The following is a 63,412-nucleotide window of genomic DNA, read 5'->3' on the forward strand; positions in this document are numbered from 1 at the left end:
AAAATCAATCAATTTTGAAAGAATCAGCAATTTAAATAAACCTTAATAGGATGACGTTTTCACCTTTACCTTTAAAAAATAGATTAAATAATTAATAGAAAGTGGTTAGAAAAACCTTAAAAAAATGTAAAGAAAAAATTGAATAAAAACATTTTTTATGATGTATAATATTTTATTTTTTTGTACCATAAATTTTTTAATTGTAATTTTTTCTTACGATCAATCAGTGGTGGAATTAGGGAGTAATGAGCATTTAAATAGTTATCAAAAATTTTTAATATAGAAGGGTTTTTATAGATAAGAATACAGTAGTTATTAAACTAAAATCAAAATTTTTAAAGTCATAACAAAGGAAGATTATAATAACTAAAAGAATTAGATGATGATTTTTGATAAGTAAATATACTTTTAAGTATAAAACGCTATTTATTCTTTAATTTAAATTCAAAAAATATGAATTTATCTCTCACTTTTTAAATGTTATTTATATATATTAATAAAATAATTTCTAATATTTGTTTAAAAATATTTATTATTTAATTCAAAAATAAGAGTTAATAAAATTAAAGGACAAACCAAATAATCTTTATTATGGTTTTAAAGAATAATTCGTTAAAGTTTTCACTTTAATTTTATTATTTTTAAATGAAAGTCAAGATCTAAATTTTTGTTTTTTCACTTTTAATCATTCAATTTTTATTCATCAAAAAAGCAGTTTAAATAATAACAAAATCAAATAAATTAAAAAGAGAAAGTTGCTACAGAGATAATTCGACAGAAAAACTAAAAGACAGAAAAATAATTTGAATTTATAACACCAAAAAATTCCATAAAGTTAATATTGATTGTATTTAAAGTCTAAATATGAACATTAAAATATTTAGAGCAGCTAAAATTTTAAGGATTTTGCTTTTATCACAATTTATTTTGAGGATAAGTAAATGCATACTTTGCGACCCTAAATGTACTTATTGTGATTCGTCTAATAATTGTTTCTAATGCTAGTAGGGATACAAATTAAATAATTTTTCAGGAATATGTGAATCTGGATGTGATGAAGGAAATTATTTTTATGAGCCTAGTTAATCATGTCTACCTGGTTGTCCACAAGGTTTTGAGATAGATGTCAATAGAAAAGCTTGCAGATCAATCAACTATTGTGATTAAATAACTTATATAAGTGGAAATCAAAATTTTAATTAGAACACTAATAGCTAAATTTTTAAAAACCTCTTAATTGTCAGTGGGAAACAAAATTTAACTGTGAATGAAAATTATTTGAGCATCTACTAAATTAAAAATGATGATTACGGATTTTACCATGATGGAATTTTAAATGGACATGATACTTCTATAATCTCATACACACTGTTATAAGAAGAAAATCTAAATAACATTCTGATCAGTGTAAGCAGTAATTTAATCATAGCATGGGATATGGAATAAGGTTTAATGTAGGGAAAAATAAACTTAACCAATACATTATATATTGATCCTTATGCTTATTATCTAGATTAAAACATTTTAGTTTTAAATTATTTAAATATGAATTAATTTGCCATTTTTAACCACAAATAATGGATTTCATCTGTGCTTAATTCGACAAACGCACCAAATGAAGCTGAATTTTTTGTTCTTTTCTCAAAAGTTCATCCATCTCCTATCGTCGGCTATAAGATTTAATTTAATAACTACTTAATAAGTTACGATTAAAACGATATGGTAGTAAAATGGAATATTGAAAATATTTAAGAATATAAAATTTATTAGAATTTTAATTACACTATTAGCTAGGTATTTACTTTTCCTAACAATTTAAATAATAATAATTCAGACTTTTTCATAATAAGTTTTGAAGAAAATACTCAAATTAACATAATATTGAATAATAACAATACCACTCTTAATTATTTTGCAACTAATCATTAATCTCCAATTTCCTACATTTTTTTTGACAAAAATATTTAGTCTTTCCAAGCTGATATTGTTCAATTAATATCAATAAGCTAAACAGAATTAATTATTTTTTCATTTAATATGATAGATATGACTTTTAATCAATTAATAAGCTACTAACAATAAGTTTTTTTTGCCAAAATACTTAATGATCAAGTAGTTATAGCTATTTAAAATGGATTAAATATAATTTAGATTTCCTAACAAAAATCAAATTCATAAAATTTTTCATTTTAAAATGTTTTAATAGCATAATTACAAGCATCTGATCTAATTAGTGATATTTAGATGATGCAAAACTAACAAAATACTACATATATTATCGTTGGCAATTAATTAACTAAATATTTAATAAATAATCAATTAAGTTAGTCAGGAAACTCTACTTTGACGAATATTTTATCAAAACAATAAAAATATTACAAGCAGCACTATGGAAAAGTAAATGGTGTAGTAATAGATACCAGCTAAAACATCTATATTACATACAGCTCTGATGGTTCTTTTGGAATTTGGGACACTATTTAAAATAATAAATTGAATTTAAAACCTTTATTTTTCTAACTTCCTCCTTGGTGTAACTCCCTATAAACATGTTAAAATTCTATATTAAAAGCATTGGTTATTTCAACTGGTGTTTTGCTTTCTTATTATGACAATAATATATTTATTACTTGGAATGTTAGCAGATACAATTCAATATTAAGAAATACTTACTAGCTTCCAAGTAGTTAGCTAAGCATAACAAATTATGGTTTTTTCAACAATTATTTTTTTTTAAGTAATAATAAAGAATTGTAGATATTTAACTTTAATGTGAGTGAAACATAAATAGTAAATACCAATTATTAATAATTTTAAGATAGTGTCAGCTAAGTTTAAATAGGATTTTTCAATAAAACATTTTATTTAATAGAAACCTTTATGAATTCAACTAACCCTTAATAGGCTCTTTTAAGGACTAAATTTTTATCTAATTTTACTTAAAGTTAAATAACAACCATCAAGTAAAAGTGTTTAGAGCTAGAATACTTTCAGCTGACTTAAAAAATAGTTGTAAACTACTTTTCACTTTATTTAACTATTGCTTCTTTACCGAATTTGAACTCAACAACTATAAATTCTCCTGATACTACTATAATAACCTAAGTATATTCACCTATACAAAATTAGTTTATAATAATTACTGAATCAACTTATATGTGGTAATACTTAGCAAGTGGGAATTCTTATACTTATAATTGGCCTAATTTTGTTCCAGTTCCAAGAAGAAATTTTGGAGTTATATAAAAGTCTTAGTTTATCGTTACCTAGGCTGGATTCTCCTACTTTCAAAATACAGGTTTTAATTCAATAGATAACTAGGTATTTAACAATTTATTTTAACATTTATCATTTAAAAAAGACACTGTATATCCTAATAAATTAAAACTTTTTTAATTAAGACCATTTTTTTGGTATTTTAAAAAAATATAATCAATTATTAATAGTTTAAAAAACTATTTTTTATTTAAAAAATAATAAAATAAGGTATTTAACTTGATTTACAGTAATCTAAGGGTATGCTCAGTATTTCCTTTCAAAGATGGTATATCTAGTATCAGTATAGTCAACAATTAGTTAATTTTCGTTGGTTTTGTAAATGGAAATTTAAAAGTAGCTTAATATGTCTGTAGCACTTTTGTTTACTCAACAGATAAATGCAATACTTAGAATACAATTTTTAATCCTTATTTAAAAAAAGCTTATTTATTTAATTATTCAAAAGTAAAATATTTTTTTCTTTTTTTTGCATAGTTATAGCTACAAATTTATTTTAATAGGTAATTGTAGTTGATTTATATAGTAAGACAGACACTTAACTTGCATATGGCCATCCAACTACGAATTCTGTTACTGTTATTTAAGATAGTGTTAATGGGAATATGATATCTTATTCGAAAGAAAATACTTAAAATCTATATAAATTTAATTAAAAAACTTAAGTAGCAACATAATTTTTAAATGGGCATAATGCCTCAGTGGATTTTGTATTTTTAGATACTTAAAATGGCGTTTTAATTAGCCACGCAACATCATTAACAGACTTAAAAGTAATTGTTTGGTCTTATTCTTATGCATTCCAGCTTAAGGTATTTTTGGATATTCAAATTTTTAACAGTCAAACACCTATTATTAGCATCGTTAGGGCTGCATTTGATTAAAATAGGAACTAAGTTTTGATATTGACTTATTAAGGAACACTCTTTACTTTTAATTATTTAAATTATTAAGTTTCTACATAGTAATTAGTACCAAAAGGTTTAGAGTTTTACTTAGATCCCATTTATTTGAAGTTTTATGTTTTATATAATCTTTATTACATTTAAATTAGAAACTATTTTACCCTTAAGCTTGAAAATGAGATTATAGTTTCTTCTGTTTTATAAAATTAAAAAATCATACCTTCAAATAAATGGATTACTTTAATATCAAGTAATTTAATAACAATCATTGATAGATATAAATAAGTTTATTAATCTACAATTTTATGCAATCTGAATTGTGGTGACTACAAAATATCTGATAAATTAAATTTGTGTTTTTCTTATTAGAGAGGGAATTCAGATAATATAGACGTTTTTGATAATGTTAGTGGATCATATCTCTACACCATAAATGGATAACAGGATATTGACATTGGAGCTATAAAGTTAATTGCGATTGATGATGTAAACTATCTTTTGTTCATTGGAAAATTGACTACATATATAACAGTTTTTTTCAATTATTTAACTCGATAAGAAGTTGGATATACTTTCGATAATATTTTTTTATTTTATGGCACAACAATGAATAATTAGTTTAATGCCTTAAGCGTTGCCGATACATCAACATATTAGTAAAAATAAACAATTTAATTATTCCTATCCAATTTTTTTTTTTTAAAGCATAAGATCAATTGAAGAATAGATAACAAGTACATTTAAATTTTAAGATAGCTACATTGTCAAAACAATAGATTACTATACAAGTCAAAATGATGGAGATATTTATTATGTTGACAGCTACCAAATCGTTAGAAGGTATAGAATACAAGATAAAATGGTAAAAATAATTTGCTAGCTGTAAGTGTACAGGCAAATAGCATATTTTAATGCGTATGTATATATTCTCACATATACTCAGTTGCTTAAATACTCTGACGACTTTTAGCCTATTTCTAGCTCCTCTTAGTTAAATATTTATGGAAATTAAATATTAGGCAGTTATAACAACCAATTATTTGTATCAACTTTTAATAATACTATATTATAAATAGACTAAAGTTAATTTACTATTATTAACACAATAACGCTAGATTCTCCATTAATTCAATGCTAATTTGTATAATAATTCAGTGATATACTTATAATAACATAATCTGGTACCTTTACAAGGTATAATTATCTTAACAATACATTAATTTTTTAAGTTAGTGCAGGCTATTATTATAGTTATTACAATCTTAATTTCTAGTTCATAATTCTTGCATCATCTCTTAATTAAGATTTAGAATTCTATCCTTACAATTCCATATTGCAAAATTTTACTATATTTTAACTAACAAATGTGACTTACCCAAATAACCAAACTTTAAGTAAAATTTTCATAGATGAATTATATAACAATTTGTATGTAGTTCAAGCAAATGATAGAATAATTGATATCTATTCTTTCCAAAGAAGCATATTAAATCCTTCGATGAATATTACAAAAGTTAATTTCATCCCGTACATAAACACTATTTACTCTGTACAGTTAGATATAGTAAATTAATATATAAAAGTATAAATTCCTTGGTCTATTTCTTATTACGATAGATAAACTTACAATTTTTATTGGTAAGTTTAAGATCCATAATTTATTTAATCAATAAGATAGTATATAGTCAGTGATTAATTTCCAGAGCTTGTATTTATGGCTTAAAATACTTTTTTAGCTGTAGCATATTAAAATATTACTGGACAAGTTTTTAATTTACTTCTTAAAATTAATTTAGACTATCCAACTATTTAAAATTTGACTATATAAAAGAATTTTGATCTTTATATGATTCAAATTACTTTATTAACCAGCGATGATGTTGTAAATTATTCTTTTAGCATTCCCATTGTAAATGGAATACCTCAGTCTAGCTATTTCTAAAACTGCTTAATTTAAATTTAAGATCCAAAAGCTAATTACTAAGTTGAGAATCTATTGACAAATTAATAAAGCTACTTTTCTTAGTTCGGATACTAATCCCTAGGAATTCAGTTAAAGGTATTTTATTTAAAATAACATTTTTTATATTAATATTTTCATTTTTATAAAAGATATTTGGATCTTCTTTTCTCTATTATAATTCGTTGATGCAAACTCTTTAGGCTTAGGTTTAATATCTTGGTGATAATTAAAACAGCAACTTAATTATTAGCAATAATTTCTTTTCTTAAAACGAAAACGAAGAAATAAATATCTCTAATTAAAACTTAATACTAACTTCAAGCCCAGTCAAAAGTGAACTTAGTCCTTAAACTCTGATCTTTTAGTTATCAAATATAACTTTTATTTAGCAAGATTAATCCAGCTTGGTGAATACTACATTTATTATCCAAAATTTAGATTCATTAGTATTCACAAATATTTCCATTAACTAAATATCACTTTCTGGAAATGTGAGCTTATTTGATATTTAAAATTGCTCAAATATAATTTTATAAAATATTTTAATATCAAATATATAAATCGAAAATTTAATTTCAATTTTTAAGTTTTAATCAATACAGAAATTAACCATTTAGAATTTAAAAATAAATAATCTTTCGTACATAAAGTCCTCCCAAAGAATACTTTAAGCAGCAATCTAGCAATTTTACTTCTCGCTTTTCTAATTTTATAAAATAAATATTTTATAATTAAATTAAATAAATTGCAAAGCTTTAACTGGAAGTGATTAGCAGTCAATTTTTGATTTTAGGTAAAATGAAAATATTTTATTATCTGAAAGTCAGTTTTCAGATTTAAATAATATTTCAATAATATCTTATACAAATTTGTTTTAAGATTAAATATCCACAATAATAGAAAAGAATGATTTAATGAATATTTCTAGTATCCTTATATAAAATTATGTTCATCAAAATTAGAGTTCTATTTAATTTTAAGGTACTTCACTATTTATCACTAACTCGTAATTAAATAAAATTATATGCTAAGAATGCACAGGCTCTTTTCTACAATTTGTGAACTCAATGAGCTTATAAGTGTTGAATTGTACTTTTATTTAAAATGTTGGTTATAATGGAGGAAGTATAGCAATTATATAAAGTTAGGGCTCATAAAACTTAATTAAAGACTCCTATTTTACAAAAAATATTGCTTCGAGCAGTGGTGGAGCAATTTATATGGTAAGCTCTTATCTAAAGCTCTATAATACAACATTCACTTAAAACTAAGCTGTGATAGGTGGAGCTATTAGGTATTTAAATGAGAAACCATAGGAATTCAATACTTAGTACTTTTAATAGAATAATGTGACATTTGTTAAAAATATAGCTAGTATACATAGTTAAAACTGGGGCTCTTATATACAGTATGTAAAAGCAGAGCAAATATCAAAATAAAAAAATAGATTTATTAATTAAATAAATAATTTAAGCATTTAAAAAAATAGATAACTTTAAAATATATTCCAAGTTAATAATCTTTAAAGTGGAGGATTTATCAGCATTTAATTTTAGTTATTTGATGAAGAAAATAATCTTGTGTATTATGACTTAGATAATTGCAATAATAACCAATATACTTAAGATATTTGCATTGAATTATCTTAAATAAAGTTAACTTTATTATCTTAGGATGACAGTAAAGTTAGAGTTGTAGGATCATATACATCATACCACGATGAATATATAAAATTAATTTAAGGATTCTAAATAATTGGAATTTAACTTATTGGAAATCCCCTAAGCACTTAGTATATTTATCTTTAAGCTGAAGGATTATTTTAATTTTTTAATATTAGTTCAAATAACTTGTTATTGCCAAGTAAATTTTTTTTTGTAACAAATTTATTAGATTAATTTCTTATCAAAAAAAGTTATTTAGCAGACATATTAAGATTAATACAGCTTATATTTTAGGTAGTGTGAAATTGGAGAAATTTTTAGACTGATAAATTCTATATATTAATGTGTTTAATGTGATGTAGGAACTTACTCTTTATAAACTCCATCAATAAGTAAAATAAAATTTTTTTTCTTTTTTTGTATTTATGAATATTTTTTTTAAAAAAGATGAAGAGTAATCATGCTCAAACTGTCCAGAATAAGCCAACTATTGCTATAGAAGCTAGATGACTCTAAAAGAAGGCTATTGGAAAAGTGCTAATCTTTCAGATAACATTTATTAATGTTAGACAAAAACAAGTTGTAATGGGGATTAAGAAAAAAATTATTGTGTAGAAGGCCATTATGGTCCACTGTGCTAATATTGTGATGAAAACGGATAAATTTGGCCTGATAAATTTTAATATGATAACAAAAATGAATGCATAAATTGCACATAACGATCAATAAGTACAGCTATAGGATAAACTTTACTAATATCTTTAATCCTAATAAGCTATTGTGTTTTTAACATTATATCTTCTTTCAAAGCTTCTGAAAAGGTTATTTAAGCATATTATTTACGACTAATGAAGTTACAGTGTATTGCTAGATCTGGTTAAAATAATGAAGTTAACATGGCTGTAAAAGCTCTTACTTCTTATTTATAACTTTTTAAAATCATTTCAATAATGACTTTAAATCTTCCTACAATTATTTCAATCATTCCTGATCTGTTTGGTAAAATAAAAATTTCTTTTATACATTGCATATTTATTGTTTATAATTTTTCTTATAGGATCTCCATCAAGCTCTGCAGTGATTACAAATGCTTGCGAAATAGCTTTACTTTCTTCAGAAAGCATGCCCCACTTATACTGGAAATCTTTAACTATGATAATTTCCCCTATTCTTTACATATTAGTTCTATTGATAATTTATGCGCTTTTAATTCATAAGAAGAATAATTTTACCATTAAAAGAGTAAAAAATTAAAAATTTAATTTTTAGATAAAACTAATCAAAATATTCAATTTTTAATTATTTAAAACAAAATTTTGCAAAATAATTATTTGTAAACTAAATTTTTATTAACTAATAGTCTCATTTAATATGCTCATTTGTCTTCTTATTCTAATTCGTTTAGCCTAATATAGTTTAAACATTAATTGCTCAAATTTCTTGTGAAGAATTTGATGGAAAAAAATATATCGCTGATGATTATACTTATGAGTGTTACTCTTATTAACATGTAAAGTTTATAATGTTTTTAATAGGACCTGGATTGGCATTTTATAGTGTAATATACCCATCATTTATACTAGCTATTATTTATAAATCAAGAAAATAATTAAATAATGCAAGAATAAGATTGAGATATGGTTATATTTACTAAGATTATAACAGTAAAGGATTTTATTGGGAATATGTTAAGTATACTTTAAAAATAGCTATAATTTTAATCTAAAATTTCTACAGTTTTTCTGAGCCAAGTAAAATAATTTTTGTATTTCTTAAATCATATTTTAAATTTAAAAAAATTAGAAACAAAATACCTTATCATTTTTTTGACAGTAAGCATATATTATATGATGTTAATATATATAAAACCTTATCAAATGAAAAGATACTAGTAAGTTGATTAAAATAGTACTACGTTTTTGATGATAGTGAGCATATTAAACTATTTTCTTAATAGTAATATTAGTGATTTTTAAATGTATGTTTTCTATTTTATTTTATTACTCTGTTAATATATAAATGGAGCATATTTAATTTCACTTATACTGAAAGTTTACCTTGATAAATACTTGCAAGTTATTTTAGATAAAGTTCCTAATCAATTAAGAAACTCTGTTTATTATAAGTATTTCCTAAATAAAGCTGATATTCATTCATAAAGGGTTACCTAAAGAGCAATCTAGCTTTGGATGATAATTTATAAGAAATCTAAATTTTACAGACATTAGTCACCATCTTTGATTAAATCATCTTATCAAGATAACTCTCTAAAAAACTTAAACAGTTCATCTAATCAAAGTAATTTTTTTGATAAAATATTTTCTAAACATTTTTAATATTAAAATAGATTCTCCTACTTTGCTACAAAAAACTATCCATACTAAATACACTTAAAATTCTAATAACTAATTAAATAGCTTATTTAGTGAAGTAGATGAAGTTAATATTGCTAGCAGTTAGAGAGGTCATAATGTATAAAAAAAATATTCTATACAATTTTAAGAAGATAGAATTATTGAAAATTCTGTACTTGAGTTGTCAAGTAATGATAAATCTTAAGAATAAAGTTAATAAGAAAAAAATGATTAAAAATAGGATGAAACAGAGATAAGTTAAGAAGTTATAGACATTTTTTCTGTAACTTAAATAGAAATACCTAATATATAATGTAATTCAAATTCAAAAAACATTACAAATGACAAAAATTGACTAATTCTTTGAACTAAAATAAATTTAAATAGTAAAAATAATTATTCAAATAAGCTGTAAAAATTTAAATGTATTACATTTTTATATAATTTGTTTTACTAAAATTCCAAAAATTTATCTATATACCTAAATTACTCATTAATTAAGGCCACTCACCCCCCCAAAGTTTTTTGAAAAAAATGGCCCTATTTAAAATCTAAATAAATAATAATTAGTTAATTATAGTTATTTCTATTGATAATTCTATTATATATTTATTAGAAAACTTATTTTTCTTATTAAAAAAAATTATCTACATGATCGGTCACTCATTAATTAATTACCAGTGATCAAGCATTTTTAAAATAGCAAATTTATATCTCTAACATAAATTTGAATAATAAATTTATATAATTATCGAATATAAATAAGCTATTTTTGAAAATTATTAATACTTTTAAGAAGATTTAAAAAAATATGATATTTATAATTTCATGATTTACTATCAAAAATTTTAGATTATTTATCACTTTTTAACTTTTTAGATTTTTTATCACTTTGATATAGAATGAATGTTTCTAAATATTATAAAGGTATTTAAATTCCTTAAAATAAATGCACTTTTAAAACTATTGCAAACTTAAACAAGCCAAAAAAATCAAACATTAATTTAAAAAAATATAATAATAAAAATAATGCAAAATACGTAATAGTTGAGAAAATACAAAAATAAATTTATTTTATCTCAATTTTATTATTATCAGAAAATTTTGGAAAACCTTTAAGACAAATTAATTAAAAGCTAACGATCAGAAAAAAATTAAAGATTAATTAATTTATCTCATTTAATATTAAAATATTTGCAATTTAGTATATTTTATGTAAATTAATGCGATATATTTGAAGTTATTAACTTTCATATGCCTAATATGAAAAAATATAAACTTAAATCAAATAATCCAAAAACTACTTCAAATAAAATGATCTTATTACTTGAATTTCTAAAATTTTTAGTATGAATCAAATGTTAATAACAAACTTTAATAAATTATTAATATAATTTAAGGTAAATAATCTAAATAATAATTAGTATCTGAAAGATTCTTTTAGAAGCATTAAAGAATTTTTTGTTTTGATTTGAGAATATAAAAATTTATTATTTTAAAAATATATTTTTAATTTTGTTTTCTACTGAAAAAATAATTACTTCGTTACAAAAGTTACCATTCTTAATTCAATAATTTATTTTAAATGATAAATTGTAAATACATATTTTGCATCTATTATTTCATCAGTAAAATATTGAAAGGTCTATCTTTAAAAAAGATTTACAAAAATCTATGATCAGAAAAAATTAAACACATTTAATTTACAAGCAAATAACATTAAATATCCCACAAAGATATTTAATTTACTAATCATCGCTTAAGAAGTAATTTTGGATTCATGCTTAAAATTGAATACGTAAAATGAAAAGCTATATGTTATAAATTGCGAATTAACAATAATTCTTTTACATGCGATCATTATATTTTTATAATTTTTGCTTAACTATTCTGCATTTGATCAAAAATAAATTAGCTTTATTGTAGTTATTCATCTTTTAGAAAAAAAGATCTAATTTAGTTTTTGAAATCTACTTAAAATTTATAAGTTATCATTCAAAATCTACCTTTTCATTATACTTTTTGTAAAAAAAACTAATCATAAGTAGGTTAATTTTTATTAGTCTTTTATATTTTCATATATCTAATTCAATTTTCTAAATTGTAAGATAAACTCTCTTTGAAATTAATAAGCCTACTTTTTATAAAAATATTATTTTTGATTAAATCAACTATGGCATATTCTAGATTTAAGAATTATTCCATAGATTTTTAAACAAAATACTAAATAAAAATAATTTCAACTATTTTCGTTAAAATATTATTTAAAGAAGAGGATTTTAAATAAATTATTTTCCTTTATCATAAATTTTTATTAATTTTTCTATTCCAAACAGACTTAGTATGTTTGAAATATTATATCTAAATTACTTTGACACGTAAAATGCTTATTAAATAAGGATAAGTAATCTTTAATTTTTTTGATGAAAAAGTTTAAAGCTAAATAATATTAGAAATATTAAAATTTATGTGACATTATATAAAATTATATTTATATTTAAATAAAAATATCGTTGATAAACTTTGCTTTGGAATTTCATAGCCTTAACTTACCTAAAAAAATACATTTATTTTAAAAGAAAGTTTTGTCTAACAAATAATTGCTCAAACTCAATAATTAATAGAATACAGAATGCAGACCTTTTAGGAAATATGTAAATTATTAAATTATTACTACGCGATATCTTTTCTTTTTATTACTATATGATCACCCACATATAATTTTTTATTTACTTATAATTACCAAATATAGGCATTGAGTATCTATTTTTATTGTTCAATTTTATTTAATAAATACTGTAAATAAATAGAAATCTTTTAATCAAACATCAATAAATACCCCACCCACTTGAGAAAAGAAAAGTGTTATTCTGATGCCCTGACCAAAAAATAAAAAATACCGTAATAATATTAAATCTATCGAATTACAGTTTATTTTATTATTTCAAAAGATTTTTGTCTTTAAAAACTGACAAGCTCAAACGATAAAAAATAAATATAAACCAAAAACATTAAAATTCTTTCAAAAATTATAAAAAAAAAGTCAAGATAAAATGCAACACCAAGATCTCATTGTCACCATTAGACCTGCTCACAACCCCAACCACTACTTGTTCCCCTCTAACGATGGTGCTAGAGGATACGGTGCTGATTTCGATGTCAGAACTCACCCTCACTAAGAATAAAGAAACTAATTGATCCTCACCCACGTTAAGGACAACGTCTTCACTATTAGATCTGCTACTAACCCTACTCACTTCGTTTTTGCTTCTAACGACGGTGTTAGAGGATTCGGAGGTGACTTCGATGTTAGAACTCATGCTTCCAACGAAGAAAGAAACTAATGGATCATTGAACACCACGGTTAAGGTTACCACATTAGAGTTTACACTCATCCTAATCACTACTTATTCGCTGCCAACGATGGCTCTAATGGTTTCGGTGGTGACTTCGATGTTAGAACTCATCCTCACTAAGAAGCTAGAAACCTCTGGTTGATTGACGGTCTTGTCTTCGCTCCTGCTACCCAAAACTGCACTATTAGAGTTAAGACCAATCCTAACCACTACTTATTTGCTTCTAACGACGGTGTTAGAGGATTAGGTGGTGATTTCGATGTCAGAACTCATGCTAGTCAAGAACAAAGAAACTAAGTTTTACTTACCCGTGTTAGCCGTAACGTTTACACCATTGCTTGTGCCGCTAACCCCAACCACTTCTTCTTCCCCTCTGATGATGGTACCAGAGCTTACGGTGGTGACTTCGATGTCAGAACTCATCCTCACCATGAAGAAAGAAACAAGTGGATCATCGAATCTGATAACCAAGGTGGTTTCCTCATTAGATCTTTGGTCAAGCCCCAACACTACTTATTTGCTGCCAATGATGGTTCCAATGGTTACGGTGGTGATTTCGATGTTAGAACTCATCCTCACTAAGAAGCCAGAAATGCTTGGCTCATTGACGGCTTCGTCTTAAGCAATTATTGAAAAAAATATATAAAATAGTTAATTAGAGTAAAAAAGATATTGTTAGATTAATTCTTAGCAAATAGGAAAAAAGAGTAAATTTTCTGATCAAAGAATATGAAATAAACAAACATATCTTTTTGAATCTAAATTATCAAAAAATAAATCAAAAATTAATGTGAATTTATTAAATACCCTATCTTTATAATACTTTGTATTTGTTTTAATATTATTTTTGATGCTTATTATTACTTTTTCTTTTACATAATTAATTAAAACATATGCATGAAATCATAATATCAAAAAGATATGTGAAAAGTTATAATTTAGATGTAAAAATAATAAATTCCATAATTAATCAGATATGTTATTTTCTAAATATCTAAAAACGATAAAAATAATCCTATAATTTAAGTTGGATTTCTTTTCACCAAATAAACTAGTAAAAATCTTAGTCAATTTGCGAATTTATAAAAGTTAGAGAAATGTGTAAATAAATAATTTTATAAAATCAATTTTTTCTGTACAAACTGCATTAATTTTAATGGCAGTTAATTGTCAATTTGATGTCTATATTATTTAAAATCATGTAAGTATCATTTTTATTTTTGATATATTGCTTTTTATATCTATTAGAACTAATTATTGACCTTAATTTTCCACTTTTCTTAAGAAAGAATTTTCTTTCTATTTGAAAATAGAAAAAAGTAATAAAACGGATAATATTTCATAAAATTACAATAACAAGTTAGATTAATGAAGTTTTTGTAAATGAAAAAAAGAATTAAAACTCTAAATCTAGTGCTTTATCATGGAAAATGTTCAAATCTAATGGTAATATATCCATTTTTAGTTCTACTTTTGTATGTTTGATATGTATATTTAAAGTTGCTGTGTTTTAATATAGAAAATAAACTGCTTTATGTGACTTTGAACCTTAGCTTTTTAGTAATAGATATGTGACACGTCTTACTAATGTACCACCATCTGGTATAAAATTCTATAAAATATAAAATAAACTCTAATATTAAGCTTTCAAAGTTAAGATTCAGAGTCATTCATATTATTATAGTCTTAACTTCTGATAATATATATAATAAATACGTGGGATTTTTGATCTTTATAATATCTTTTTTAACAAGTAAAGATACACATATTTGCAATATTGCATCATAAAAAGTTAATAAAATTTATATATGGAATTAATAAAGAAAAAATATTAAATTCATTAGAAGAAAATTAAAGGAACAAACAATAAATTATTTCCTGACCAAACTACAACTAGTGGTAATTATATTTATCTTAACTCCATAAAAAAATCATCAAAAAAAAATATATTGGTTGAGAATAAAAAAATATCCATAAATTATTATTTTTATTAATCATTAACTATCACATACTTATTTTTCTTTTCATGTAATGCCATTTTATATAATGAATGTCTATCTGTATATCTACCTGATGTGATATTTTTCATTTAGTTATTATTTAATATAAATTTATTGTAATCATTAAAAAAAAAGTAAAGCTTATATTAATAATTTTTCTGATCAAACTATTACAAGCGCTGATTAAATTTTTCTATCACATGATCAAAAAAAATATCAAAAATAAAATTAACATATAGCAAAGCATCTATCTTATTTTAAATATTTAGTAAATATACTGATTACTTCCATGTTTTTTTTATAAATTCTTTTATATATTTGCTTGTTTATAACTAAATATGTTTTCAACGGTGGCTGATTGATTGACTTATCTGATGTTTTGATTTAGATTTAATATATAGAATTTTGTAATAATAATTATTTTGACAAATATCTATGACGAAATATCAAAATCAAAAATCTTTTTATTCGATATATTCTCAATTTCTTAATAATGAAAAATTTATTCCTTACTTAAAATAAAATGAACAAATTAATCTTTGTATTTTTCAAACCTTCATGCATAAAAGGCTTAATATCCTTCTTATATATATTTATATTTTCTTTAAAAAAAATAAAAAAAGCATGAAACAAAAGTTATTATTCATGCTTTTACTTTATTTTATATTGTATTACTAATTCTGATTAAAATTTTGAAAAAAACATTGAAATAAATTAATAAAAGTAGCATATTTACAATTTATTTTACATATTTTTCGTGATTTTTTCTTTTGTAATTAGGTCCTGAATTAATCCTATTAAAAGATATAAAATATCCATACATTAAAAAGAAGTATAAGATAAAAATGTAAAGCCAAGACATTTTAGCTACCATAAGACCTGTTCACAACCCTAACCACTACTTATTCCCTTCTAATGATGGAGCTAGAGGATACGGTGCTGATTTCGATGTCAGAACTCACCCTCATTAAGAATAAAGAAATGAATTGATCCTCAACCATGTCAAGGATAATGTTTTCACTATAAGATCTGCTACTAATCCTACTCACTTCATTTTTGCTTCTAATGATGGCGTTAGAGGATTCGGAGATGACTTTGATGTTAGAACTCATGATTCAAATGAAGAAAGAAACTAATGGATCATTGAAAGACATGGTTAAGGATTCCATATTAGAGTTTACACTCATCCTAACCATTTCTTATTTGCTGCCAATGATGGGTCTAATGGTTTTAATGGTGATTTCGATGTAAGAACTCATCCACATTAAGAACAAAGAAATCTCTGGTTTATTGATAGCTTCGTTCATGCTCCTATTACTTAAAAAGTTTTTCTAAGAGTCAAAGCAAACCCTAACCACTACTTCTTTGCTTCTAATGATGGTGTTAGAGGATTAGGTGGAGATTTCGATGTTAGAACTCATGCTAGCTAAGAAGAGAGAAACCATGTTTTGGTTACTCGTGTTGGCTATCATGTTTATACTCTTGCCTCAAGCACTAATCCTGACCACTTTTTCTTCCCCTCTGACGATGGCACTAGAGCTTTTGGTGGTGATTACGATGTCAGAACTCATCCTCACTAAGAAGAAAGAAACAAATGGATTATCGAAAGCGATAACCAAGGTGGTTTCCTCATTAGATCTTTCGTAAATCCCCAACACTATTTATTTGCTGCTAATGACGGCTCTAATGGTTACGGTGATGATTTTGATGTAAGAACTCATCCCCATTAAGAAGCCAGAAATTCTTGGATTATTGATGGTTTCCTATTACATAGCTATTGAGAAACTGTAAATAAATAAAAATAGAACAAAAGATATTGTCATATTCTTAGCAAAAAGATATTGCAAATCTAATAATTTTCTGATCGAAAATCAAATAAACATTAATTAGTTAACACTTTCAAATAAAATATTAAATAAAAATATATCTGAATATTAAAAAAGTTTTATAAAAAACATTTTCAATTTGTAATGACATTTATTTATTGGTATTTTTTCACCTTATTTTTTTCCCTTTCTCATTTAATATTTTCTCTTTCTTTTGCTTTCTTTAAACTTTGGCTTTTAACTAAATAAATAAATAAAATACATAAAATAAGAATTTATATTTTTTAAATATTTTAATCATAAAAAAATTGGTTTACAACCTCAGAAATGCAATTCAGGCTAATAATTTACAATTCAAATTAATAAAATTTATAAATTTATATTACAGTAAAATAAATTTTAAGGAGTTAATCTCAATTTATTTTCAATTCAAAAGCACTTTATTTATTTTGAGATAAATGCTTTTTTTAAACTGATAAGCTTTCAAATATTATGGTTATATTCATGAATTAATTTATGATCTAAATAATGGTGAGATTATAAAATATTTTGAACTTATAGTAAAACAAAATTGAGACTGATGAAATAAAAAAAAATTAGAGTTGAACCTACCTGATAAAGAATATTTTTAATCAAAGAAGTGAATAAAATAAATGTAAATTTTAATTAAAATATCTTTTTCAATTATTTTTAGTCATTCATTATCTATTTGATTAGCTTATTGATCAATTAATTAATTGATTGATTGATTGATTTATTTATTTATAAAAATGCGTCTTTAATATCTGGCTCAAAAACAATCTCTAAAAAAATAAAAAAATAATAAAAAATAACATCAACAAAAAAATATTAATTTCCAAAAAAAGTAAATAAAGAAAAATGTAAAAATAAGAACTTATAGTTACAATTAGACCTGCTTATAACCCTACCCATTATTTATTCCCTGCAAATGATGGTTCAAGGGCTTATAACTAAGACTTTGATGTTAGAACTCATGCTAGTTAAGAGCAAAGAAACCAATTAATCCTTACTCGTGTCAAGGATAATGTCTTCACAATTAAATCTGCTACTAATCCTACTCACTACATGTTTGCTTCTAATGATAGTCACAGATCTGATGGAAAAGATTTTGATGTCAGAACTCATGCTTCAGATGAAGAAAGAAATCAATGGATTATTGAAGAATACGCCTAAGGATTCCATATTAGAGTTTATACCAATCCTACTCACTACTTATTCCCTGCCAACGACGGTTCTAATGGCTTAGGAGCTGATTTTGATGTTAGAACTCATCCCCACAAGGAAGAAAGAAATCTTTGGTTTATTGATGGTCTTATCTATGCTCCTCCTACTTAAAAAACTACTCTTAGAGTTAAGGCTAATCCTAATCACTTCATGTTTGCCTCAAACGATGGTGTTAGAGGATTAAATAAAGATTTTGATGTTAGAACTCATGCCAGCTCTGAAGAAAGAAATTTCATCTTAATCCATCATGTCGGTCATCACGTATATACTCTTGCCAGTGCTACTAATCCTAATCACTTTTTCTTCCCCTCTGATGATGGAACTAGAGCTTATGCCCACGATTTTGACGTCAGAACTCATACTTATCAAGAAGAAAGAAACAAATGGATTATTGAAAGTGATAATCAAGGAGGCTTCTTCATTAGATCTTTTGTCAAACCCTAACACTACTTATTTGCTGCTAACGATGGTTCAAATAGCTACGGTGGTGACTTCGATGTCAGAACTCATGCCAGCTAAGAAGCTAGAAACGCTTGGATTATTGATGGTTTTGTTTTACATAACTACTGAAAAAGTAATTTAAAGTGAGTAAGATATTTTTAATTAATTAAGTTGAATTAAGTAAATAAAATACATGAATCTTCTAATCAAAAATTAATTTGTAAAGATTTTTTCAATGCAAAATTATAAAAATATTATAATTAATATCTAAAAACTATACATTAAGATTCTTTGTATTCATTTATTTTCTAATTGTGAGTAAATTAAATAAATTTTTAATTTATACTGAAATGATAAAGCTTTCGAATGTATGTTTGAAAATATTTGGTTATAGCCAGTTATGAAGTTTAATATCAATATAATAAGTTATAAAAAGATAAAAAAATAGCCATTTCTTATAAAAGTTTAAAATAGCGAAGTGTTTTCTCAATAAAATTTTTTTTATTATTTTTAAATTGAAATAAAATAATTCATTTTTCAAAATTTATTAATTCAATTGATGGAGAAATTTATATGCAATATTATTCTTTTCTGCTTTAAAAAGCCAGATCAATTTATAGATATAATATTTTTTCTTCAAAAAATAATAATTAATAATCTATTTATTCTTTAGACAAATAAGCAGAAGTTTGAGTTATTACAAATAAAATTCTAATTTAAAAATATGATGTAGTAAAATTAATAATACATTTTTGATCTTACTTAAAACTAAAAAAAAACATAAAAACAATAAATTGAAAATAAAAATAATATTCAAAGATTATTTTAGTTGAATTTATACCAAAATGTATCTAATGAATAACTAAATTTTATATAACAGTAAACTTTTAATTTATGGTTGAATTTACTTAAGGAGATTTCTAATTTTAGGTTTTAAAAAATAATAAATTTTTAAATGAAAAGTTTATACACTTAGCAATAATAAAAAACTATTTGCCTTATATAAAAATGAAAATCTGATAAATTAATTAAACATATTTTTTTTTGAATTATTTTGATATGCTTTATTGAAAAATATTATTTCTTAATTGAATTAGTAAAGAATTCATAGAAACTATTTTATGCTAAAGATAAAATAAATAGAGAATATTTGCAAGTATTATAGTAAATTTTAAATTAATAGGATTAATTAATTTAAATAAAGCAAAAATCAAAGTAAATCTTCATTGAGAACTGAATATCCATCTTTTTTAGTTTGGTTCTTTTATTCATTACGATTTGCTGCAGCTTGATTGCTATTATTATTAGAATCATTAGAAGAGTCTACATTTGTGTCCATTTCTAATTTATTTTCAACATACTCTGATTCCTATTATTGTTATAGTCTTTTTAATTGCAATTCTCTTTACTGTTAGATAGATAATGTGTTTGCTGCAGTAGCTCCACCTCCAATAGAAACACCTTTTCCTGCAAATTGCTAGAATTAACCACCTGCCTATGAATTTTAGTCCTGAGAAGGATTGATAACATATTGCTGTTAATTAGGTCTACTTTATGGCTATTATGAAGAAGAAGAAGCTTACTATAATGGATCACCTCCAATGCTGACTCCTCTACCAGAAAAATTAGAGGCTGAAGGTGCAGGCTGTTGGTTTTAGTTTTAAGCATTAGTTTGAACAAGGAAAGATCCACCTTATTCTACAAAATCAGAACGACTAGTCATAGGCTTGAAAATAAAGTTGTTTTTTAATGAAGCTATTCTTTGTTCTGAGAGTCTAAGCATCATGCCTCCATAGAATTTTACTTCAACATAGCCTAAAATAACAGCTGCTACGAAATCGAATCTAAGAGATCCAGAAAGCAAAGTAAAGAAGAGAAGGATAGCAAATGGCTAAAATTTATTTTTTATTTAAATCGGGAAGCACATAAAATTGGATGAGGTTTCTGGGTCAGAGAAGCATCTTAAACTCATGTAGAGTATAACTATATTAAATAATCCAAATGATGGGATGTTTGTTCCAGTTTTAAAAGCTAAGTTCAACATAATTAATATGATGAAATTAAGCAATTAAATCAAAAAGTTTTTAAACATGAAATCTAGAATAAATGTGACTGTTCCAATAGATCTTTCAAGTGCTATAGCAGTGAATGTAAGAGATAAGAGTCCGAAAATAGTTCCCATCAATTCATCAACAAACTAAGTAGTAAACATTCTCCACACTTAAAATCTTAAAATAAAATCAGGAGAATTGTATAAATATTTGTAAACACCAGTGAACATGTTCAAAAAGAATAATCCTAAAGTAACATAGTAAATTAGCTATTTATTAAAGTAAAATTATTTAAAAACAAAACTAATTCACATAAATCTTTCATTTCTTTTGTGAGTTTTGTCATTATTTATTTAAATTAGTTTAAATTATCATTTATAATTAATAACATAAAATTCAAAACTGAAAAAAAAAAATTACCTTAGAACCAAATGGAACAGTTGTCCACCATCTCTTCAAATCGTCCATGCAGTTTCCTGCGCCACCTTGCTATTGTGGTTAATTCATTTTTATGATTTTACTTATTATTTTTGCTAAGCTAAAAGAAAAACTTTTTACGTTCCTAATCTAATCTTATTATTATGTAATTTTTATTATAATTATTAATTACTTTAAATATACTTTAAAAAAAATGTGATTAGTTATAATATAAAGCCATTCAAATAATTATATATATCTCCTCTTTTTATTCAGTTCTAATAAATTATTTAAATATGAAGCAGCTTTAAATAATATATAATATGTTAATCTAATCTCAAGCTAGTCATAATCTCAAAAAAGTTTTTTATAAAAAATATATCCATTGCTTAAAAAATTAAATATAAAAAGCAAACAAATTATTAATATCTAATTTTTTCCATAATTCTAATTTATCTTAACTCAATTATTATGGCTATTTATTCTCAATCAATCCTTTTAATTTTTAAAATTAAATTCTTCTATTTTATTAAATTAATTTAATATATATATAGATAATCATTGGATTTCACCATATTAGCTAGTTTTTAGTTTACATTCATCTTAAAGGTATTTGTTAATTTACAAACAAACAAACAAATATATTTGATATAAATATTCAAATAAATACATACAAAATTAGAAACGTTAAATTTTCCTTCATAAATTATAATTGATGATCTTATACTTATTTTTAATTTCTTGTAAATTATTATGTAATAATAAATTATGCTTAAAATTTCGTTTTTTATTTCTTAAATATCTAAATAATTTATCAAATAATATTTTAAACTTTAAAAAATTAAAAAAAAAATCAGGCTTTGTTTCTTAAGAAAAAATATTTAATAAAATTTTTTAGTTTATCTCTGAATTTCTATTTTTAGTTATTCTTTTTTTATTTTTTATGAATTTAAATCCAACATAAATTAAATAGATTTATTTTATTTCCCTAAAATTATTTGTTTTCTTTATTAACCTAAATTATTAATTCATTCATTATTTAAAAAAGCTAATAATTTAAATATTTTTTTAAATGCTTAATTTTTAAAAAATGCTTGAAAAAAACATAGATTTAAATGGTTTTAATTTCATTTTATTTATTTATTTTAACTTCCCAAAATATTATTTTTTCTAATTATTGTATATTTGTAGTTCTTTCATTATTAAAAATAACTTATTTTTATTAAATTTAATGAAAATGTTTATAAATTTTGATAGGATTATGTATTATAATTGATAATTTAATACTTATTTTATTAAATTTTATATTTCAAAAATAGCTTTTGCTCTAAATATTTTAATTTAAATATTTAAAGACATTTATTAATTTTTATAAATTTAAAATAAATAAATTTCATTTCTTATGAAATAATATTTAATTACAATTTTTAAACTTTGAATTTCTATTTTTAATTTCTCTTCTTTAATTTTTTATAAATATTAAATACTTTGAAAATAAAATAAATTTAAATTGCTTGAAATTAATTTAAATATTATTTTTATTGTTTAATTTTTAAAAAATTTTAAATATTTTGAAAATAAAATAGATTTAAATTGTTTTGAAATTAGTTTATATTTAATATTATTTCCATGAAAACATTATTTTTCTAATTTTTTTAGATCAAATCATTTATAAATTTATCTAATAAAAAAACCTATTAATTCAAAGATTTTTTGATAAGGAATACTACCTGCCTGTTTTGTTTTCTGTGATTGTTTGATTAGGCAATTATTGAAATCTTAAATAATAAAGGATGATTTGATCAGCAGAAACAAAAGATATCAAAAACAATTGAATGAGGAATATAAATAAAAAATTAATTAAGATTCTATCTTCTTACACTTTTTTTAATTTAAAATTTAAGTAGAAAAAATCTTACAACACTTTTAAGTTACTTAGATAGATAAATTTTAGTAGAAAATAGTTAGATGAATTTCTTGTAAAAAGCATAGGTAAACGTTTAAAATAACATAGAGTAATTAGGAGGACTTTTTGAATCTAGTTGGTCACTGAAAGTAGAGGCTGGTTAAAAAATTACTTCAATTGATTAAAATAGCAGAAATGTATATATTGGTTATTAAAGTGGCACTATAAATATATATCAAATCAATAGAAATGGCTTAAAATTAGATTATTTAAAATCACAACAGTAGACAAAAAATAAGAGATTCTTCTCATTTAAAAATAGCATTGATAGTTTGAGAGAATTTAACAATTATTTACTTATTTTAAGCGAAGGATCTGTCCTTTGTGCAGATGGAGATAGTTTAGAAAGTTTGGGAACTATAGTCGATAAAAATTGTGTTATGGTTGTAGTTAACGAAGTGTAGCAAGACAGAATCTTAGTATTAACAAAAAAGAAAGAAGTTCTTATATTTGATTTAGATGAAGCTCCTTTTAGATTTAGATAATTAGATAAAAAAATATATTTGAGTGAAATTCCTCAATAATTGATCTTTTTTAATGAAATGATCTTTTACACAACTTATCGTAAAGATTATTGCTACTTAGATATAAATACTAACTTAGAACCTAAAACTCTAAATGTTCCAAAGAATTAACAATAGGCTTATATAAAAATAATTTCACCAGAAGAGATGTTTGTTGTTATATCAAACAACACCGGTATCTTTTTGACTGTAATTACTACTTTATTAATTTTATAAAAATAAATAAAAGATTTTCACTTTCAAATCTCAATTTTCTTTATCATCAAAGCTATTTCATTTTTTTTGCAATAGATTTTTAAACTATTTTTATTATAGAATTTCATAATAAATTAGCTAAAATGACATTTATTTATTTTTAATAAATATTTTTCTTTTAAATTGTCAAATGTGAAATCTAAATTTTATTAAAAAAACATTAATTTTTATTAAATTTTAAGAAATAAAATAAATTAATCTTTTCTTAAAATATTTATTGATTTATTTAGTTTTTTATGGAAATTTTAATGATTCCTTTTTTATTTTTATATTTTAAATTATTTTCTTAATTTAATAAATATTTATTTAATTTTTATTAAATTTATTTATTAAGACTGATTAAAAATATATTTTAAAATGAAAAAAGTTTATTGGTAGTTTTTAGTATTGTGATTTATCCAAAAGAATTATTTGTGGAAATAAAGTTTTACTTATTTTTTAATAAAAAGCTTGAAGGATAACCAAAGTAAAAGAGCACAATTTAGCTAGATGCCCAAAAAATAGTGTTTAATATACACATGTTGGAATAGTTTTTAATAGTTTTTTACGAAGGTAGCTTAATTCAGATATTTAATATTGATGATTGCGTATTAATATAGTAAATGGATATTGCTAATCGTTTAAATGAGGGGATTGTTAAATTTGTTACAAACTACTAGAATAATTAAGTTGTTTATTTTGGATCTCAAACAGAAATTAGGAATTTGTACCTTGTTTCTTTTGAAGATCAGATAAGCAAACTTTTGCAAGAGTGCAATATTGAATAAGCTATGCAGATATTTAATCAGCATTATTCGAAATCAAACTCAATGAGATAGCAACGTCTTGAGGAATTCAACATAGATGCTTGTTGGTCTCTGCTTATGCACGGTAAATTTAATGATGCATATAAAATTATTGAAGATAATTACAAATATGATATCAGATAATTTATTGATAGCTTTACTAATGATGACGATATTAACATTGTGATTGCCAAAATTAAAAAAAATAGATTAACTGCCATAGTTAATAGTGGAAAGAGCACTACAAGTGCTACTTTAAAAAATACAGATAAAGAATTTAGAGAAGAAATTCTAAAATTTTTAATTAAATTATGCACTAAAAACAGAGAACATTATTTAAAATTTTTAAATAATAAAGATATCACATTCGATTTTTATTTATCTAATCATTCTGCTAAATTTTATACTATTTCAAGAGACAGACATAAATATTCTTATTCTTAAAATGTTGCTAGTCTTTAATCTTATATTGAGTAGCAGAAGAACTCTGAAATGAATAATAGCTTAATAAAAAGCACAATAGAATAAGATAATAATTCTATAATTGTTCCATAGGATGTTGAAGAAGAATTTGATTAAAATATTACTGCAAAATAAATGCTTCAATAAATTGATTTCTATCTGATAACATATTTGATTATGCAAAATAATGAATAAGAGCTTATTAGTGTTTTAAGTAAAAACTCCAATAACTGCTAAGATAAGTATGAAGAGCTACTGCTTACACTTCAATCACTTATGTTTGTAGGTCCTAAGCATAATGAAGTCTTATCAAGGTTTTATGAATACTTTTAGAATTATACAGAAGCTTTGCTTCTTTGGCAAGAATGCATTGAAAATAAAAAAGATTTGTAAGAAGCTTGTGAAAATATAGCAAGAATTCTAAAAATATTTCCCAAAGAAAAACTAATAAGCGACTTTTTCCCATATGTTATGGAACATAAACCAGAAAAAGCAATTGAAGTATTCGCAGTTTTAGATCCAAATAAATATCCACCAAGTTAAATCAAATAACTTATCATTTAAACTCCTAACATATCTTTAGAAGTTCGAAACTAACTTACAGGAATTTACTTTGAAGTTCTCTGTATGAAATTCAATTATGTTGATACTAATGTCCATAATTCTCTAGCAGACTATTATGTTAGGTTCTTATTTTCTAAGTATCCTAAAGAAAAAACTTATCAGGAATTCAAGAAAGACATGGAACAAGTATAACAAAAAGGATCTTTGATAGATTAAGAGTTTGTTGAAAAGTATAAAAGTTTTGATAAATTTTTGAGAAACACAGAAATGCTTTACGATCCTGAATTCATTTTAAAATTCATAAACAACTCCTATCTCCAATAATAGATCATTTTCCTTCTATGTAAGCTTGATTAACAGGAAAAAGCTTTGAGAATTTTGATTGATCAAAAGGATCATGACACAGCTTAAGCACTGTGCAACCAAAAACAAGGCAAATTAGTGCCAATATTATTTAAAATATATTTAGAAAAATATAATGAAACAATTGAGTAAGATATTTCAAACAATAGCTTTATAAGTACATCTTCTAGACTTTCTTAAGTAGAAGTTACAAAAAGCAAAAACACTCAACAAAGCAAAGAATCAAAAAATGAGCAAATGTTGTATAAAAATTATTTAGATGATATTTTATACAAATACAGCTATTACCAAGATTTAAATCCTATAGATATACTAAATTTAATTCCAGATGACTGGGTGATAGGCTCTTCTTCATAAATTAAGACTGTAACTGAATATGCTGATTAAAATTAAATTAGAAATAGGTAAAACAATAATTTTATGAATAGCGATAATACAAACGAAGAAAATACTGCCCTGTACGAATTCCTTACCTAAGCCCTCTCTGAGACACTTTATGCTTAAAGGTAAGTAAGTTGTACTAAACATGCCTCAGAATCTTTGTTGCTAGAAAATAAAATTAAATTAATTAATTGTAAAAAAGCCTATATAACATGGTATAATGATAGAAAATGCGCAGCATGCAATAAAACCATAACAGAGTCCACTATCTTTGTTGTATATCCAAACGGTGTAGTTGCCCATCAAAGTTGTGTCAGTAAATCATTAACAATCTGCCCCGAAACAGGATAAGACTTTGTTAAAACATTCAAGCTTTGAAGAGCAATTATATCATTTTACCATCTCCTAAAACTGCTGGTGTGTTTACATTTATTCATTCTCTTATTGGTTAACAAATAAAGGAACCATAGTCTAATTGTTCAAACATTCCAATATTAATTATATTTATTTAAAAAATACAAAATTTATCAACTTTATTTTTATATGCAATTATTTCATTGTTCAAAGCTCTCACAAATAATTATGTTGGGATCTAAACTTGTATCTTTCAATTTCTCTCTTCATAATTAATTTAAAAAAAATATGAAAAAATGATTTAATTTTTAAATAAATATATTGCAAATCATAATTTATTGGCAAAACTAGAAAATATTTTAAATTATTTAAATTTTTTGATAAAATGAATTGATTTTTATATTTTTAAATCTACAAAAAGAGGTTCAAAATAGAAAGTACAGTATATTTTTTTTATTTGGCTATATTATAATCAATTTAGTTAGTTTTATTTATTTCACTAAATATATTTTTTAAAAGTAAATTAATTTTTAAATAATTTTAAATATTTTTTAAAATAAAATAAATATCATAATTATATATTTTTTTTCAATAAATTATAAATAAATATAAAATGTTGTAGGATAATTTGTTAAATCAAATAATTTTTATTGCTCATTTAAATAAGTTTTCATTAAAAATAGTTATTTAAATAATAATTTACACTTAAGATTTATTTTAATTATTTGCATTTTTATTATTTAATAAAAAGATTTTTTCATAAAATTTGAGAATATTTTAAAAATATTTTTGATTGATTGAAAGTTTTATTGATTAATTTTCAAGATTTAAGGAGATTTATTTTAGATTCAATTTAAATTGCAGTGAAATATTTGATAAATTTGTTAGTCTGATATATTGATTAAGCAAGCTGAAAAGATTTGAATTTAAAATAAAAGTAAATTAAAATGAACGAATAGTTATTAAATCTTGAATTTTAAAAATGAAAAGGTTATAGAGAAAAAAAGGGTTTGATTGATATTGCTAATAAATTAAACGAAATTCAAAATAAACGAAAGAGATTATTTAATTATTATTATGAATCAATGAATGACAAAAGTAAAACACTACTTGATTTTTGAATATTTTTGAAAAGTGATAAGATTAATTTAATGAATTTTTGCTTTATTAATATTTAAACAATGTGTATTCAAAGTTTTAATGAAAAAATTTTAAAGTTTGTTTGTATAACATTGATTTACAAAAACTAATATTCACTTTTTAACGAAAAAGAGGAATAAAGTAGAAAGAAAAGACACAGAATACAAATAAATAATAGGATATACTATCAACTGAACATTAAAGCAAATAATTATAATAGGTTAAAATATATTAAGGAAAAATTACATGATACAATATAGAGATTAAGAGAGTGCATTGAATCTCAATATGCAGTTGGGAATAAGCAATTCAGTCATGTCTTTTACAAATCATTTTAAAACACAAGAATAAGATAATGCTAAATAAGAAGGAGAGAACAATTTATTTAATTATAAAAACAATAAAGAAAACTATGATTATTAGCAGTAGAGTGGTGAGATCAAACAAAAGGAATAGCAACAACCTAATTAGTTAGTATTTGATATTATTCATTCCTTTGCTCAAGAAAGCTTATCTAATCCAGTACTACTTTAGAATATTAATAGTGATCAAAAGCAAGCTGTTACTGGCTCTTCTTGTTCATCTTTTTCTTAGCTTTCTTAAAGGGCTCAAAATCCTAATAATTAAATGATCTAATTGAAGAATAACATAAATATTCCTAACTTAAATCTTCAACAGAACTTATATCATTACAACACAGAATAATCAATTAGTCAACTACCACCTTAGCCTAAATTTGGAAAGGATGATTTTATCAAAAGTCCAAATAAATCTAATTTCGATGAGCTTTCTGGTTAAAAGCAAACTATTTAAGATAGTATAAATAGCAAAAGTGGGAACTAAAATATTAATTTAAGTTCTCCTGCTCCACCTACTCCTTTGAAGAATCACTAAAAGGTGCCCTCAATAATTATCAACCCAATTAGTTAATAGCAGCAAGAAAATAAATCATCTCTTTACATTCCAATAAACCAAATGTTTAGTTAAGAGCAGTCAATAAGTTAAAATAATTCAAGTGTGTTGTGCAATACAAATGCGAAATCAAGCTACAGAAGCAATTCTACTGGAATGAACAATAATAGCTAAGTAAACTTAAATGTAAAAAATCTATTAAATAATAATAGTAATAGTAGTAATACTTTTGATTTAAATTTTGTGAATAACACAAATAGTAGTTCAGTTCTTGCAAATAATAATTTTTAAATAATAAACAGCAATTATCAAAATATTAACAATTCAAATAATACTAACGGTATTTTGAGTGTCAACTCATAAAAGAATAATAGTGCTATTTTAAATAATTAGCTAAACAAAAGCAACTTAGAAGAAAATAAAATGAATCTTACTGGAATAGATCTCACAAATAGGAGTTTTTTAGGTGAATTACATCAGCAGAATATTTCAAATACTAACAATAAAAGTACGATTAATGGAAACAGCAGTTTTAGTAATAGCAACAATAACATCAGTTTTGTAGCTAACTGCAATAATACTACAATTATGAAGACTTTAGAGAAAAATATGGGAGTTTCATACTAGCAAATGCAACATTTGATTAACTCTTCTCAGTAGTTGTAGAATAATTATTCTTTGGAAATAGAAAAATATTTGGATCAACTAAATAGCTTAAAAGAGAAGCAAGAGAAATGTGAAAACAAATAAAAAAAGAAAAAGAAAGAGCTTGAAGAAATAGAAGATTAAATCAATCAAGTAGAAAATAAATAGAAATATCATAGAACAATGATATTAAGTGATGACCAAAGTAGAAAACAAAAAATAGAAATCACTTTCAATAGTCATTCTTAGCTTGATACAGTGCTCTAAAAAATGAAAAACCTCATATCAATAATTCCTGATCCTAAGATGCATGAGAAGTTTTAAGCCTCCACACAGCCCTTGGAAAGTGTTTTAAAGCAACTAAGTGAAAATAAAAAAGAGATAATAATGCTCTTGCTATAAGAAAGAGATGAACAAATGAGAATAAGTGAGTATCTTAGTGCTTTAAGGGAAGACTTTAATTCCTATATAATGAAAAATACAGAGCATACTTTAATTTATGAAGAAAACAATGAAGTTTTGGATTCATTAAAGGCTCAATATCCTGCTGAGTCAACATACATAACATAAAATTTAGAATATTAAAATCAGAAGTAATTAATATTGACAAAGCTTTAGCAAGTTAAGTAAGACCATGAAAACACACAAAAAGAAATACATTTCAAGGAGCAAATGATTTCTAAGTTTAATGAAAACTCCTCTATCCTGCAACAAAGGCTAGAACAAGCTAGAAGAAATAAATCATCTGGTCCTGATTATCAAACCTACGAAAATCAATTTTAGCTATTTTTAATTGATAGCTTTGATGAAAACGCAAGCCAATTTTACAAAGATTTCATTAAGATTTTCGATGCTGAATTTCTTTAAAAAGCTGTCTCCCACTGTAAAGCAAACTCAAATATTCTTTTAACAAAAATTATTTCCTTTCAATCATTGCTTCTCCAAGAAACTCATATTATCCTTTCTAATTAACTAAACCTCAAGTAAGTTTATTTATTTCTTTAATTTAATTTAATTATTTTTTTATATTATTTTGATTATTTTTTATATTATTTTATATTATTTTTTATACTTATTTCTTTATTTTTTATTGATTTTATATATTATTTTATTCATTTTATTTTTTATTTTATTCATTTTCATATTATTATTTGATTATTTTTTATATTATTTTTCATTTTTGATATTATTTTATTCATTTTTAATATTTTTTTATTCATTTTAAATATTATTTTATTTATTTTTAATAATATTTTATTTATTTTTAAAATTATTTAATTTAAGCTGTGAAGATTTGAGGAGGATTTAGGAACAGAAGAGAGAATTAATGGTTGATCTGAACTAAGTGGAAATGCTTAGGGAGATTATTTTATCCATATTGAGTTATGACTAATTGTTACTAAATGTTAGCATGTGCGTTAGGAATATGAAGAGGAAAGACATTATTATGCAAACTTTTTATTAGTATCTTATGAGTAAAAAGACTCAATTTAGCTTTAAATTTTAAGCTTAAAATGATATTATAAGCATAACTGATGATTATATGAGAGCTAATAAGGATTTATTAAATTTAGAAGGTGAAAAGAAATAATTACAATAGCAAATAAGTGAATAATTGAGAGAAATTAATATATTGAAAAGCTAGTTGCAGTAAATTAATTAAAATTTAGATAATAATGAAAACACTTTCAAAATCCACTATGCTAAAGAATGTTCCTCATATTATGAACAATATTTAAAAGAAAAGAACATCCAATTAAAGGATATTATGTAAAATTATTTAAAATGTTTTATTTAAAAAATTAATTCATAAAATTTTAATTAGGTTCGCTTATGGAAAGGCTTATGTTGAAAAGTTGGAGTAAGATATTAAGGAAGAATTTGATAAGGCTAATAAAATGAATATAGATAGAATTAAGGAATAATTAACAACTTTGAATCAAAATATGCAAACAATTACAGATAAAAGAACAAAAAATTTCATGATATTGCAAGAGGAAATTAAACCATAATATGAAGAGTATTAAATGAAGTTAAAATAATCTGAGTCTAAACAAATATCTTTAAACGATGAGCTAGCAGATATCATAAATAAAGAAAGAGTTTACATCTAATAACTCAATTGTATTTTAAGTGATCAGTTTGACTTAAGGAATAAAAAATTTAATAAAGGCAGTGCTTTGTGCAACCTTTAGGAATTGATGCAAGCATCTGAAGAGGAGGCATAATTTAATTATAATTAAATTGTTTAGCTTGTTCTGAACTAAAATACTTTAAAGTAAGACGAAAAAGAAATTAGCACTTATAATCATTTATAACTGCTTAAAGAAAAGATGAGTATCTTGCAAGAAGAATTAGTAAACATGACAAGAGCAGATGTTGGAAACATAGCTTAAATTGAAGCTTAATTAACTAAATCAGAATCTATCATGAAAGATTATCACTCTAAAATTGAATAAATTCATTCAGTTTTAAAAGATTAACTTTCTAAAATGAATTTAGATTCTGATACTATTTTTAACACTTTTAACTTGAACTTTTCAGCTCAGGTTTTAAATGTAAAAGATCTTATAAACAAAAATTAAGATAGGATGAAAGCAATTTAAGATCTTGCAAATAATGGCAAATTCGAATCAAAAAGTAATAACACTGATCAAGTAAAAAGGTCTAGATGTTCCAAAAGTATGTACATCGATATATCCAAAAGTAGTTCTAAGTAATAAAGCAATCATAACTAATCACTAATATAGCAAAGTAGAAACAATATGACAAATTCTTAAGTATAACCTAAATATGGAAAGATCACAATCGATATGAACTTTTTGGCTTCAATGCCTGATGTAAAAACAGTTAATACTCAGCAACTTTAAACTTCTATTATGAACTCTAACAGCTCATTCAACCAAAATAAAGAGAATTTGCAACCTATGAATTCAAGTATTAGAGGAACTAGTCCTTTACTTCCTAATTAAAAATTAAATCAATCTCAAAAAGATGATATGATGAGCAGTAATTATAGTGAAGCATTCTTTAATTCTAACAATTCTAAATCAAATAATCGTCTTAATAATTCAGGTAGGACTTAATCCTAAACCTTCTAAAATAAAAGATAAAATAGTATAGGAAATGTTACTCTCACTTCTGGCAGAATTCCTAGTTCAATTCTTTTAGATCCTCTATATAATGAACTCACCTCTACTAATAGCATTTAAAGCTACACACTTTAGTCTTCTGGTTTCTAACAATAATAATATTAGCAACCATAAAGAAATGGAGAATCATAAAAATCAATACAGTAAATAACTTCTTCATCCAATCTAACAAATTTATCATCATTCAACTCTCCTCCTAGTCTTTCAGCTTAAAAAAATAAATCATTATTCAAACGAGCAAATTCATTTAACAATACTTCTTCTCAGCAATTAAACAATAACTCAAGTGGTAACATCGCACAATAAATTCATAAAATTACAAACAGCAACAACTTTAATTAACAACCAAATAAAAACTCAAATACAAATTTACACTTCACTGCTTGGAAAAACTAAAGCAGCAGCAGAAGTAACTTGAACTGTAGCAATATAAATAATGTTAGTGGAACTAACTTGAACAATAACAGCGGAAGTAATATAACCTGCAATAATTTTAACAATACATTCAGAGATTTTAGTCCAAATAACAAAAGTATGCTCTAAAATTATAATTTTTAACCAGCTTATAACAATCAACATAAGAACTTTTAAAAATAAGATTAGGATAGAAGTGAATAAAACATCACACTAAATTTATCAACAATTAATCATGTCCATAATGGAAATTCTAACTTTAATCACAATAATAATAACAACAACAATAACAATAATTCAAATTTCAATAACCTAATCCATAACAACTCTCTTTTCCATAACATTTCTATGAATAACAATAACAATACTAAGAATTAAGAGTAAGCTTCGGCATTCTTAGACATAAGTGCTATTAATATGATAAGCGCTACAAATAGAAATGATTTAAGTGGAGTATTTACACAAACACTAATAAACAATGGTAATAGCTCAAATAACTTCAATAACTCTAGAGTGTAATCGAAAAACTCTAACTTTTTAAATGAAAATAAATACAGCATATACGATGATAACAACATTTCATTAAATACTAATAATGATAAAAGTGTAATAATGACTGAAAACAATAATTAAAGAGCATTAAATACCAGTTAAAACAGGAGATTAAACAGCTATTCTACTCATTAAGCTTATTGTAATAATTTAAATTCTAAATAATCTATATCTTCTATTAACTCTTAAAGCAATTCAAGATATATTGAAATTTACAAAATGTATGGTGTGAGTAAAGAAAACTTTGTAAAAAAATAAGTATATGACCCAATTAATAATAATTCTAAACCTACTTCCTTTGGTTATGCAAAACGCTTTCTGAGATTTAATGAAAAAAATTAAAATCTTGAAATACTAAAAGAAGAAATCATTAACCAGCAATCAAGAAAAACTATTGAATAAGCTTATAGCAAGCTACTAATTAAAAAAATTAACATCCCTGCTATAACTTCTTCAATTTTAGAATATAAGAATGAATATAGATTTAAAGAGCCAGAAGATGAACTTATATCTAAATTTGTTAACTGTTCCAATTTACCTTTCTCAATAGAAGTTGAAAAAATGGGTAAAATTGAGTGTATAGCTTTGAATGAAGAAGATCTTATATACTTGGCAAAAATATTTGCATAGTGAAAAAAAACTCAAAAATTAAACTAATTTGTTAATCTTTTATAAAAAACAGTTTTAAAAACTTTTCATTTTGCTATAAATAATAAATAAATAAATGTGATAATATTTTTTAATTAATTAATTAACTAAAAATATATCAATATAATATAAACTAATCCTAATTAATTAACTAACATAATTATCTTCATCAATAAAATTTATCCATTTTTAAATATAAATTAATTAATTAATTATTAATGGTAAATATATATATAAAATATGTGTGTATGTATGTATTCTTTTGGTTTTTTAGAAATTCAAATTAATAATTTAGCCATTAAGGACTAAATTTGATCAAAAGTTTTTATCTGAATATGCCCTTAATATATGAGAAACTACGGTATATATTTTTATTCAATTAAATTAAATTACTTGTTTGAACTTTCTTATTTCTACTTAGCTTAGATAAGCTAAACAATTAATTAATTAAAAACAAATATATTTAATTAAATGCCATTCACTTATCTAATCGTTAGATTTTTGAATGGCATTTTGCTATAAAATATATTCTTTATCTCTTATTATTTATTCTTCAAAATTATTTTGTTAGATTATTTTAATTATTTATATTCATTTATAATGAATATACCTATTATTATTGAAAAAATATTTTTCTTTGATTAAAAATCATCTTTAAAAAAATAAATTTTAACTGAATAAATTTTTCATATTTTTTATTTATAATTATTAAAAAAAAGAGAACGATTTTTTTATAGACACATTTAAAAATTCGAAAATATTTTAATTATTCAATTAATTATACATAAAAAGCAAATCTCCAGCTTCTGTTAAAGTTAAAGAGGATACTATATTCTTGTAAATAAAAAATGTTAATTGCATTTGAAAAATAATTCTAATTTTTTTCGAAGAGTAAATCAAAGATTGTGATTTAGAAAATGTTACAGCTTAACAAGATAATATATTATAAATAAAAATATAAATATGAGGTATTATGTATAAAAAAGGATGATTTAGATAAGATATAAGGGATATTCAGAGGTAATACGAACTTATTAGAATAAATACATTTTATTGATGTATTTTCATGTTTTTTTTGTAATTAAATAAGTATATTTTCATATTTTTTTTAATTTATTTTTACATTTTTGTAATAGTAGTCATTTTTTAAATTTTGCCTATCAAGAAAGTCCGACTTTAAAAAATATGAAAATAAAACTAATTACAAAAATATATGTAAATGTGTTAAAAATTGATTATATTCTAGTAGGTTCGCATTATAATTTTCCTTTATATACAATCTCTGGTTCGAACTATATATTTAAGTACACATTTTAAATAGAAATATTAAGATTTAATAATGAATGTTATCCTAACTTTTTTGTGATTTTTATTAAGAAAAGCATATTAATTAATTCATATAATTTATTTATTCTTTTTTATCCACAAAAAAAGAATGATATAATAGGTTAAATATTACTGCAGATTAGAAGAAGTAATTATTTATTCTTTTATCAATATACTTTAAATTTATATTTACTATTATTAAAAGTTTTTAAATTCTACACTTTAATCTCACTAAAATCTCTATATTGATCTGAGGTATATTTAATTATAAATATTATTATTCTTATTATTAATAAATATTTTCTTTATATTTAACTTTCAGTTTATTTAAAAAACTATTTTACAAATAAAAATTGTCATTTAATTCATTCATTTTATTATTAAAAATGTTTTTTTAGTTTATTTTAACTAAATTTTCACTTTAAATTTTTTAATTCATTATCCATTTTTTTATTATTTAATATTTTTATTAATTATTTCCTTCTAAAACTTTTAATTGATAAAAACAGTTTATTTATTTTGAATTATGATATTTTTATTTATAAAAATTAATTTAAAACACTTTTAATTTATTTATTTGCTTTTTTAGCTATTATCAGATCATTATTTCTTCAGAAAGAAATTTACGTTTTCAACCTTTATTTTATTATTTATTTATTTATTTATTTATTATTATTTCATATTTTTACATTATTTTTCCTACTAAATAGCTATTTAATTCTATTTTTTTTCAATATTAAAAAGTAATAAATAAATTGGTGAGTAAGATGCATAAGAGTTAGGTTCTGCTTTAGCAAATTGCACTAACCTCTCAAATTTGACACTTCATCTTGAGTAAAACAGAATATTTGTTTTGGATTATGATATTTTTAGTTATAAATTTTTTTTAAATATTAAAAAGGTACAATTAAATTGGTGAGTAAGGTGCATCATGCTTAGGTTCTGCTTTAGTAAATTGCACTAACCTCTCAAATTTGACACTTTATCTTGAGTAAAAACTGTTTGATTGCTTGGATTGCGATATTTTTAGTTATAAAAATGAATTTAAAATAATATTACTCCTTTAATTTGTTTTTTAGCTTTTTATTGATTATTTTTTCTGAAATATTTTTTAATTTAACTCATTTATTTTTTTTATTTTCAACATTTACTTTTATTATTTATTAATTTATTTCTTATTATTTGATCATTTTTTCCTTCTAAATAACTAATTAATTATATATTTTGTCATCAATATTTAAAAAGCAAAAATTAAATTGGTAAATAAGGTGCATCAGGCTTAATTTCTGCTTTCAAAAATTGCACTACTCTTTTAAATTTGACTCTTTATCTTAGGTAAAAACTGTTTATTTGTTTTTGATTGTGATATTTTTTGTTATTTTAATAAATTTAAAACAATTTAGCACTTTAATTTGTTTATTAACTTTTTATTTAATTTATTTATTTATTATTTATTGAATTATAGTTGTGTTTTTTTTTCTTATATCTTTCTTAATTCAACTCATTTTTTAATTTCAGCATTTACTTTTATTATTTATTAATTCATTTCTTATTATTTCATATTTTTTTATTCATTTTTTCCTTTTAAACAACTAATTTTGTCTTCAATATATAAAAAGGGATAATTAAATTGGTGAATAAGGCACATCAGGCTTAGGTTTTGCTTTATCAAATTGCACTAATCTCTAAAAGTTGATACTTTATCTTGGGTAAAAACAGTTTATTTGTTTTGGATTGTGATATTTTTAGTTATAAATATGAATTTAAAACAATAAAAATCTTTTAATTTTTTTATAGCTTTTTATTTAATTTATTTTTCTTTTAGTTTTTTGTTGTACTTGTGTTTTTTCTTCTTCTATCTTTCTTCATTTACCTCATTTTTTTAATTTCAACATTTACTTTTATTATTTATTATTTTTTAATTTATTACTTATTATTTCATATTTTTTCTAAATTTTTTTCTAAAAAAAAAAATTAATTTTATTTTTTGTCTTCAATATTTAACAAGATAAAATTAAATTGGTGCAAAAGGTGCCTCAGGCTTAGGGACTGCTTTATCAAATTGCACTAATCTCTCAAATTTAACACTTGAACTTTGGTAAAAACAATTTATTTGTTTTGAATTGTGATATTTTTAGTTATAAAAATGAATTTAAAACAAAAAAACTCTTTTAATTTGTTTATTAGCTTTTTATTTAATTTATTTTTCTTTTAGCTTATTATTGTGCTAGTGTTTTTTCTTCTTTTATCTTTCTTAATTTAGCTCATTTTTTGGTTTTCAACATTTGCTTTTATTATTTATTAATTAATTCATTTCTTATTATTTCATATTTTTTCATAATTTTTTCCTTCTTCTAATGACTAATTAATTTTTTTTTCTTTAACATTTAAAAAGGAGAAATTAAATTGGTGATTTAGGTGTATCAGGCTTAGGTTCTGCTTTAGCAAGTTGCTCTAGTATCTCAAATTTGACACTTCTTCTTGGGTATAAACAGTTTATTTGTTTTGGATTGTGATATTTTTAGTTATAAAAATGAATTTAAAAACATTATAATTCTTAAATTTGTTTATTTGCTTTTTATTTAATTTATTTTTCTTTTCTTTATTATACTTTTGTTTTATTTTTATTATATCTTTCTTTATTTAACTCATATTTTTATTTTCAACATTTCCTTTTATTATTTATTTATTAATTAATTTCATATTATTTCATATTTTTTCCTTATAATTAACTATTTAATGATATATTTTGTCTTCTATATTTAAAAAGGGAAAATGAAATTGGTTAATAAGGTGTATCAGGCTTAGGTCCTGCTTTAGCAAATTGCACTAATCTTTAAAATTTGGAACTTTATCTTAGGTAAAAGCAGTTTATTAATTTTGGATTGTGATATTTTATTAAATAAAAGCTAATAAACAAAAAAAAGAGTTATATTGTTTTAAATTAATTTTTACAGCTAAAAATAAATTTATTTTTCTTTTAGTTTTTTTATTGTACTTATCTTGTTTTTTCTTCTTTTATCTTTCTTAATTTAGCTCAATTTTTTGATTTTCAATATTTGCTTTTGTTATTTATTAATTAATTTCTTATTATTTCATATTTTTTCAATATTTAAATAGGTACAATTAAATTGATGCAATAGGTGCATTAGGCTTAGGTTCTAGTTTAGCAAATTGCACTAAACTCACAAATTTGACACTTAATCTTAGGTAAAAACAGTTTATTTGATTTGAATTGTGATATTTTTAATTTTTAATTTGAATTTAAAACAATAAAATTCTTTTAATTTATTTATTAGCTTTTTATCTAATTTATTTTTCTTTTACTTTTATATTCTGCTAATATTTTTTTATTTATTAATTTTCAATATTATTTTTAATGAAAAAAATTAAATCAACATAGTATTTTATTTTTAATTTAATAAAATATAAAAGTGAAAACTAAATCAATAGTTCATAAGAATTGAAAGTAAAAAGCAAGTGTCTTAAATCAAAAAGATTAGTTTTCTTTGAAATACATTTCTAATGGTGAAAAACTAGTGGTGAAAAAGGATGAATAATTGAAAAATGTGTTTTATAATATAATATTTTGTGTAACCTAAAATATATAAAGATTTATTATTTTTTTTATGATTTAAATATTTTAAAATATAACTGGTATATAAAAGCTTGGCATTTATATAATTTGATAAGATATAATATAATATTAAAATTTTCAAATTATTTGATCTTTTTTGGAGAAAACAGAGGGTTTGCTTAAGAGGAATTAATTTATTTAAGTAAATTTAATTTTTAAATTTTTTATTTTTTATAAATAATTTATTTACTTACAAAAATATGAATGATATTTATAATATAAAACAATTATAAAATCTATATGTCTATCTATTTATATTTTAGTTTAAAAAAACTTTTTCAAAATATTATATAATAAAATATATTATATAATTCAAGCATTTAATATTTATTCATCTTTTATTCGCCAGTGTTTATCAAAAGAAATATTATTTAAAGACAACTAATCTTTTTGATTTAAGAAACTTGCTTATTACTTTGAATTCTTATGATTTATTCTTTTAGCTAATAATTTTATAATTTATTTTAAATAGTATCAAATAGAAAAAACTATTTAAAATAAAAATTATTTCTTCAATTAATAAATAAAATAATATTAGAAATCTCAAATAAAAACAATACAGACTTTATGGAAATCAAAAGTATAACAAATATATTAATAATAAATTAAGTAATATCTAAGAATTTGAAGATAATTTAGACAAATAAAGTGGAGTTGAAGAATCTGACTTAAATCTTTTATGAGATTCTCCTACTAAGAAATAATTAATAAATAAATAAATAAATAAATAAAAAAATTTACAAAATTTAATTTCAGATAATTATTATATCAGATTTTCAAAATTTAATCTTTTTTTTAAGCTAAACATTTTAAACATTTGTTTAAATTTCTATTAATTTAATATTTATTAATATAGATAGTTTATCAAAATTATAAATCTTTTAAATCTATTTGATTTATGCTTATTACTTAAAATATTTTTTGTTATAAAATATTTATTATATTTTTTTAAATAGCTAACTTACTAACTAACTAACTAACTAACTAACTAACTAACTAACTAACTAACTAACTAACTAACTAACTAACTAACTAACTAACTAACTAACTAACTAACTAACTAACTAACTAACTAACTAACTAACTAACTAACTAACTAACTAACTAACTAACTAACTAACTAACTAACTAACTAACTAACTAACTAACTAACTTACTAACTAACTAACTAACTAACTAACTAACTAACTAACTAACTAACTAACTAACTAACTAACTAACTAACTAACTAACTAACTAACTAACTAACTAACTAACTAACTAACTAACTAACTAACTAACTAACTAACTAACTAACTAACTAACTAACTAACTAACTAACTAACTAACTAACTATATGCAAAATCATGATAAATAAATACTAAGCAAGACTTCATTCATTCATTCCTTTCATTATGTATTTAGTTGTTAATTTTATCAAATAGCTTGATCAAAAATTGAATTAAAATTAATTTCAATATCATTTTAAAAAATAATTATAATTAACTAACTAACTTAAAATATATAATGTAATATAAAAAAACATAATATTAAAAACTAATTATAATTAACTAATTAAATCATCTTTTTAAATTAAATCCACTCATTATAATTGGTAAAAATATGAATAAATTTTTTTATGATTATTTAGTAATTCAAATTTTAAATATTTTTTTATTATTAACTCATATTTATTTCTTTTAAATTTATACAAATTTTTTTTGTATGTTTTTATTTTCATTCAAAAATAATTTTTTATTGTTAGATTATTTACATATTAATAAATAAAGGGCTTTGGCTTAAATACTATTTATTCAAAAATTTAGAGTTACTAAAAACTGTTTATTATATCTTGTTTCTGAATACGATCAGATCAACCAACACATTTATTTTGGAGCCATTTAAAATTTTTAAATAAAATAGACCTATTTTATCATGTATTTATAATGAAAAATTACAAAACAAACAATCATAATTTGAATACATGAATCTTTAATATTAAATTTAGATATTGCACATACATCTATTTAAATCTTTCTATTTTGTGATTCCAAGTAGTTAGGTATGTAGGTAGGTAGGTATTTATGTATATAGGTATATAGGAAATTTAGTAAAAAATCTTTGTCAATATCAATTTCGGATAAAAAAAAAAGATTTTCAGATTTATTTATACATTTCATTTAAAATATAAATTAATATATTAGTTGAGTTTAGTAGTAATTAAAAGGTAGATAGATAGATAAATAGGTTGATTAATTGATTAATAAAAATATCGTTTTAAATGTTTGAGCTAACAACTTTTGTAATATTTTTTCTGCAATTTTTATTTGTAGGAGCATGCTTGTATTTGATCATGTGTGCGGATCCTAATTCTTAGGGCATTTTAGGCAAAGCTCATAGATTTGTTTATAAACTCATTCCTTCCCTTTATAGGTAACATATCCATTTTAATCATGTTTATTTTATGAGATAGAAAAACAAGTCTTAAATGTTATAAGCCTCTCAAATGCACATAATTAAAACATTACAGCGAAATACAAGCTAAGACATCTCAAAGCATTCAAATTAGATAAATTTTTAGCATAAATTGATTTCTCAAGATGAGATTTTGATTGTTTTCCATTTATTTATTTATTTATTTATTTTAAATGAGAATTGATTTATTAGAAAATTGTATTTTATTGCTGAATAAATAAGTAAAAATGACTTGCTAAAAAATCAAAATATGGACTTTAAAAATGATATTTAGATTAAATTTTATAAATAAAAAGTTCATCAAAAGATTCTAACAAATAGCCTAACATTTTCTTTAGAGTTGCTGATAAAATAATTAACTATCTTTGTTATACAAATCACCCATTAGTCTAAATATTTTATGTCATAGTTGCAGGAGGTGGATTTGTCGTTTATTGCAATTTTGGTCTATTTAAACACTTTCCTAATTAGTAAGTCTCAAGTATCCACATTTACATTGGCTCTCTTTTTGCCTTCTTCTGTTTTTACAGTTATTACCTAGCTTGTAAAGTCAGTCCAGGAAAAATAAGCAAAGAAAATGTGAAGCAATATACAAAAACCTATGAAAAGTATTACGATGATGTTTTATTTGAAAAGGGTAACAACTGCTCAACTTGCAACATAGTAAAGTAAAACAATTTAAATCATTCTTTTTTAGATTTCAAGTTTTTTATGTGTGCTTCCTTCGACTTATTCTATCAAAATATAGATTAAAAGCATTTATCAAAATAAGAATTTAAAAAGATTTTTGATGAATTCTTTTTAAAATTATTATAAAAATAGACCTGCTAGATCTAAACATTGCAAGACTTGCAATATGTGTGTAGCTAGATTTGATCATCATTGCATTTGGTAATAAAACCATAAATAAAATTTGTAAAAAATAAATTATTTATTTATTTATTTTATAGGATTAGATAATGTGTTGGAGAAAAAAACTATAAATATTTCTTATTGTTTATAGGATCTCATGCTCTCTTGACTTTGTATGGTGGTATTATAGGTATCCTATGCTTATATGGAATAGTTTTGGACTCTAACTTACTCTATGCAAAATTTAGAATCCCAGGATCAAATGAAGTAATTGATGCTAACTGGTCAATCATATTAAAAGTAAATTATCAAAAAACATTAACAGAAGAATGTAAATATTTTATTTATTTTATATAGTACTTATTCTACAAGGAGACAATGTTCGTATTCATAATTATTCTTTGCATAATTATGGGAATAACTTTAACATTGTTCTTACTCTATCACTTCTCTATGATAAAAGATAACATGACAACAAATGAAAGAATTAAAAGAAGTGATTTCATTAGCTTCCTTGAAAAAGAAACCAAAAAAATGGAAAAAGATTTAGAAGAACCTGATTAAACTGCTGAAAATAAGGCAGAAAAATAATAGAAACTCAAAAAATATAAAAGAGATCTTGATTAATTAAAAAAATGGTTTCCTACTAAGGGATTTAAATAAAATCTTAAAGATATTTGGAATTTATGATCTATCTCCATCTATTTTATTCATATTGATTATGTTTAACACAATAATTATTTTATTTAACTTCAAATTTTTTATATTATTTTTGTTTTCATTTTGTCAAATTTGTATATAATTTTAACTAAATTATATAAGTAAGTGAAATTCAGAGACATAAAATTAATTTTTGCTATTTAATTTCTAATTTCTGTTTTTTTAATTTTAATAATTATATACTCCTCCTTTTTGATTAAATTAATTAAGGGGATTCTCTATCCCTTATTCATTTTTGACAAAAACTTTGTGGCGACAAATTAATAAACAGCTCAATCTCCTCTATTTATCTATCTATCTATCTATCTACCCTATGAAAAGATTTTATACTTAGATCAAAAAATTATAAAATTTAGGCAATTAATTTTTTAATTATATTAAATGAAAATATTTAATTAGAAATTTTATTTAATAAATAATTTAAGAGTAAATTTTATTATGAAGTTTGTTAGATATAAATTATGATTTTATTACAAATATTTAATTTATTATTTTAATATAATTTAGTAAGAATAAATATAGAGGATTGTTATGATTTCATAGAAAACTATTTTTTGTTTCTTTATGCCTTGGCTGCAATCTTACCCAAATTTGGCTAGAAACTAAGCTATTAAATTATTTTTATTAAACCATTTCTCTTTCGTAGTATGTGAGATTTAGTCTTTGCTTAATGAGGCTTTTGTTGTTAAGTTTTATTGAACTAAATTCATTTTATTCAGTGAAATTAGACAGATTGTTTTTATTTATTTTATCGCTATTAAGTGAATTCATTCTTTTTAATCTTTTTTGCTGAATGAATTCATATAATTGCACTAGAATAGCTAGTATGATGTAGGCACTTTATTATAATATAATAATTTGAATGGTTATTAAAGCAGAGTAGCTTAAGATATCTATATTTTTAGAGTAATTGTTAAGATCTGGCTTTTAACATAATATATTTATAGCTAAATATTAACAATATAGGCAAAGCCACAAAAATCCATTTGTTATAAAGTAACCATTTGAGAGTTTAGATTCAAATGGCATATAAAAAAGGATAATAGCAAATTCCAGAAATTATAAGGCAATTGAAATTGTGCTGGTTATTTTCCATGTAAAACTAAATTAAATGTATAATGTTGGTATGAGAAAAGATTCAAAAAATAGGTAAATTATCATGAAATTTCTTCTTATTTTGTTTCCATAAACAGCTCCATTTAATATTTTTTCTTTGTTTAATTAAATGAAATCGTATTGTTTGTTAGAGCTTTTAGTCTTATTCAGGAATTTAATTTGTTCATAAAATATTATTATTATTACAACTATGTAAATAGTAACTAGGTTTATTTGTAATCCAATTGGCAAGCTACCCTAAATGTCAAAGAAGAATTACTTTAATTATTGATTAACTCCTAAAACAAACATTGTTGAGATGAGTTAAAAAAACTGAATCAAAAAACCTGAAAATAGTTTTTAGTAAATTAGGACAATTATCGATAAAACTCTGTTACTTTTTATGTATTTTATCAGAATGTAAAAAGTTCCAAATACAAAAATGCAAATGCCAAATATTATGGTTGATTGTCCACATGTTTGAAGGATGTTAAATGAAAGACCAACTATTTCGTATCTAGAGTCTTAATACTAATTTTAGTTATTGCTTATCAGCGGCTAAAAAAAGTTAAGCATTTTAAACTGATTTGACGGAAATTAATCTATAAAATAAAAATAAAAATTTTAATAAAAGTGAAATATGGAAAAGTAATTGCTTTACCTTTCATTGCTTTTAGAGGTAGGTAGATTTGGGCAGGAATAGGAACATCAATTAGAAGTAAAAAGCTGAGCTTTTAGCAAACTAAACTATTTGTTAGAATTCCAAAGCTTGTTTGGGAAATTATGTTTTAAATTGAACTCAAAATTGTTGTTCCAGCTAAAGATGCTTCAGAGGAAGCTTAAATTTGATCTTTTGCTTCATTTATTTTGCTTTAAGTGAATATGCCAGAGTTGTATTGGAGATATTACTCCTAGCAAGTATTGCTGAAAAGGGAATAGCCATCAAAGCATGATAAGCATTGATTTTTGCTACCTCCACTGCAAGTCTTACAAATAGGATTACAAGCTAAACAGTTTATTCCTTAAATAAAATATGATTTATTAGTATCACATAAATTGCAAGAATTATTTGAAAATAAATATTTTCCTGAATTACAGCTTAAGCAATTCGTTGCTAAAGTTCCACTACATGTTTAACAGCTTGGATCACATTTAAGACATTAATTACCTTTAATAAAATAGCCATTTTAGACATTACAAGAGCCACAAGAATTATCTTAATGCAAGTATTGTCCTTAAGGGCAAGAAAGACAGTTATTTTTTAAAGGACCACTGCATGTTAAGCACGTAGAGTTACATGGTAGACATTACTTACCACTTATGAAATATCCTGCATTAACTTAGCAAATATTACATGAATTATTCTAATATAAATATGTATTCTAGGGACATGTAAGACAGCTTGTCGAAGAAGAACTACTGCATGTTTAGCAAGACGAATCGCATTTTAAACACTTATTGTTATTAATATAATAGCCATTATTTAAATTGCATACGCTGCAAGTTCCATCTGTAAATTGAAACATACCTAAAACGCAAGTCAAACAATTTTCTGGTTAAGGACCACTGCATGTTTAACAATTTGAATTGCATTTAAGACACTAATTACCTTGTATAGTATAACTATTTTAAATGTCACAATTGCCACAAGTATTATCCTAATGCAAGTAAACTCCTGAAGAACAAGTAAGACAGTTGTTGTTTAAAGAACCATTACATGTTAAGCATGTAGAGTCACAAGGAAGGCATTTATTACTACTTATGAAATATCCTGCATTAACTTAGCAAGTATCACATGAATAATTCTAAAACAAATATTTATTTACAGGACAAGTAAGGCAACCTGTTGAAGTAGAGTCACTGCATGTTAAGCAAGATGAATCGCATTTTAAACACTTATCATTATTTATATAAAAGCCACTATTTACATTACATACGTTACAGGTACCATCTTAGAATAGATATTAGCCTGAAGGACATGTTAAACAATTAATATTTAAATTTCCATTACAGGTTAGGCATGATGAATCACAAGGAACACATTTAGTTCCTTAAATAAAATACTTATTTTTATTACAACTATCACAAGAATTATCTGGATTTAAATAGTTGTTTGGAGGACAACTTAAACAACTTGTCTTTGAAGAATCGTTACAAGTTAAACAAGATCCATCACACGGTTAGCATACATTATTGCTAAATAAAAAACAAGAATAAAAAATTATTACAAAATTAGAAGAAATTAAATTTTTAAACAATTTTCTCGTAAATAATAAAAATTTTAATTATAAAATTTGATTATTTTTTTTTCTTAATATAAATTTCAATTCTAATTCTAAAATCTATTTTTATAAACTGTATTTAAAATAAATCAAAATTTAAGTTTTAGTTTGTTTTTATGGGGGGGGGGGGGGCTAAGCTCGATTTTCAAAATTTTTTCTAAAAAATCCTCAAAAAATACAAAATTGAGGAAATACGATTGATAATGGTTTTAAAATTTATTTTTAAGTTATTAAAAATCTATTTTAAATTATTGCTTTAAAATATCAAGTTAATTCATGAATAAAATCAATTAATTGTTTTGCTTAATTAAAATGATTTATTTTTATTTCAAAATAATTTTATATAAACGTATAAAAATTACTTCAAGTAAGTACCATCATTGCATTTACAAGTGCCATCCATTTAAAGAGTAAAACCACTCTAACATGATTAGCATTAGTTTTAGCTAATACAGTTTTAGCAGTATGGAGTACAAATTTTACACTGATTCTAATTAATTAAGTAATAATTTTTTGAGCACTAGCATGAATTATCTAAGTTGATAGCATTCTAATCGCAATAACATTTATTTGTTTTAGTGTCAGTAATAGCTGTTGATGGGCAATTTGAACCACATTAAGAGTTTAGCTAAATAAATTATGTATTTGAACACATTTAATAAATTTGATTAATATTATAAAGAAATTTATTAGTGCCTTAACTTAAAAATATTGTACTTCCCTGATAATTAAATAAAAATATTATTTATTTTGTATTTGTTGGTGGTGAGTTGAATATTACCTACTAAAAATTAAAGTTGTAAAATGGAGGATTAACAAGCATGTAATTATTAGGCAGATTTGTAAAAGCCTCCGAAATTTGTACTTACTAAGTAGTTGGATTATACAAAGCAGTATACTAGCAATTTTTCCCTGTGTAAAAGATGTACTAAATTTAAAATAAAATATTTAAATAATTAATTAATTAATATATTTAAGATTTTACACCATATTAAACAAACTCTAATTAAACACCCAAATTTGTTATTGATGATCCATATCTAGTGACTGGATTCATAGTAGCAACATCATATACATTGAACCTTTTAGCAACTTAATCTCTTCCAAAAATTAAATTCACCTTCAAAAATAATTAATATTTTTAATATATAAATCTGCTGTTTTTAAACATTTAAGTTAATTTACTCCGTTAGATAAAAAGACTTTGGATATTAATACATCTTATTAATTTTACGCTTTTAAATCTTATACATTTGTGCAAGAAAAAGTCTTTGATCCGATATCTAATACTCCCTTGCAGAGCTTAAGATCTTAAAGAAATACATCGAATTGTTACTAATTATAAATATATATATGACCATTTAACTTATAAATAATTAGAAATATTATGTTAACTTGTAAAAAACTGTAAGCTAAAAATCTTAATTAAAATAAACCAATTATTTTTATTTTATTACATCGACTAATATGTATCCGGCATTAGAAACATTGCTAAGATTAGTGAAAAGGTTATTTTTGTAAACCAACAGAGACTGATCAAACATTAAATATACTTAAGACTAAATATAATTTTAGTAGGTATATTATCTTGTCGTTGATTATAAAGCTGATAAGCTTGCTTCTTAGAGATAAAACGGTGGAGTTAAACATATTAAGAAATAATAAGTCCCCTTTATGTTAATATTAATTAATTTAATTATGCCATTTATCATGAATAAATCTTACGTATCTCCTAATCATTCCTCCTGTTGAGCATGGAATGTTAGAATTTGCTAAGACGCTAGTAGTTAAGTACCCACTTTATCCACTTGTAAGCTTGCTTAAGTCAATCAATTAATATTAAGGTGTATTTTGAGTATATATGTAAAGTTGGTTATTCTATTTTTTTGTATTTAATATATAAATGATGATATGTATCTAAAATAAAAACAAAGCATACTTATTCAATGAAATAATATGATTATGCTAAATCCTATAATCCATCGATTACATAAGTAGCAGTTATAGCTCCATTTTAATCATATAAGCTGTATCTCCATTTATTCTCAGTAAACGATTTATAAATGATTGCTGAAGTTTCCTAATAAGATTTTTTTTAGAAATGATGCATTTAATGGAAGTAATTTTACTTCAATTTAGTAGACATTGCTGCTGACTTAATAAGGGATGGCATCTTAGCATTCAAAAATGTAAGAAAAAGCAGCGAAAATAAAAAAAACATTAAAAAAAGAATTCATTTTAATGTTATATGCACTTATTAGACTTTGTTTAAATTCTTCTCACTTTTTACCTAAAAATTAATTTCAGCCGATTAATAGAGCTAAGTAAATCTTCATAAATAATTAAATCAAAAAAAAGAAATAAGATGTAAATTGAAATCTCTTTTGAAGGCTAACTAGTTATCTCTTGAAATTCTGTAATATGAATGTGGTAATACAATATAACATATAAAAAACATAAATTATGTGGTATTTAGATACTTAAAAACTAATAAATTTATCAATTATTTTATATTATTTACAAGTAAATTACATGTCATTAATTATTTATTAACTTTTCCATTTTACAATTCTAAAATTAACAATTAGTTAATGAAGTAAAAAAATTAGAATTTTTAAATCTAAAAATTGTAACAAAAAAAAAAAATTATATTTCTGGCGTTCTTAGATTAAAATTAATTTAGTATTTAAGACTTGCAAGTTTTAAGAGGCTCGATTTAAAAATAAATTGTTTTATAAAAACTTTTTCAATTTGCTTCAGTAGAAAATTTAAAAATAAATGAATAGCTTACACTGGCTTTGCTTATTTACTATTCATGAATGAATATTGGCAGCATTTAACTATATCAAACAAACTCCTTTTACGAGCATAATTTTTTATTTATTCATTCATTAAAATTCGATATTTGATTAAAATAAAATTATCAAATTGAATTATTTATAGAAAGTAATTCGTTTAGAAATTCAAATGAATTAAATACAAACAAAAAAGTTAAGTCATAAAAAATAATCCTTGCTCAAAAACTCTAAAATGAAAAGTTTTCATGTTTTAAGTTGTAATTTTCTTCAATAATTTGTTTATTTGTTATTATCTTAAATTATGCAATGTAAATTATAATAACTAATAAAATCAAACAAATTTGTTATTTTTTGATATTTTATTAAACAATCAATTTAAATAGCATAAAATTTATCATTCAACATACATGTAATCTTTTTTCTAAATAAAACGATCAAAATAGAGGCTATTTTTTCAAATCAATCATGATAATTTATTTTTCTTGTCAAAAATAGTTTTAAATAAATTTATTTTTTAAGACTTATTCTCTTTTTTAAGCCTTTTTTGATAGGAAGAATATTAATAATTTCTTTCACTCTTAATTACTAAAATAAATTAATTGCTTATGTCATATATGAAATTTGCATACTTTTGTTGGTTGTAAGGTGTGGTTAAAATATTTTACACTCAGCAAATTAAATATAAGAATATAATAGGTTTATTTATTATGATTAATTGATTGGTTAAAAAAATGTAATCATAATAGCTAATTAATTATTGAAGCAAAGAAAATAATATGGCGATACTGATCGATTTGTTAAAAGAATTAAATTTTAGGGGGTGTTAAAATATTTTATACTCAGCAAATTAAATATTATAATATAATAGGTTTATTTATTGTGATTAATTGATTTATTAAAAAAATTTAATCATAATAGCTAATTAATTATTGAAGCAAAGAAAAATAATATGGCGATATTGATCGATTTGTTAAAAGAATTAAATTTTAGGTGTGGTTAGAATATTTTATACTCAGCAAATTAAATATAAGAATATAATAGGTTTATTTATTATGATTAATTGATTGGTTAAAAAAATGTAATCATAATAGCTAATTCATTATTGAAGCAAAGAAAAATAATATGGGGATATTGATCGATTTGTTAAAATAATTAAATTTTAGGTAAAAGCTTAAAAGAAACATGAGATTAGATTTATAGATAATATAATGCCCGCCTAGCTCAGTCGGTAGAGCGCAAGACTCTTAATCTTGTGGTCGTGGGTTCGAGCCCCACGGCGGGCTAACCGCTTTTTTTTTATTTTATAATTTTTTGATTTCACTAATTCTTAATTATTAATATCTAAATATGAATGAATGTTCTTTTCTGAATTAGAATCAGGTTTGATTAGTTAAGCAAAAGTTTTAAATATCTCTATTATCTATTGAATTGCCCGCCTAGCTCAGTCGGTAGAGCGCAAGACTCTTAATCTTGTGGTCGTGGGTTCGAGCCCCACGGCGGGCTAACCGCTTTTTGTTTTTTAATTACAATCCTTTTATATGTATATTCAAATGAAAGCTATGAATGAATTATTCTATTTTATTTAAAAATCAAGAAAAGTTTTAGTTAATTAATAAATAATTACTGAATCGCCCGCCTAGCTCAGTCGGTAGAGCGCAAGACTCTTAATCTTGTGGTCGTGGGTTCGAGCCCCACGGCGGGCTAACCGCTTTTTTATTTTTTATTTTTTTGTTAGTCTAAAAAATTTACTTTTTTGTTGATTTTTATGAAACAAAACATTGTTTAATTATTAATTAAACTAAAATAATCTAAAAAAATTAATTTAAATTTTCAAATCAAGATGCATGAAAATTAAATCTCAAACAGGGACAAACATTTAAATTCAAGAAATGAAATGAATTATTTTGAGGAGGAAAGATTTATTTTTTTATGCTTATTGAATATTTTATTAATAAATTGAAAAAGCGATCGGTTACTATAAAAAGAATATATGCTAAACAAGAGCGATAAGTTGTAAGTATTAATGTGGGTATCATAAAAATTGAGAAGTTAAAATAGATATAATCTGTCAGTCAGTCAGTGTATGTGTGTGTTTATGTGTTGGTAATATGAAGTATCAAAAAGTATAAAGATTTTTATGCTTAAGAAAATCAAAGAAATTAAATATTATTAAGAACCTAAAATCTGCGCATTAATAATATATTTCTATCTTCAACAAAATTAATAGTTTTTAATAATATTAGCACATAAAAATTAAAAATAGATGATGATCAAGAAGAAGAATAATAGCAAAGTAAGCGAAGCTTTAAATCTAAAGAATATTTCTCTCAAAATATTTAACTAAATAGAGAGAGAAAGCTCTTTCGATTATTATTCAATAAAAGGATGTTTGCAACTGCTTACGGAAAAGAAACCTTCTTATGTGTAGTTTAAATACATTGGAACAGGTAAGCAAAGTCTAGTGCTCAAAGTTAATGATTAGTTTGTAGTTAAAATCAAAAAAATTAATAGACACAATGAAAAGGAAATAAAAGATTTAGATATTTTGGTTAATGCAGTAAGATCCCTTGGAAAGGAAAATTATATTCATCAAGTTGATGATAGTTATTTTTTGCAAAGTGATTTTTAAGAGAGCAAAATAGATTTGTTCTATATTTAAGAAATGGAGTTTGCTAATGGTAAATTATTTCAATTTAATTCGTTCAATAAATGTTTGTTTAAAAATACTAAAGGCAACTTCGAAGACTTATTTCTATAGCTGAGAACTAAAAGCATTGAATTAAAAGATTGGTAAAAAGAAAGGATGGCTATATAATTATTTGATGCTTTGAACATATTTCATTAATGCGGAAGTTGCCACAGGAATATAAAACCTTCAAATATTTTGTATTTTTATGAAAATGGAAATTTTACTGTCAAACTAGGTAAGACTAAGTTACTCTTTTATTATTCAAATCAAAAAAATCGTTGAATTGATTTTATTTTTTAATCCTAAAGCCGATTTATAAGCAAACAACACAGAAGACTTTTCTTAGGAATTCAACTAAATTACTAATCCAGTCAGTTCTTATGTAATTTACTTTGATAAATATATTAATTTTGTGGTTGGATATTTAATTAAATTGCGCTTGTTTACATAAATCTTGTAATTAATTATATTTTTTTTTAATTATACAGAAATATATTGATGTATATCAACCTCTTGAGGCCTATCTTAACCAATACCATAAAAAGGTATAAAATTTATCTATTTATTTATGAGCTTATTATTTAATAATAATTAATTTTATTAGAGTGATTTGTTTAGACTTGGATTAGTCCTTGCACAGCTTGATACTCCTTCATTTTAATTTACTAATATTAGCTTTGAAAAATATCTACAATTTCAAGCTAACTTTTCAGAAAATATCTTTCCTATATCTGATAACATCAAAAAAGATACTTTTCTTTATAAAATAATTCAAAGATGCTTGCATAAAAACCCAAGCTAAAGACAATAGAGTTAATATTACCTTTAAAGCTTGATTGAAAGACAAAAATCTCTTAATAAAAACTAGGATTTGATAATATTCTCGATTCAGCCACCATCAGAAGAAGACGAAGAAGTAAATATTCGCAATTTTACTTTTTTATTATTATATGAATATATATATAAATTAATTAATTAAAATAAGATCAAATTGTTCAATATTCTCATGTAGTAATTTGGATAAGACGCTTAATTGCTGGCAAATAAAATAATTTAATTGAAGAAATATGCATGCTTTAATGCTCTTGGAGCTGGAAGCTAGGGAATAGTCATTGAAGCATTAAACAGAGAATCGAATAGAATAGTTGCTTTGAAAATATAGCTAATAGAGGATCAATAAAGCAAAGAGTAACTAGAGACAGAAGTCTAAGTAGTTTAAAGTCTTTAATCTTAATATATTGTTAAAATTTATGAAGTAGAAATGCTTAAAATTGGAAAAAAAGAGTTTTATATCATTCAAATGGAGAAGTGTGACTGTAACTAAATTATTCATTTTTATTAATAATTATTCTATTTTTTTAAAAAAGGTTCTCTTTTTCAATACTTAAAAGCAAACTAAACTTAGTTTTCTATTGACGAAACACTTAAAATATAAATAGCTTATTAAATTATTGTTGGATTAAATATCTTACACTCTAAAAACATTATACATAGAGACATTAAACCTTAAAATATATTGGTTTGTATTCAAGGATCTAATAGCGTATAAATTAAAATAGGTAAAATATTACTATTTTCTTATTTCTTAGTTTTTAAATATATTGAAAAAGTAATATGCTTTATAGATCAATAACTACCGTGTATTCTCTAATATAAGCTGATTGAATTCAACAATTTTTAAATATTTTTATCATCTTATAGTTTTTTTGAAACTCAATTACTTTAATAAAACACAAATTTATATTAAAGAATAAACGGTATTCATTATTAAATCAATTATATTGACATAATTCATTGTTTTAGCTTATTAGAGTGATTATTTAGTAAATTTATTTTTTACCATTCAAGAAAGAGTTTATATTAAAAATATAAAATGAATGAATATTCTTTATTTTCACATTTAAAAATACACCATAAATTTATTTATTCTTAATTAGTTTTTATTGAATAAAACCTTTCAAAATGTTAATCTTTTAATTAAAATGATTAATTTATTGAATTTAAATTAATGAAAATATTTATTTTTAGACATTAACAATAAATTATTTTTTTTAAATTTCTGTAGCTGACTTTGGTTTTGCTAAAGAAGTAAATAAACAGACATAGTAAGCCTCATATGTAAAAAAATAAATTTATGTTGATAGGAGATTTTAAATAGTTTATTTTATAACAAGAAAGGAACACCTATGTATTCTGCACCAGAGTTCTCTAAAAATATAATAACGATGAAAGTAAGTTGCTTTTCAAATAGCTTATTTATTGAATTAATATTTATAATTGAAGTCTGATATATTTAGTTTAGGTATCATTCTACTTGAGATAGATAACTATGAAGACTTTAGCTATTCGTTTTAGAACTTTTTGTAACTTATGATCCCCTTTACAGTACCTTTGGAAGGAATAAATTAAATTAGAAGAAATAGCTTTCTTTATTAAGTTGCTTCTCAGTGTCTTAAATACAGCGAAAAGTAAAGACCCCAGTTAAACACCCTAATACAACTATTTTAAAAGGAATAATATAATCAAATACCTTAACTTATAGAAAGAACTTGGGATATTAATTGGGAATAGCTATTTTCTAAATACATAGATTTTTAAGATTTATGTGAGCTCATTAAATGTAAGTTAGAGTCTCAAAAAGATAATTATCAACAAAATTCTACACTAGAATTAAATTTCAGCAATCTAAATTTAGAAGACATCCACATCAAGATTTTTTCAGATTTCATCACACAATTCCCACTCGCATAAAAAATAATTTGGAGTTTTAGGTACTCAAATTCTTACTCACTATTTTAGATATTAAAATTTACTTTTATATCCACTTTAAAACCTTTCAAAACTATCTTAATATCTATTATTAAAAAGATTAAAATAAATTATTAATCCAAATTAAAACAAGAAAATTTTATTCACATTATTATTCAACACAAAACTTATATTCCATCTCTTTAGTTTATCTTCTACAAATCATTACCATGTTATTTATTTATTTTGATATGACTAAATTTTTTATTGATTAATTTATTTATTTGATTATATTTAAATAATAGTGGAAATTTGATAGAGGATGCTGGATTATCTTCTCTTTCATAGGCGTTAAAAAAATTCCCTCACCTTTTAGATTTAGAATTATGGTTTTTGTAAAATAATTAATTTTAATATTGTTATTGAATAAAACTTTTAAAAAAATAAAAGATGCAATAAAATTACTGACAATGGTTTATAAGTTTTATGTGACTCTTTAAAATCTATAACGAATATATAATAGCTTTGCTTAAACTTCTAGTAAATAATTTACATATTATGATTAGTTTGTTTATATTCAAATGAATAAATTATGTAAATTAGGGAAAATAAAATATCAGATAAAGGAATTTTGAGTATTCCAGTTTGCTTAAAAAATCACCAGAATTTGATAAATTTAAATTTGCATTTTGGGTAAATTATTTTGAAAGAATGTCCATTAAAGATAATTTAATTTATTTAAATTAGATGGAATTACATTTAGGATGAAGATTAAGTTATATAAATGTTTGATAATTAATTTAAAAATAAAATAAAATACTACTAGTTAGATGTCTGATATGCAATAAATTTCATTATTTATTAAAAGTTGGATCATTTTAATATTTATAATACCATATAGTTATAATATATTATTGTTTTATAAATTTATAATCGAGTTTGTCCTTATAATAATTCTTCAATACAAAATCTTTCTTTCTTTCTTTTTTTACTCTCTTTCTTTTATCAGCTCATTTATTTAAACTATTTTCTTTCATATTCATTTTATTCTCCTTTATTTGCCTTAAAATTGAAATTGTTTAAAATTTGCGAAAGAACTTTTGATATTTGACTAACTTTTTTGTCACTTTTTTATACTTATAAAAACCTTTATTTGATTAATATTCTATTATTATTATAAATAAAGATCATTTACAAACATACTATTAAATAGCACTTGATTTTAATTATAGATTAATGTATAACTTATTAATATTATGTCAAACTTTCATAAAAAACTTTAATTTATGCTAATTCCAAAAAAAAAGGTTAAGAGAATTAAAAAAATCTTTTGAAGTTTGCATAAATGGAGTTTTAGAGGTATGTTTTTTATTTTTAAGCAATTAAGAAGAATATTGAATCTTTTGAATAATAAACAGTATCTAGTAGTGATTGACAACTTACTTGTAATGCAGATAAATCCTTGAACTTTTAAATAATTTCGCTAAATTTAGTTTTTTGTTGCATTAACGTGAGTTTTTAATAATACTAAAAATAAATATCCTATTTTTTCTGACAAGGAAAGTAGGATTTTTTGATGAAAAATAATAAAGATTTTGTGATTGTACAAACATTATCAAAATTAAAGCTATAAAAAATCAATAAATATTTTATTATTAAAACTATTTAAAATTATTTGATTCATATTATCATAAATTTTTTAAATTTGTTTATAAAATACAGCTAAAATTATTTTTAACATCTTTATATTTATTTTAAGTAATGAGAAAAAGCTATTGGAATTAGAGTGATATTTCTTCTAGATAGTAGCATAAATAAGACTTTCCTATTTTCAAATGATAAGCAAATTATTAATTAATTACTTACTTACTTAATTAATTGATTAAATAGATATAAGCAATAAATTAATAATACCAAATAGAATAATGGGTTAAATATTTTAAAAAGTTCAATAGTAGTTTAAACCAAAGAAAATAAAATTATTTATGTTAGGACTATGGTGCTCAGGTAAAACAACTATGCTTTATAGAATGAAATTAGGTTAAGTTGTTAGAACAATTCCAACAATAGGGTTTAATATAGAAGAAATATAATATAATGATTTTGTTTTTGAAATTACAGAATCAGGAGGCGGAGATAGAATATACCCTTTATTTAGACATTATATGCCAGGAAAAGACGGAATGATTGTCATTGTTGATTCTTCAGACTTTAGCTATTAATAACTATTACAAAATACTTTCAAAGATTGTATTGATAAGATCTATGTTGATAAAAAAATACCTGTTCTAATTTTAGCTAATAAAAGTGATAAATGCAAATATACTGATAATGAAATATTATAATATGTTGGAGTTCATGATATAGAAAACAAAATATTTTACAATATAATACATACTAATTGTATGTCAGGAGAGGGAATTAATCAAGCCTTTGATTGGTTATATTAAACATTCTCTAAATAATGAAATACATATTTTCTTATAAACAAACTTGCTTAATAAAATAATTTAATTTTATAAATTTTTTAAATTATTTTTAAAAATATTTTATATTTTATTTAGTTTCAATTTTATTTTTAATGTAATTAGTTTGTTTTTGTACATTAGTTATATTCTATCTAATTACCTATTTTTTAAGCTTTATCTTTATTAGCATGAAAAATTTATCATGGACAATATAATTTTTGTGAATGATAATTAGAGGGCATAAATTTAAAATTATTTGTTAAAATACTTAAAGAGTAAAAAATTTTTTCATAAATCCTTAATCTTATTTAAAAATTAATTAAAATTTAATAAACCTTTTATTTTTTTTAATTTGTAAATTTTATAATTTTTTGGAATAAAAAAATTATTTGAAATTAAATTGTTTTGTAAAATAAAATTTGAGATTAAAAAAATAAAATAATTTTGTGGAAAAGCTTATTTAAGAGGAATTAGAAATAGAGATAGATAGATATTACAGAGTGATATAAACTATAGAACATTTTAAATTTTTAATAAAAAGTTAGTAGTGTTTTAAAGTGCTTTATAATAAATAAAATTAAAGATTTTAGCTAATCAATCAGTTCTTACTTGTCCTACAATAACAGTTATATCATCAGACTTACCTCCCATATAATAATGTTTGCTGGCTCTTGCTTTTTAAGCAAAAGGAGAATCATATAACCATGATAAAGAGAATGTCTTAGCCTAACCTCCTATATCTTTTGCTAATGATTGAACATCAACAATTTTATCCTTCATAACATATTGAGTTATTTGTTATCTAATTTGTTCAAAGCTCATGTTATCAAACAAGCCATCTGAACCAACAATTACAATATCTTTATCTTTAATTTCGTGTTCAAATTCTAAAGCAGTTGAAGGGTTGTCTCCATTACCCATTCCACCTAACTGTATTATTTAAAATAAAAATCAGTAAGTAAATTTTCGTTATTTTTAGGATATAATTTTACTAATTATTTGCAAATTCAATCAATAATTTATTGTAAATATTATAAATGAATAATTAATTAATTAGTTAGTTACCTGATAGGGGAAATTAAATGACTTTTATTGCTCTTTAAATCCAAAGACAAGTCTTGGTGAGTTATGTTCATCTAATCTGTAGATGCAGTAACCTGAGTCGCCAATGTAGGAGGTTTTCAAGATGTTCTTTTCTTAGTCAACAGTGACCAAAACAAGAGTGCTTTTTATATCGTTTTTTAATTTAACTTTAATTTAAGAAAGTTAATAGAAAAGTTTACCTTGATCCCATAATTTGTGTTGCTTAAGCAGAGTGTATGAGGAGAAGCTTAGGATTGCTGATGTACTTGAGTACATTTGACTTGTAATTTTGTTCGACGCTAAATTTTTAACAAAGAATTAACAATAGATTCTAAGAATTCCAATTTTTTGAGAGAAAGTTGAGTAGGAAGAATGATAGAAAAATAGTAGAAATTAAAAAGTAAATTTAATTATTTTTTTTTTAAGGCTGAAATTAAATAAAGATTTTGTGCTTTTTTGTTGGTAGGCTTAACTTCAAGATTTCTAGTTATTTTTACTTAAATTTGTTAGTGGTTCTGTATAAATTAATCAGAAATGATTAATTTTGGTTTGAAATGTCGTAATATTATAAATAAATTGATATATGCTTTATAAAATAATAACAATTTAATTTAGTGAAAGTAGACGAAGAAAAATAGAAACTTTCCCACTCTATTTCTTTCTTTCTTTTTTTTTTGGTATTCATGCTGATTACATTAAATAATTTGAAATCCATAAAAATCATCCAATTTTTATACAGATGAAAATTCACAAAATTTTCTGCATCTAAATTCAAAAATTTAATCTACGTATTATTTTTAAAGTAAGTAAGTCAAATTATTATTAAAGCAGTAATTAATTTTTCATAGCTTTTTCTACTTTTTTTCTTTTATATGAAAACTCTGCCATTTTTAAAAATACTTTGCTCAATTTTTTCTTTCTTCCTCATTTTTGTTTAATAAATTATGAAAATATTACTTTCTGATCAAACCTCTGCTATATTCAGCTGGGTCAATTCCCTTTTCGGCCCATCCTCCAACGCCATCGGCAACGGCTAACAAGCTGTTTATTTTATAATGTTAAAAATAAAAATCCAAAAAACACATTAAATATCAAAATCTGCTGCTAGATTGTTATTGTAATGGTTAATAATGAAAGGGCAGATATCCACAATCTTAAAAATATTACTTTTTATCAGCGAAGTATGCATCTTCACCTCCTTTTGCTATTTTATCTGGATGAGGTAATACTTGGACACTATGATTTTTTATTTAAGCGATTTTAATGAAAAGTTGAGCCAAATTGAAGTGCAATATAAAATTTTTTACCTAAAGTCAAAGTAATTGACATGCTTCTTTTCTCTGCATGAAGAATCTTGGTTTTAATGCTAAATGTAGGCTAATAATCCGAAACTAAGGGCTACTCCACCAGTAATTTAAATTCCTATAAATAAAATTAAGAGTATTATTAATGATAATGAAAGGATAAATGCGGAATGCTTTAAGCCTTGATATTAAAAAAGCTTTCTAATAAAATTTTTTAAGAAAGAAAGAGTAAAATTACTTTTTTTAGTAAAAAAATTCTTAAACTTTTTAGCAAACAGCATTTTTTAGGGTGAATTAATTATAGGTCTATTTATTGTTTTTGAAGAAATCTAGCTTTGATTTTAATATTTTTTTTACTTAACTTTATTTATTAAAGCAAGCTGGCTATTAAAAGAGATGGGTAAATTTTAATTTTTGATATTAAGAATAATTATTTATTTATTGTAAATAAATTATCTAAAACAGCATTTACTTGCTCATTATAACACTTTTGGCACCAAAATATGTATTTATTAAATCATTAGCTGGAGCATTTTGATTCAGCTAATTCAGATACCATAATAGATAGATAGATAGTAGTACCAAAATCTTATTTTAAATTTTGTTATATATTTCTTTATATAAAATTGCTTAACTGCTTAACATAGATTCAATTTAATAATTGGTACCCATAACAATCAATTATTCATAAATCATATAAAGCTAATCAATCAATATGAATTTAAGGTAAAAATTAAATCACCCTACTTTGTTTTTTTATTATAAATAATTAGCCAATAAACCTTCTTGTTATTCTTCGAATCTGAATTTCATATATCTCTAAACAAATTATAATATTAAAAAAATATTAATAATATTTAGAATATGCAAACATTTCTAAAGTTCTAATGCATATCTAATCATTAAGAAAGTATATCGATTCATCAAATTATGAAATAAAACATTGCATTTATATTTAAGTATTAATTATATCTACTTGTTATTTAGAATATTTTAAAAATAAAAGCTGTAATTTAGAATATTTTAAAAATAAAATAGAAAATATTATTTATTGTTATATTCATCAATAATAAAGAACAATTAAATACAATAATAAATTACAAAAGTTTTTATACTTTTTACATTTAAGCATGCTTTAATTAAAAAGTGCAAGATGATTTATTTAAAACTTTAGAATTTTGTTATTTTTAATATGGAATAGAAATAAAAAAGCAATAAATGATATTTATGGTATTTACAACTGATTTGCTTTTATTTTTGAATTCATTTACATCTAAACTATTTTCACTACAATATTTTACTATTTTATCATTTTATAATCCCTTATTTACATTTGAGAAATCGTATAAATCATTATCAATTTTTATAATTGCACTCTTTTTTTAATAGATCAATTCAAGTACGCCTAAAAAATGTAGTCAAAAATATAATAAAGTTTTAGTTCGCAAAATAAATAAAATATCTAATGTTATTTATTTAAAGATTTTATTTAATAAGTTAATAATTTGATTATATATTACAATATTATCCATTTTCTCGCCCTTGTGTTAAGGTTAAAAAGTAGGTAGAGGTTTTTTAAATTTCCAAATTTAGGGCTCCTTCAGCTACTTTGTCGATTTCGCTTATCAGGAAATAGGGTATATTTTGTTTATTTGAAGGTAATAATCATTTAAGATGAAATCAAAGATTGAATACTTAATTTAGAACCAAATAGATATATTAATTAATTTCACCTAATAAGTAGTTAAATAATTTTTTATTTTCTAAATCATGGATATTCATTCTATGTATCTATTTAATCTATAATTCTTGATTGAATCTAAGTTCCATTCAATTTTATTTTAATTTCAAGCATTAAAGTTAGAAAAACACAATCAATAATTTACAACCCACTCGTATAAAAAAAATTTAAGACATTTAACTCCATTTTTAAATAATATTTGTTTATTAGAAGGAAATAATCACTTAAGATGAAATCAAATATTGGATCGATCCTTAATTTAGAACACAATAGAAATGTTAATTAATTTTCGCCTAATAAGTAGTTAGATGATTTTTTATTGTCTAAATTATGGAAATTCATTCTATCTATTTAATAAATATATAATTCTTTATTGAATCTAAGTTCCATTCAATTTTATTTTAATTTCAATCATTAAAGTTAGAAAAACACAATCAATAATTTACAACCTACTCGTATAAAAATAGCTAAAACCATTTAACTCCATTTTTAAATATCCAACCTTTCCTGAAGATAATGCATTCAAAGAGATGGTTATTATTAAGAATGTGATGAAAATAAAGCCTAAAATATAATTTTTTGACCCTTGTTTATGTGAAGAATTAGATTAATTTCATTTATTTGCAAGCTATAATAATTTTAAGTATTGTCTTTAAAAAATAATTTTACTTATTTAAAGATAACAACATTTCTTTTTATTTCAGCTTTAAATAGATTTATGAAATTTTTAAAGGATCTTTATTGCTATAAGATAGATAGACATTTGCTTTATTTATCTCCATGTTTATTAATTTTTTACTAGATTTTATATCAAGTAAATATTATTCATATGTAAAAAAGCTTTATAATTGTATCTTTAAGTTAAAAATGGTATCAGTAACATTACAAATACAAAGAGTAAATGATATATTTTAATAATTTTATTAAGTGATCTAAGTAGATTATTAAATTAAAGTATTAAAAATTAGAAATATTTTAAAAATTTGCAGAACATATTTAAATAAATGTATTTGTTATTTTTGAAATAGCTCCTACTTTATTTTTCAAAATTTAAAAGCAATGTTAAGCTTTCAAAAATAATCTGTAATCATGATATTCTTCTTAATAATAATGGATTGCTTCACAGAAATGAATTTATTATTATTAACAAATGCTAGAATAGAAATATATGACCTTTTAGTTAGTAATTATGAAGGATCCAAGTTTAATTGTTGGTTTTAAATATTATTTTAATAATAAGATAATGCTTAAAAAATGCATAAAAAATATTTAAATGATTTACTATGTAATTAGCTACACTTTATTTTCAAAAATTAAAGGCAGAATTGAGTTTTAAGAAATAATTAGACTAATTGATTATTGTCTGTAATCATCGAATTTCTCTTAATTAAAGAAGAATGCTTCTCCAAAATTAATTATTCAAAAATAAGAAAAACTATGAATTAAATGACGTTTTAGCTTAAAAATGGATAACTTTAATTTATTTGCTTGTTTATAAAAATTTTTATATCTTTTGAAAAGGTTTAAAAATATATAGTAATCACTATTAGAGTGCTAATTTATAGGTTTTTTTTTTTTTTTGAAAATATTTGCAAATAAA

The 63,412-nt window shown here is 22.7% G+C and overlaps 13 protein-coding genes across 13 annotated transcripts in view; 10 read left to right on the forward strand and 3 right to left on the reverse strand. All coding sequences in view use genetic code 6, as the record gives it.

Moving 5' to 3' along the window:
* Nucleotides 1-864: 864 nt before the first annotated feature.
* Nucleotides 865-10,517, forward strand: TTHERM_00777230 (transmembrane protein, putative; the record flags this gene model as incomplete). Its single annotated transcript, XM_001021258.2, has 17 exons — nt 865-2,683; nt 2,873-3,321; nt 3,487-3,723; nt 3,780-4,837; nt 4,893-5,203; nt 5,258-5,745; nt 5,860-5,946; nt 6,013-6,240; nt 6,294-6,477; nt 6,898-7,552; nt 7,634-8,007; nt 8,060-8,200; nt 8,256-8,807; nt 8,866-9,050; nt 9,169-9,559; nt 9,861-10,106; nt 10,156-10,517. 17 exons carry the CDS (start codon nt 865-867, stop codon nt 10,515-10,517), a joined length of 7,767 nt encoding a protein of 2,588 aa, XP_001021258.2.
* A 2,617-nt stretch (nt 10,518-13,134) lies between these two features.
* On the forward strand, nt 13,135-17,299 carry TTHERM_00777260 (hypothetical protein; the record flags this gene model as incomplete). Its single annotated transcript, XM_001021261.2, has 2 exons — nt 13,135-13,990; nt 17,139-17,299. The coding sequence occupies exons 1-2, from the start codon at nt 13,216-13,218 to the stop codon at nt 17,297-17,299; spliced, it is 936 nt and encodes a 311-aa protein (XP_001021261.2). The 5' UTR covers nt 13,135-13,215.
* A 924-nt stretch (nt 17,300-18,223) lies between these two features.
* On the forward strand, nt 18,224-19,159 carry TTHERM_00777270 (hypothetical protein; the record flags this gene model as incomplete). The annotated part of the gene is made up of 1 exon (XM_001021262.1): nt 18,224-19,159. The coding sequence occupies one exon, from the start codon at nt 18,224-18,226 to the stop codon at nt 19,157-19,159; it is 936 nt and encodes a 311-aa protein (XP_001021262.1).
* Nucleotides 19,160-20,240: 1,081 nt separating this feature from the next.
* On the reverse strand, nt 20,241-21,588 carry TTHERM_00777280 (transmembrane protein, putative; the record flags this gene model as incomplete). Its single annotated transcript, XM_001021263.3, has 2 exons — nt 20,241-21,350; nt 21,502-21,588. The coding sequence occupies 2 exons, from the start codon at nt 21,586-21,588 to the stop codon at nt 20,241-20,243; spliced, it is 1,197 nt and encodes a 398-aa protein (XP_001021263.1).
* A 1,878-nt stretch (nt 21,589-23,466) lies between these two features.
* TTHERM_000777289 (transforming growth beta receptor associated protein, putative) lies at nt 23,467-27,176 on the forward strand (the record flags this gene model as incomplete). The annotated part of the gene is made up of 2 exons (XM_012798917.1): nt 23,467-24,177; nt 24,693-27,176. 2 exons carry the CDS (start codon nt 23,467-23,469, stop codon nt 27,174-27,176), a joined length of 3,195 nt encoding a protein of 1,064 aa, XP_012654371.1.
* A 1,362-nt stretch (nt 27,177-28,538) lies between these two features.
* TTHERM_00777290 (hypothetical protein) lies at nt 28,539-34,600 on the forward strand (the record flags this gene model as incomplete). The annotated part of the gene is made up of 3 exons (XM_001021264.2): nt 28,539-30,832; nt 31,134-31,619; nt 31,675-34,600. The coding sequence occupies 3 exons, from the start codon at nt 28,539-28,541 to the stop codon at nt 34,598-34,600; spliced, it is 5,706 nt and encodes a 1,901-aa protein (XP_001021264.2).
* A 1,450-nt stretch (nt 34,601-36,050) lies between these two features.
* On the forward strand, nt 36,051-39,473 carry TTHERM_000777309 (cyclic nucleotide-binding domain protein, putative; the record flags this gene model as incomplete). Its single annotated transcript, XM_012798918.1, has 11 exons — nt 36,051-36,089; nt 36,147-36,196; nt 36,686-36,775; nt 36,843-36,932; nt 37,187-37,276; nt 37,561-37,650; nt 37,950-38,039; nt 38,337-38,426; nt 38,712-38,801; nt 39,062-39,151; nt 39,377-39,473. 11 exons carry the CDS (start codon nt 36,051-36,053, stop codon nt 39,471-39,473), a joined length of 906 nt encoding a protein of 301 aa, XP_012654372.1.
* Nucleotides 39,474-41,838: 2,365 nt separating this feature from the next.
* TTHERM_00777310 (DHHC zinc finger protein) lies at nt 41,839-43,574 on the forward strand (the record flags this gene model as incomplete). Its single annotated transcript, XM_001021266.3, has 5 exons — nt 41,839-41,990; nt 42,329-42,700; nt 42,855-42,923; nt 42,983-43,184; nt 43,242-43,574. 5 exons carry the CDS (start codon nt 41,839-41,841, stop codon nt 43,572-43,574), a joined length of 1,128 nt encoding a protein of 375 aa, XP_001021266.2.
* A 567-nt stretch (nt 43,575-44,141) lies between these two features.
* Nucleotides 44,142-49,218, reverse strand: TTHERM_00777320 (transmembrane protein, putative; the record flags this gene model as incomplete). Its single annotated transcript, XM_001021267.2, has 11 exons — nt 44,142-45,046; nt 45,098-45,301; nt 45,361-46,895; nt 47,344-47,702; nt 47,763-47,909; nt 47,967-48,101; nt 48,167-48,316; nt 48,439-48,651; nt 48,707-48,859; nt 48,921-49,061; nt 49,111-49,218. The coding sequence occupies 11 exons, from the start codon at nt 49,216-49,218 to the stop codon at nt 44,142-44,144; spliced, it is 4,050 nt and encodes a 1,349-aa protein (XP_001021267.2).
* Nucleotides 49,219-51,814: 2,596 nt separating this feature from the next.
* Nucleotides 51,815-55,343, forward strand: TTHERM_00777360 (kinase domain protein). The gene is made up of 10 exons (XM_001021268.2): nt 51,815-52,457; nt 52,512-52,703; nt 52,777-52,850; nt 52,957-53,013; nt 53,073-53,384; nt 53,454-53,784; nt 53,836-54,027; nt 54,534-54,586; nt 54,647-54,699; nt 54,752-55,343. Exons 1-9 carry the CDS (start codon nt 51,863-51,865, stop codon nt 54,695-54,697), a joined length of 1,857 nt encoding a protein of 618 aa, XP_001021268.2. The 5' UTR covers nt 51,815-51,862; the 3' UTR covers nt 54,698-54,699; nt 54,752-55,343.
* Nucleotides 55,344-57,141: 1,798 nt separating this feature from the next.
* Nucleotides 57,142-57,684, forward strand: TTHERM_00777380 (ADP-ribosylation factor family protein; the record flags this gene model as incomplete). Its single annotated transcript, XM_001021270.1, has 1 exon — nt 57,142-57,684. The coding sequence occupies one exon, from the start codon at nt 57,142-57,144 to the stop codon at nt 57,682-57,684; it is 543 nt and encodes a 180-aa protein (XP_001021270.1).
* A 594-nt stretch (nt 57,685-58,278) lies between these two features.
* TTHERM_00777390 (serine/threonine phosphatase 2C) lies at nt 58,279-60,352 on the reverse strand (the record flags this gene model as incomplete). Its single annotated transcript, XM_001021271.3, has 7 exons — nt 58,279-58,614; nt 58,750-58,909; nt 58,968-59,066; nt 59,725-59,808; nt 59,935-60,003; nt 60,075-60,189; nt 60,310-60,352. 7 exons carry the CDS (start codon nt 60,350-60,352, stop codon nt 58,279-58,281), a joined length of 906 nt encoding a protein of 301 aa, XP_001021271.1.
* Nucleotides 60,353-63,277: 2,925 nt separating this feature from the next.
* Nucleotides 63,278-63,412, forward strand: part of TTHERM_000777400 (hypothetical protein) — a gene marked incomplete at both ends in the record, with an annotated part of 291 nt that continues 156 nt past the window's right edge. The window contains one exon of the mRNA XM_012798919.1: nt 63,278-63,412. This exon is cut by the window's right edge and continues 156 nt beyond it. Coding sequence (XP_012654373.1) covers nt 63,278-63,412 — 135 coding nt within the window.

This window comes from Tetrahymena thermophila, assembly GCF_000189635.1.
Source record: "Tetrahymena thermophila SB210 genomic scaffold scf_8254549, whole genome shotgun sequence".
Taxonomy (NCBI): Eukaryota; Ciliophora; class Oligohymenophorea; order Hymenostomatida; family Tetrahymenidae; genus Tetrahymena; species Tetrahymena thermophila.